We start from the raw sequence: 60,948 nt of genomic DNA, 5'->3' as shown, positions 1-60,948 counted from the left end.
AGGTCAGTGATCACACTATCGTGATTATCTGGGTCATGAAGATCTTTTTTGTACAGTTCTTCTGTGTATTCTTGCCACCTCTTCTTAATATCTTCTGCTTCTGTTAGGTCCATACCATTTCTGTCCTTTATCGAGCCCATCTTTGCATGAAATATTCCTTTGGTATCTCTGATTTTCTTGAAGAGATCCCTAGTATTTCCCATTCTGTTGTTTTCCTCTATTTCTTTGCATTGATCGCTGAAGAAGGCTTTCTTATCTTTTCTTGCTATTCTTTGGAACTCTGCATTCAGATGCTTATATCTTTCCTTTTCTCCTTTGCTTTTCACTTCTCTTCTTTTCACAGCTATTTGTAAGGCCTCCCCAGACAGCCATTCTGCTTTTTGGCATTTCTTTTCCATGGGGATGGTCTTGATCCCTGTCTCTTGTACAATGTCATGAACCTCATTCCATAGTTCATCAGGCACTCTATCAGATCTAGGCCCTTAAATCTATTTCTCACTTCCACTGTATAATCATAAGGGATTTGATTTAGGTCATACCTGAATGGTCTAGTGGTTTTCCCTACTTTCTTCAATTTAAGTCTGAATTTGGCAATAAGGAGTTCATGGTCTGAGCCACAGTCAGCTCCTGGTCTTGTTTTTGCTGACTGTATAGAGCTTCTCCATCTTTGGCTGCAAAGAATATAATCAATCTGATTTCAGTGTTGACCATCTGGTGATGTCCATGTATAGAGTCTTTTCTTGTGTTGTTGGAAGAGGAGTGTTTGTTATGACCAGTGCATTTTCTTGGCAAAACTCTATTAGTCTTTGCCCTGCTTCATTCCGTATTCCAAGGCCAAATTTGCCTGTTACTCCAGGTGTTTCTTGACCTCCTACTTTTGCATTCCAGTCCCCTATAATGAAAAGGACATCTTTTTTGGGTGTTAGTTCTAAAAGGTCTTGTAGGTCTTCAAAGAACCATTCAACTTCAGCTTCTTCAGCATTACTGGTTGGGGCATAGACTTGGATTACTGTGATATTGAATGGTTTGCCTTGGAAATGAACAGAGATCATTCTGTCATTTTTGAGATTGCATCCAATTATAATGACCTGTAAAATTTTAGAACTCTTGTGTTATCTTAGTACCCCCAAATATGTGTGTGTGTGTGGAGTAGAAGATTGAAAGTAGGAGTGTGAGATACAATAAACATATATAAATGAGTTTTAGGTTGATACCAAAATATGCATTGTGTCATTTTGAATGAATATTTTATATTTTTTCTGAAAATATATACCAACATTGAAATTTTGACTAATTACCTCATGCTTTTGTTATTTTGTTTAATTAAATCATTGTGAATATTATTGAGTTCATTAAATGGCCAGTATAATAGAAATATATAAAATTGCTAAATAACAGAAAGAAAATAGTAAGTATCATTTGATAGGGCTCACGTGGGGTCTCATTGATAAGATGGCTCGTTATGTCAACCTTGCAATGTCCCTTTATGCCACAGCTGGGACATGGAACCATGCTTTAGGCATGAGCGGGCCCAATGGCCTTCTTTGCCGCATTTGAAGCAGGGCCCTGGGGGCTTCCTTTCTTTGTTGGCTGATGGAGGCTTGGAGCCATGTAGGGCAGTGGCTAAAAGGTAGCATTTGGCCTGATCTCATTGGGCCTACTCTAGTTTTGCCAGTTCTTCCCAGTTATTGAAAATCTTAAAGGTTAAATTTAAAAGGTCTCTTTGAGGGATTTGAGGGCCTTCTTCTGCCTTTTTAAGTTTCTTTCTGGTATCTGGGGATGACTGGGAGATAAAATGGGTGTTAAGGACAATGGTGCCCTCTACTAAAGTGGGGTCTAATTTTGTATATTTTCTAGCACTTCTGTTAGCCTTTGAGTTTTCCTCTAGCCCTTGAGTTATTTCCCAGAGCTTATCAAAGTTGATCAAAGCTTACCAAAGCTTTATGGGCCTTTTGAAGGCCCACAATGAGGCAAGCAACCATGTGATTACCAGCTGCTTGTCCAGGTCTCCCTGCCTGATAATCCCAGTTGGAATCATCTTGGGGGACAGCCATTGCCCCTATGGGCTTAGTGTCATCTCTCCATGTATCTCATCATCATGCACCTGAGAGGCTTGCCATACTCATTCCTTCTCTTCTGGGAGAAGAGTGGAGGAAAATATGATGTAAATATCATGCCAGGTTAAGTCATAATACTGGGTAAGATACTTGAATACTTTTAAATAATTATCAGGGTCTGAGGAGAAAGAGCCAAGACACGTTTCAACCTGAGATAGATCAGTGAAGGAGAACGGGACATGAACCCGAACAATGCCTTCTGCTCCAGCTACTTCCCATAAAGGGAGGAGTGGGGCAGGGGAAGGAGTGGGGTCCTGCAAGGAAATTTCCTGTTTTAAAGTTGTTGGGGACCAGATACATGGAGGGGACCCTAAGGGTAGAGGGTGGGGCTGAGGTCTCAGGGCTTATCTCAGGCACAGGCTGGGGAGGGGTGTTGGGAGCTACAGTGATGGTGGAGGCCTGCCCTTGAGAAGGAGGAAGGGAGCAGGGGATGTAAGGTGGAGGTTGTGGAAATGGATCTGGAGCAGCTGCAAGGGGATTAGGAGTGCTAGGAGGTGGGCTGTGGTTGGAAGGGTCGAAGGAAGAAGAAAAGCCTGAATAGGGATTGGGAGACATTGTATTAGGCAGATGTGGCCCAGAGTGGGCTAAGAGTATTTGAGAAGTAGAACAGGATTCACAGAGAAAGGGTCAAGAGCAAAGAAAGGCTGAACATAAGGGATTTCTAACCACTTGCCATTGCAGTAGAAGTTATTGAGGTCCATAGAGTATTATAAACAAGAGTTCCGTTTTCTGGCCATTGGGAACTGTTATCGAGTGTATTGCGGCCAGACAGTGTTGGAATAGTAAATATGTCTTTTTGGTCTTATCTCCCCTCGGAAGGCCAAGGCTTTTAGGCTTTGGAGAAGGCATCCTAGAGGAGTAGATTTTGAGGGCTAGGATTGAGAATTTCCTATTGTGGGAGGTTAGACAAGGGCAAGGGAAAGTGAGGAGGAAGGTCAGAGAGAAAAGGTGTCCCTGTTCTCAGGACTTTCTCAGAGAGTAATAATAGTCTGCTTTGAAATGGTCATCCCCTATTTCAAACTCAGATGGGGCACAAGGCCGAGGGCCCAAGGGCCATAGGGATTCTACCACCTAAGCTGGGTCTTGGAAATAAGGCAAGAGAGAGAGAGGATCCCAGGGAATGGGATTTCACTCACCCTGTAACCAATGGATGAAATGTGGGCTGGTGTGTGAATGTCAGTCCAGCAAAGCAAGGGTCCCATCCCGGAGCTCCTCTAAGTTTCTCAGCAATATCCAAGGGAGGGTACCACCGGAAGTGGGCTCGTGAGAGAGGCCCACCCAGTTGCAGCGGTGGATCTTCCCTCCTGGGTTTCGGCACCAGAATGTAAGGTGAGTGCAGAGAAAATGAGAGCATGCCAGGCAGTCAGGCAAGAAAAGGAAATTTATTATAGGCAAAAGAGAGGGTGACTGACTCTCAAGGAGAACCAGTGTTCTACCTTTCTAACGGAGTCCTTCTTATACCCCACCAATGAAAAATTCTCTGAAGGCATGGTCACATAGCTGGAGGTCTGGAATCTGGTGGTCTTGCAACTTTGAGAAGATAAGCACCAGTGAGATAACAGGAAGCCATTTGGGCAATTTGGTCAGTCTCACAGATCACTGTGATTTTATTCTCCATTTTAAAGGTCGACATAATGAGCCATCTTATCAATGAAACCCCATGTGGGCCCTATCATTATTATGCTTAGGATGTAAGCTATATTTCTGTAACCAGGAAGGATAAATTTTGACTCCATACTAGATCTGTTTCTATGACTTTAATCCTTTTTCTCTTTCTGTTATTATAAACGTACATAATGGCCTGCCTCAGGGAACCCTGCGTCCCCTCTGCCTGACCCTTAAAGTGTGTTTGTTTAGCTCACAGGGAGACAACCTGACCCTGCCCACCTGTGAAGGACTGTGAAATTCTTAAGTTCCTCTGTGAGGAATGGTACCACTCATTTACATTTGGGGGAAGGGCAGAATCACAGATAGTTGTGGTATCCTTGTTTATTGATAGGCAGGAGATATTCAATTTCACACGACCTGTGAAATGGCTGTGAGAAAACGAAACTAGCACATCCTCCTGCTTGAGGCTTACTATTCTAAGAAATATTTTCAAGAATTAAATGGTCTTTTTACTTCGTTTCCTCACCTCCTCCCATCTCTGATCCAAAAAGAAACTGGCATCCAGTTCCTGACAAGATGGTTATTTTGAGACAGTAATCTGCCATCTTCTCAGTCAGACATATCTTGGAGTAAAGTCATATTCCTTACCTCAAAACTTCCTCTCTCATGTTTATTGGCCTATTGTGAGGCAAGCAGAGTGAGCTTGGACTCAGTAATGTTTCTAAATCTTTCTTAATGTTCAGTTATAAAATTGCATTTATACAATCAGCAGTGCTGATAAAAGTGGGAGTTTGATGGTTGTGATGATATTGGCAACATTAGGGACTGGAAATTCAAGGGAAAATGGAAATAATATTGATTGTAGATGATATCAGGAGGAAGTTTCCTAAACACAGATTTCAAATTCTAGATTTAGAAATGAACTCTGATCATTCAGTACCAACCTATGCTAAACATTTTTAGTGAATATTGAAGAAACAGAAATATTTAGAAAGAAAAAATAAAACAGCAAAGAAATTTTGTGTATCATATTTGCGGGAGTTGTACTAATTATTTTCATCATTTTTATTGAACATTTCAATATTATTATTTACAAAAAAATTTGAACATTTAAAAATTGCTCTCAGAAATGCCAAAGTATATATCATATAATCCATGACTGTAACAAATATATAGTGCATTTATGACAAAAATTAATTTTATAAGTAATGAAATAATAAATTATTAGTGATATTAGTCATATTGAGTTTACATGGGAAAAAATTAAAGACTTTGCTGTGATTACCATCTTGAGTGCTGGAAATTGGTCAGACAGGAGACAAAGACAGAATTCTGGCTTGCTTGTCATAACTGTTATAAATGTAAATAGTGCACAGTGTGGTTTCCTTAGTATTATCATCAATAATTTGAGAAGTTAACATATATACATTTGCACATTAATAGTTTTGAGAAATCAGTTCAACTTTAGAGCAAGAAAAAGGAAAAATCTGTGTAAGTTGAATTATGTTTTTGAAACAGTTGGTTTGAATTAAACAAGATGCATTTCCATATAAATCACAATTTCAGTATAATAAAATGGAATTCATGAATATAAATAAATATATTTTAACTAATTCAAAGTGCATTACGCTTAGAGATAGATACTATAAAATTTAATTTCCTAATTTGGTCAACACACTTCTAGATACTGTATCTAGATTCTTAGCTGTTTATTTGTTAGGAAAATTAGTAGAATGATAGAATATTTTATCTATCTTTACTCCTGTCTATTCAATATATAAATAATTTGAATATATGCAGTAGAATCCTGAATCTGTAGTGCTATGACTTCATATTACATATACATGGCAATATATTTAAAATATTGGTTCAAATAAGCATTGACTATGCATTTCAAATTAAGTGATATCTATGTAGACATTTGACAGAATTCAAATATTTTCTTAAAATATTATCTTAGACCACAATGGAAGTATGTGTTTGGCCATTTAATCCACATACTCTTCTCTTCACAATAACTTCAAAACCTAAAAATGTATTATAGTGTTTTCAATAATTTCATAAAATCTTATCCTGTAAGCAGAAATGCTGAAGTAATTTTTCAATTGTAGGACTATTTGATTCTATTGTGTTTCTACTTTTATTATTTCATAAAATATATGCTATTGAGATTAAATTAGTTTCCTTGAAAGGAATATAACTGTAATGCAGTTATAAAATTTTTACACTTAATATGATATAATAAGATTTTTTTTTATATAAAACACAAAACAAGCTTAACTATATCCTGGATTTCAACATGATTTATATTCATAAATAACATGTATAAGCACCAGTGCCTAATTTAGGGAAATTTGTACTTTCTCAGTTCACTGGACATCTGAATATTGAAAAAAAGTTACTTCTTGATTCAGTGAATTGAGCTTATATGGATTTTGACAACTTGGAAGAAAGATTCTATCTGAGGTTCCTAAATCATATTTAAAATTTTTGTGATGGAGAAGAATAAAATTATAATTTAAAAAAATGTGTCTTATTGTACTTTCTTCTATAAACTTGGAAGACTAACAATAAACTATCCACTACTGAATAAATGTCCAAAAACGCAGTGCACTGATCTTTTTCCAAAATAAATTCAAAAGTGCCTCAAAAAAATTTGGAGTTCATAATTTTTTAGAAAACACTTTTTTTGTTACCTGGTTATATATCCCCAAATTCCTGATACCTTTTAATAAACCTATAATGTCCTTATTCAAATAATATATTGTATAATAAAGTCATAATAAGGTAGAATGTAAAATAATAATGGCTATTTGACATAGTTTCCTGCAAAATATAAAAATTACTTAGTTGCACAGAATAAGTTATTCCAAAAACATGTACACAATAAGTGCTATTTTTAGAACTGAATGGAAAAAGAAGAGTGTTAAAGAGAAAAATGTAGAAGAAAGCAAAGTATGAGGATAATTAGTAACTTACTCTCCAGTCTTACCCTTTCTGAAAACCTTCTAGAATGCACAAGCCACTTCCTTGTTGTGGAAGCTGTAGATGAGGGGATTCAGTGTGGTGTGGGAGTGATGATGGTATAGAAGACAGACATCATCCTGTCCTGGGTGGGGGACAATTAGAAGTAGGTCACATGTACATAAGCAAAACTGCTTATAGTACATTCCCACTACCATGAGATGGGAGAAACAGGTGGCAAAAACTCTGTGGCGACCTTTCCCAGATCCCATGTGAATGACAGTCAGAAAAACTTGAGCATAGGAGGCAATGATGACTGCTACAGGGAAAAGAATCATTATTATACAGCAGTAAAAGAGAACTTCTTCAAATATTGAAGTGTCATTGCATTCAATAACTAGCAGAAAAGGGAAATCACAGAAGTGCGCTACTACCCGGGACCCACAATAGGAGAAGGAAAATGTAACTACAGCATCAATGACACCATCAGTAGAGCCCAGGACCCAGGAAGAAGCAGTCATAAGCCCACAAATTTTGGGTCTCATGAGACTGGTGTATCTTAGTGGATGGCATGTAGCAACATTGCAGTCATAAGCCATGACTGCCAAGAGGAAGCATTCACAGCCAGTTAGTGATGTATAAAGGAAAATGTGTGTGGCACAATCTGCCATGGTAATGGGCTTGCTACCAGACAGGTGGTTGAAGGCCATCTTGGGGACAGTGGTAGAGATGAGCATGAGGTCCATAAGAGATAACTGGCCAAGGAGGAAATACATAGGAGTGTGGAGCTGGGTGTCCAGGTAGAGGAAGAGAACCACAAGAGTGTTTCCCATGATGGCCATCGCAGAGATGCCCAAGACCAGAGAGAAGAGGAAGATGTGGGTGGAGCTATGATCAAAGATTCCCAGCAATATGAAATCAGAATTAAAGGTCTGAAATTCCCATGCTATGATGAATGCGTTCTTTAACTATTAAAAGAAAATGTATGTTTATTGGTTTGTTAAACATTTACATAGTGCCTTACACAGACTATGATTCTGTAAGATTGTGTAGATTTTTAACCAATATGACATGATGAGATTTAGGAATCTTAAGAATCAAGGAGTATAGTATTAAAGAGAAATAAATCTTCCTGATACCTCCCTCCTTTATAAAACTGTGAAATTGCCCCAAGTTCAACCTCTAAACATTTTTTTAATCTCAATTGAAAAATTAGGGTAATAATATGAAATATTATATTTTTGATAAGTTTTCTATATAAAGGAAACTTTTCAAAAGCAAAAACAAAGCATCCTTAAACATCAGAAGTCACTTTCTGATAAGTTAATAGAGGAAAAAATATAGTTAAATAAGTATGTGAAATAGTTATAAAAGAGAGGGAGAGTAAGATCTAAGCCCTTATTCTTATGGTACTGAGCACTTTTGTTATTAATATCAGTGTTAACAAAAATTATATACTTGCCAATTATATTACAATGGTGTGATCACTGACCTAGAGCCAGACATCCTGGAATGTGAAGTCAAGTGGGCCTTAGAAAACATCACTACGAACAAAGCTAGTGGAGGTGATGGAATTCCAGCTGAGCTCTTTCAACTCCTGAAAGATGATGCTGTGAAGTGCTGCACTCAATATGCCAGCAAATTTGGAAAACACAGCAGTGGCCACAGGACTGGAAAAGGTCAGTTTTCATTCCAATCCCAAAGAAAGGCAATGCCAAAGAATGCTCAAACTACTGCACAATTGCACTGATCTCACATGCTAGTCAAGTAATGCTCAAAATTCTCCAAGCCAGCCTTCAGCAATATGTGAACCATGAACTTCCTAATGTTCAAGCTGGTTTTAGAAAAGGCAGAGGAACCAGAGATCAAATTGCCAACATCTGCTGGATCATGGAAAAAGCAAGAGAGTTCCAGAAAAACATCTACTTCTGCTTTATTGACTATGCCAAAGCTTTTGACTATGTGGATCACAATAAACTGTGGGAAATTCTGAAAGAGATGGGAATACCAGACCACCTGACCTGCCTCTTGAGAAATCTGTATGCAGGTCAGGAAGCAACAGTTAGAACTGGGCATGGAACAACAGACTGGCTCCAAATAGGAAAGGGAGTATGTCAAGGCTGTATATTGTCACTCTGCTTATTTAACTTCTATGCAGAGTACATCATGAAAAACGCTGGACTGGAAAAGAAGCACAAGCTGGAATCGAGATGGCCGGGAGAAATATCAATAACCTCAGATATGCAGATGACACCACCCTTATGGCAGAAAGTGAAGAGGAACTAAAAAGCCTCTTGATGAAAGTGAAAGAGGAGAGTGAAAAAGTAGGCTTAAAGCTCAACGTTCAGAAAACGAAGATCATGGCATCCGGTCCCATCACTTCATGGCAAATAAATGGGGAAACAGTGGAAACAGTGTCAGACTTTATTTTCTTGGTCTCCAAAATCACTGCAGATGCTGACTGCAGCCATGTAATTAAAAGACGCTTACTCCTTGGAAGAAAAGTTATGTTCAACCTAGATAGCATATTCAAAAGCAGAGATATTACTTTGCCAACAAAGGTCTGTCTAGTCAAGGCTATGGTTTTTCCTGTGGTCATGTATGGATGTGAGAGGGACTGTGAAGAAGGCCAAGCACCAAAGAATTGATGCTTTTGAACTGTGGTGTTGGAGAAGACTCTTGAGAGTCCCTTGGACTGCAAGAAGATCCAACCAGTCCATTCTGAAAGAGATCAGCCCTGGGATTTCTCTGGAAGGAATGATGCTAAAGCTGAAACTTCTGTACTTTGGCCACCTCATGTGAAGAGTTGACTCAAAAGACTCTGATGCTGGGAGGGATTGAGGGCAGGAAGAGAAGGGGACGACAGAGGATGAGATGGCTGGATGGCATCACTGACTCGATGGACGTAAGTCTGAGTGAACTCCAGGAGTTGGTGATGGACAGGGAGGCCTGGCACGCTGCGATTCATGGGATCTCAAAGAGTCGGACACGACTGAGCGACTGAACTGAACTGAATTGAATAGAGTGTTTGGTTTGTAATTTATAGCAAGTATTCAGTACAGTGTGTGAATGAGTTGAGAAGTGATTATTTAATTCTGCAAATCTAAACTGTGTGTCCTTTATTCTACAACATGCTGGTGTGGTGTGATTTATTTTCCTCAAAAAGAGATATGTTGAAATCCTAATAGAGAATATAATTAGTTAAGTTAAGGTCATACCTGAATAGTGTAGACCCTTAATTCAATGTAACTGTGTCCTTTTAGGAAAATGACCATGTGAAGACAAAGATATAAGGAGAATGGCACATAATAATGGAAGCAGTGATTGCAGTGATATGTGTGTACACATAGATAGAAGTACTATGCATTATATATAATATATATTCTATATATAGAAAGGAGTAATGTACATTTTTTCCAATGAGTCAACGCTTTGCATGACGTGACCAAAGTACTGGAGTTTCAACTTTAGCATCATTCCTTCCAAAGAATACCCAGGACTGATCTCCTTTAGAATGGACTGGTTGGATCTCCTTGCAGTCCAAGGGACTCTCAAGAGTCAAAGACTCTGATGCTGGGAGGGATTAGGGGCAGGAGGAGAAGGGGATGACAGAGGATGAGATGGCTGGATGGCATCACCAACTCGATGGACGTGAGTCTGAGTGAACTCCGGAAGTTGGTGATGGACAGGGAGGCCTGGCGTGCTGCAATTCATGGGGTTGCAAAGAGTTGGACATGACTGAGTACTGAACTGAACTGAACTGGATGTACATTTTATATATAAAATATGGTGTGGTGGTAAAGAAGCCAACTACCAATGCAGGAGACATAAGAGATGTAAGTTCTATCCCTGGATTGGGAAGATCCCCTGAAGAAATAGATGATAATCCACTACAGTATTTCTTGTCTGGGAAATCCCATGGTCAGAGGAGCCTGATGGGTTACAGTTAACTGGGTTGCAAAGAGTCAGACACAATTTAGCAACTAAAACAAGAAAAAATGGAAGAGGATAAATTTCTGTTGCTTTAATCCAGTCAATGTTAGAGCATTCCTAGGAATATGTCATATGTCACCAATATGACATATAGAAAATCCATACATAAAAAAATAGAAATTCAGAGAAAAGTGAGGTCTACACATTAAAACAACACATTGAGATTGTCTGTGTGTTAGGCACCAAGGATAATGCAGCAATCAGCAAAGAAAGTCCTTAACATTTATATTTTAATCAGATAGTGACAAAAACCACCAATATATTATAGAGAAAAAAGTCAAAGGAAGGTGTTAGAATTGCACTGGCGTGTTCAATTTTGAATAGAATAATCAAGGAGGCATTTGCCCAGACAGTGAAGGTAAGAAATGAACCACATCACAGGAAAGAACAGTCTTTGCATCAGTTTCACAGAGGTGAAATTAATAAATAGAACACACATGCAAATAGCAGAGCTGTTCAAAAGGTTTAGGAAAACCAGAGTTTTCTAAGTTAGAGCTATATTTCTTGTTCACTGTTGCATTTAAATTTTAATGTATGAGATAATTATACATGTATGAGCAACATTAACAGACCTTAGGAGATTATTCTAGACAACAAAAATAATGTCACAATTTAGAAAGACCAGTCTGGTGGATAGAAAAATTAAACAAGAATGCAATTTATTCACTATTTCAGGCATCACCTTTTTGTGAAGAGACTAAAAACAAAACAAAATAAATTACAAAAGCTGAGTAATCTAGGCAAGGGGAGATAAATCTGTAGAGGAAGATGGAAACTTCAATTCAGTTCCTTGAGTTTAAATAGTTTAAGTGGAGAGATAATAAAATGCCAGGACTTTCTAGGTGGCTAAATGGTGAAGAATTCACCTGCCAATGCAGAAGACACCAGTTCAATTCCTTGGTCAGGAATAAGCCCTGGAGAAGGAAATGGCAACTCACTCCAGTACTCTTGCCTGGGAGGTCCCATGGACAGAGGAATCTGGCAGGCTACAGTCTCTGGGGTTGTGAAGGAGTTGGATACAACTTAGTGACTGAACAAGTAAAATGCAGTTTCTTTGAGTTTTAATTATTTATATACATTGTGAACATCATTTGAGATACAAGAGAAATTTCAAAAGTATTTTAAAATTTCAGTGAATGATTGTGACCTGCAAATGCTAATCTACTAACTGCTACCTCTAAAGATGCCTCGTGTATATCTAACGAACTGAGGAATACAATCTTTAAAAAAAAAAAAAAAAGTGAGAAAATATTTTTTTGTCAAACAACATGAAGGATGAAACAGGCCTTAATTTTATGTATATCTCCCTATACCAATAGAAGAATATTATTGGTTACTGATAGCTTAGAAACTGGTCCATTCAAGGGGCATATTAGGGGCTTTGGGGGAATGGGAGTGGGTTCCCCACAACAGAATACCCTCCTGGTGTCCAAACAGGAGTAGCCTTAAGTTCAGTCAGGAAGAAGGCCATTATATCGCACCAATAATTTCAAGTGCTTATATAGCTCCATTTACTTCCAAAAATAACTTCCCTCAAGTATTTTGAGGGCTTCCCTTGTGGCTCAGCTGGTAAAGAATCTGCCCACAATGCAGGAGACCTGGTTTGGGAAGATCCCCTGGAGAAGGGAAAGGCTACCCACTCCAATATTCTGGCCTGGAGAATTCCATGGTCTGTATAGTCCATGGGGTCGCAGAGTTGGACACGACTGAGCAACTTACACTTCACTTCACTTTAAGTATTTTGAATGACATGTCATAGACTGCCCAGTTATTCTGAACTTGTGAACTATTACAATAAATCAGTTTACCCAAACAAGACTTTGTGTTAGCCCAAAGATCCACCATGTTTCTCCTTAATTGTCTGCAATATGATTCCAAGGATGAAACTATCTGGTCAGGTTAGTTCATACCTAGCTAGCACATGTGGGGATAAATCTGTCTCAGTAACTAAACTGATATAAAATTTTGAACACTTCTATTGGATATAGCCTGGACATGTCTGCCATAAAGGTTTTAAGTCCAGTTGAGTGATGTAATTTTTAAGTAGCATTGGCTAACAAATGTAGAACATACATGTTTTCTCTGGAGTTTCTCAGTTCCATCATTAGATCACTCTGAACTTAAAGAAACTCACACTTACTTGTATGCTGCTTCAAAATTCCTTTCATAGCCATGCACCAAAATTGTTTTCACTGATTTTCACTCAGTGAAAATTCCAGATAATGTGGCAAGAAACAGTCATATTAAATATTTAGCACATATTAATATTTATATAGATGGAAGATATTGAATGCTGCATTACCCACTACCAGCTATATAAGAATCATGTGGATATTTACTCTTGAATGGGTATAAAAATAAACAAGTATTAGTTCTCATGAGGAAACTAGATATTAATTCTAATATATATGTGTGTGTGTGTGTGTGTGTGTGTGTGTGTATGTGTGTGTATGACAGAATATATATATTTTTAACCACCAGGAAGATGAGGCCCAAATTTAAATGCTCATTGCAGGCTCCAAGAATATAAACAATACTAAAATACATTCCAGAATAAACAGGGGTTCCTCATGGTGTTTTTATACACTCTTCCCAGGAAATGGATCTTTGGCAAAATATCTCTTGAAATTTTAATTTATCTGGGACTATTTGCTGTGAAATAAAGCACAGCATTTTGACTAGCAGCTGTCTTGGCAGAAAGAAAATAACAAAATAGAATTTCTGGAATAAATAAATTTGAGAATTTTTTTCAGAATACCTATTGATTTCTTTAAAATGTTCCTATAATGAGGTAATTTTTTTTAAATCTTCTTTAAATTTTTTTAAATTTAAATTTATTTACCTGCCTCTTGAGAAATCTGTATGCAGGTCAGGAAACAACAGTTAGAACTGGACATGGAACAACAGACTGGTTCCAAATAGGAAAAGGAGTACGTCAAGGCTGTATATTGTCACCCTGCTTATTTAACTTCTATGCAGAGTACATCATGAGAAATGCTGAGCTGGAAGAAGCACAAGCTGGAATCAAGATTGCCGGGAGAAATATCAATAACCTCAGATATGCAAATGACACCACCCTTATGGCAGAAAGTGAAGAGGAACTCAAAAGCCTCTTGATGAAGGTGAAAGAGGAGAGAGAAAAAGTTGGCTTAAAACTCAACATTCAGAAAACGAAGATCATGGCATCTGGTCCCATCACTTCATGGGAAATAGATAGGGAAACAGTGGAAACAGTGTCAGACTTTATTTTTTTAGGCTCCAAAATCACTGCAGATGGTGACTGCAGCCATGAAATTAAAAGATGCTTACTCCTTGGAAGAAAAGTTATGACCAACCTAGATAGCATATTCAAAAGCAGAGACATTACTTTGCCAACAAAGGTCCATCTAGTCAAGGCTATGGTTTTTCCAGTGGTCATGTATGGATGTGAGAGTTGGACTGTGAAGAAAGCTGAGCACTGAAGAGTTGATGCTTTTGAACTGTGGTGTTGGAGAAGACTCTTGAGAGTCCCTTGGACTGCAAGGAGATCCAACCAGTGCATTCTGAAGGAGATCAGCCCTGGGATTTCTTTGGAAGGAATGATGCTGAAGCTGAGACTCCAGTACTTTGGCCACCTCATGCGAAGAGTTGACTCATTGGAAAAGACCCTGATGCTGGGAGGGATTGGGGGCAGGAGGAGAAGGGGACAACAGAGGATGAGATGACTGGATGGCATCACTGACTTGATGGACTTGAGTCTGAGTGAACTCCGGGAGTTGGTGATGGACAGGGAGGCCTGGCGTGCTGCAATTCATGGGGTCGCAAAGAGTCGGACACGACTGAGCGACTCAACTGAACTGAACTGATTTTAATTAAAGGCTAATTACTTTACAATATTGTATTGGTTTTGCCATACATCAACATGAATCTGCCACAGGTTGCCTGTCAAGCTTTTCTTTTTTCCTTAGTTGTAATTTTATGATTTTATTTGTATTAATTTTATCTAAACTTCATTGTTGTTGCTATTTAGTCGCTAAGTCATGCCAGAGTTTTTGTGATCCTATGGACTGCAGTGTGCCAGACTTCCCTGTCCATTCTCTCCTTAAGTTTGCTCAAACTCAAGTTCGTTGAGTCAGTGATGCCATCCAACTATCTCATCCTCTGTGGCCTGCTGTGAACTGTCTGTGTATTCAGTCATGTTCAACCCTTTGTGATCCCATTGACTGTAGCTTGCCAGGCTTCTCTGTCCATGGGATTCCCAAGGCAAGAATATTGGAGTGGGCTGCCATTTCCTTCTCTAGAGAACATTCCCAACCCAGGGATTGAGCTCACTTCTCTTGTGTCTCCTGCATTGTCAAGCAGACTCTTTAATACTGGTGTCACCTGGGAAGCCCTAAAACCACACTGCTTTTTTAAAATAAACTTTTCAATTTGTAAAGGACACAGTATGCTCATTTATTAATTCTAATGATTTACTATTCCTCATCATTTCTCAAGGAAGAGTCGTGGATTTCATGACGCTGTGATGACATGTATTTGTCCAAGCAATAACAATCCATAAATCATGGAAATTGTGGCTACTTCTTGAGAGGACCGTAACTGAATAAAGTGATATGAGCAAAAGTGACCAAGTGACCCTGCTTCTAATAGCAATATACAACCCAAGTATATACCAATAATAGGATTAATAATCATAGTTACAGGTGGTATTAATGAGCCTCGAGAATAGAATGTTAAAGAAACAAAATACATTACAGGGGAAACTTTATTTAATCCTATTATATAAAATTTAAACACAGATGATATAGTTTTTGAAGAAGCTTATCAGTATTGATAGAACAGTTATCACTGGTGTGAACCACGAGAATTGTATCATCAGGAATAGTGTCAACCTGCTTTTTAAAAACACTGGTAATGTTGTTTTAAAGCAGTTCAAAAAAATTGTGCATAATCAATTTGCCATTAATAAACTTTTGTGTCTAATTGAAGTTACATTAAGCAATTAGAAAAACATGTAAAAGTCTAAAAAGAGCACATGGCAACTTGTAAAGTATCTGTTAATATGAGGTGTGCTCATTAAAAGAGATTGTGATTCAAGCCTACCTTTCAAATCACTCATTTATGTCATTATTCTTTCCTGCCACTTTTTTTTTCCTCCTGACTTCAATCAACCACCAAGCTCTTTATCATCTGAGTAATATAAATATTATGTGAAAAAAGGAAAAAATATCCAAGGTTTCCCATCTACAAGCTAGAGCTAGTAACTTATGTCTCAATTCTCTACCCTTAAAAGAAAACTTTCCTCAGACTAAAAATGTATGGAAAAATTGAATGAATGTCATAAAGTGCTTAGTAGAAAAATCAGTTAAGTAGTAAAACCAATTATCTCCATGTTCAACAAAGTTTGACATTGGCTTAGACACATTCTCACCTTGTTAGTTATATTACCTCTTTGTACGGGTCTGCGCGGTACATAATTTCACTGAGATTATTGGTTACTGGAAACAAAAATTATATATCTTGCATGTTTTCATATTTCCATAATTAACCAACATTTAACACACAATAGGCAACGTTACAGTTACTGATAAAATACTGAAAAGACAAAGTAATCAACTTTAGTTGAGGCATATCTTGAGACAGAATGGTTCCAAATCACTATAATACTATTTATTTCAACATAATTTTCACATGCATTATATTGTTTAACCCTCACAGAGAATCAATATTGCTACAATTTTATATACATGATACATCCATGAATGTGAATATATATCCATGTAAATGAAAATCTACCTCTCTTTTTAGATATTTTAAGCAGTAAATTATTAATCCATTTCCACTTAAATTCTGTATGTACTCCTGGAATCTGGAATTCATACCTGCTGTAAACTACATTTTTATTATAGCTCCCAGGAAGACAGAAACTACAGTTACAATTAAAAGGACTTCCTTCCTAGAGAGTCTCTATTTGCTATACTCACAGTAAGAAATGGGCTTCCCTTGTAGCTCAGACGGTAAAGAGTCTGCCTACAGTGCAGGATACCTGGGTTCAATCCCTGGGTTGGGAAGATCCCCTGGAGAAGGAAATGGCAACCCACTCCAGTATTCATGCCTGGAAAATCCCATGGACCAAGGAGCCCGGTGGGCTACAGTCCATGGGGTTGCAAAGAGTCGGACCCGACTGAGCGACTTCACTTCATGGTAAGAAGATAGAAACTTAAAGGTTATAGCCCTCTGAGGAACCCATTCCCTTGTCTTTAATTATAATAGTTTGTATTGTTTTTCATCTTCTCTCCTAGAACAAAGAAGCAGAATTAGTTTCTTTATTTTGAAAATACTTATTCAGGGCAGATAATTATGTCACTTTTCTTGAGTATTACTGTGAACCCCCTAAAAATTTCTCCTTCTTTTCACATAATAATGAGAGGAAAAATACAGAGTGTTTCCAGTGTAACTGTCACTGTTGAAAACATGTATATAAACTCACAGAACACTTATAAACATTGTTTTGCAGGTACCTTAACACAAATATTATGATCTCCATTTTTCTTCCAAGATGGGCTACTTAAGTACATTGTGCAAGGTTATAGAGCTAGAGAATATAAACAAGGTATTCCAATGAAATCTTCATTTTTTTTTCAGATCTTATTAAGATATAATTGAGAAATAAAAATTGCAAATATTTAAGGTATACAACCTGACGTTTTAATTTACGTATCCCTTATGAAATGATTACTACAATCAAGCAAGTTAAAATATCCATCAGTTCACATTTAAAGTGCTTTTGTGTGTTCAGAACACTTAAGATCTAACCTCTTAACAAATTTTAAATATACAGTAAGTTGTATAATCTTTGTCACTGTAAATCACCATGTGTATGCTTAATCGCTCAGTCATGTCTGACTCTTTGAGACCCCATGAACTGTAGACCGCTACGTTTCTCTGTCCCTGGGGATTCTTCTGGCAAGAATACTGGAGTTGGTTGCCATGCCCTCCTGCAAGGTATCTTCCCAACCCAGGAATTGAACCCAGGTCTCCCGTATTGCAGGCAGATTCTTTACTGTCTGAGCCAGGTAGCTCAGCTGGTACAGAATCCACCTGCAATGTAGGAAACCCCGGTTCAATGTCTGGGTCGGGAAGATTCCCTGCAGAAGGGATAGCTACTCACCCCAGTATTCTCCAGCTTTCTTTGTGGCTCAGAGGATTAAAGAATCCACTTGCAATTCAGGAGACCTGGGTTCCATCCCTGGACTGGAAAGACCCCCGGGAGGAGGACATGGCCACACATTCCAGTATTCTTGCCTGGAAAATCCCCATGGACAGAGGAGCCTGGAAGGCTACAGTCCATAGGGTCTCAAAGAATCAGACATGACTGAATAACACGGCACAGAATAAACTACCGTCATGTATGGATGTGAGAGTTGGACTGTGAAGAAAGCTGAGCCCCGAAGAATTGATGCTTTTGAAATGTGGTGTTGGAGAAGACTCTTGAGAGTCCCTTGGACTGCAAGGAGATCCAACCAGTCCATTATGAAGTAGATCAGCCCTGGGATTTCTTTGGAGGGAATGATGCTGAAGCTGAAACTCCAGTACTTTGACCACCTCATGCGAAGAGTTGACTCATTGGAAAAGACTCTGATGCTGGGAGGGATTGGGGGCAGGAGGAAAAGGGGACGACAGAGGATGAGATGGCTGGATGGCATCACTGACTCGATGGACGTGAGTCTGAGTGAACTCCGGGAGTTGATGATGGACAGGGAAGCCTGGTGTGCTGCGATTCATGGGGTCACAAAGAGTTGGACACGACTGAGCAACTGAACTGAACTGAACTGAACTGAATGACTAGTATTTTGGGTATCTTTTCACTGGCTTATTGGTCATTTATATATCTTCTTTGGAGAAACATCCATTCACATCCTTTGCCCATTTTTTATCAGTTTACTGAGTTGTAGAGTTTTTAAAATACATTCTGGATATTAAGTCCATATCAAATATATGGTTTATAAATATTCTTTTTTATCTCATATGTAGAGTTTTCACAATGATGATTGTGCCCTTTGGAGCACAGGAGTTTTAATTTTGGATGGAGTCCAGTTTACCTATTTTTATTTTGTTGAATCTTTTTTGAGAAATTATAGAATAATGAGTGACCCAGTGAAACACCAGACACTCCAGCCTCTGATCCCAGGTCTCTCTCTCTCTACCAACAATCCCACTGTGTGGCCCTCTGACATGCAATGTAACATCTGAAAGAGCATACCTTTGTATAATTAAAGTCAAGGGACTGAATTCTCTGTGGAGGTAAAGGATTTAAGGTCCATGATAGCATATGATGGCTCAGTCTTTTAAAATGTGGCCCTTTGGACCATCTGAATAGCTGCTGATAAATGTTTCTAGAAGAGACAGAAGGAAAGCCTGAAATAGAATCAGAATCAGAGAATGATTATCACTTTCCAGTTCAGAGATTCTAGGATTTATTAGGTGACTCACTACCTGTAAGTATAAATATAAAATGATCTTTTTTCTGAGACTCTGTTACCTTCCCTGTTGACCTTAAATGCTTTCCATGAAAAAATCAAGTAGCAAATGTGTGTGAAAAAAATCTTGGCACTCAGTAGATTATACAAATACAAACTTTTCTCATCCTTATTATTAAAGTTTGATGTATATTTCTATGTTTAGCATACTGTATACAGTTTTACACAATATCATGGAAGTATTATCATTTCCTTTCACATCCTGTCTCTCTTTCTCATTCATACTAAAAATAAGAGAGAAGAGAAAACAGAGAATTGCTCTCCTTAGTAAATTATCTTTCATTTATTAGACATTTATTGGATAAATATGATATACATATATATCTTCCAACTGTTAGAGACACACCTCAAAAGGCTTCATGAAATAATCATAAACCATGATATTTCAATATACTGCTTTGAAAGAGACTCATGAATGTTTAGTTATAAAAAATTCCCTAGACACCACATAGTACAACTTTTCAGTTTACAAATTATTGGAGAAAGTGATGTGAAACAGAAGGGAACCCCATTTCCTTGTTTATGTTCCAAATATCTCACAAAATATACCAGTTAGTAAAATTCTTGGAATTGGTGCCATCAAAGCAAAGAAGAATTCGATGAAGTTTGAGTTGTGAAACTGTACAGTCTGTGAGGCTTTCTTGGTGTCTCAGATGGTAAAGAATCTGCCTGCAATGTGGGAGACCTGGGTTCTATCCCTGGGTCAAAAAGATTCCCTAAAGAAGGGAATGGCTACACACTCCAGTATTCTTGCCTAGAGATTTCCATAGACAGAAGAGCCTGGTGGGTTACAGCCCATGGGGTCCCAGGGTCGGACATGACTGAGCACGTTCACTTTCACTTTTCTTGTGAACTTTTCTTGAAACTTGTAAGATGTGGGAATACGGAATATTTTGAAGTGCATGAATGGAAATCTTCAGTTTGGCAATATCAGAAAGTCTAGAGAATGCTTGACTCCAGTGTAGTTGTGCATTCTTCCAGAGCCCTATGAGTATCAGGGTCCATGATTTATGCTGTCTTTTCTTTTCCATATCCATTAGTATTTCAGAGTATCTAATCATCCAAGACTTTGAGCCATCAGTCTTGTTTTTCTCTTTTCCTTTATGTTATCAGCTCTTTTTTTTTTTAACCACTCATTTACTCATATGCCACTAAAAGTCTTCCATACATTTAATTTTTCTCTCATTAAGTCACTTCTTTTCTTTAAAGTGTGTGTGTGTGTGTGTGTGTGTGTGTTTCACCTCTCTGGGTCTTATTCTTCAATTCCCATTATAATTAGCATGAAAGAATATAGAAGTATGAAAAGTATGGAAGTATCTTGGATGTCAGAATTTTCCAATTTCATATTTAATAGTAACACTGAATCCAAATTTCAAATTAAGAGAATAAAGAAAGAAGTTAGTAGTTCTTTATGTTGACAACCTTGGGAATAAGACTATATTTATTCATTTATAGAGTTATTAAAATTTTGATATATATTTTGTTGTAGAAAGTTTGGATTCTCTCAACACATAGTCATCATCTAAATAGGTGAAAATACCTAACACACACTTGTTATACAAAGAAAAGAATTTTTGACCTAAGGAATTATTCCCCAATTTCAATATTCAGCATATCTAATTCTGTAAGCCTCTCTACTATGCTCAAATGTTAGAACAGGGAATGATTTTTTTTTTTTTTTGAAAACTGACATAACATTTTAATTCCATTAAAATAAAGCCATGGCATTTTAGTGCGCTGTTAACAGCAAAAATATCTCTGAGGATATTTCTACTGCCCAGCTCCTCTGTCCATGGGATTTCCTAGGCAAGAATACTGGTGTGGGTTGCCATTTCCTTCTCCAGGGGATCTTCCCTACCCAGGAATCAAACTCCAGTCTGCTGCATTGCAGGCAGATTCTTTACCAACTGAGCCACTAGGGAAGCCCTTTAAGTATAATTAATGAAAATTAATTTTGAATATCAATACATAAACAGGATATTTGCTAAGGAAAATTTTTGCAGCAAAAATATTTTGAAGAAATGTTCCCATCCTACATAAAATGTTGTAGAGGCATAAGCCTTATATCATTAAAAAATAGGTCATACAACAATTTTCAGGAACCTGCTATATCCTTGGAAATACACATTATTTGGTTTGATGTACACAGGGCTACAGTCCATGGGGCCTCAAAGAGTCAGACACAAATGAGGAACTGAGCACTTGTGCACAATAGTCACAATTAGGCTGTGGATTTTACATAGAAAAAGCTTGATGTGTCTCCATTTTTCATTCAAGTGTTAGAGAAAAAAAGTAAATAATTGGGTTTCTTTACATTTTAATAAAATTCTACAGAACCTATTTGAAAAATACTGCTTATTTAGAATTTTTTTAATGAAATGAAAGATAAATACTTTACACAAAAGATAAACATTCACCATGGTAAACAATCTAGGGTCAGTGGATCAGTGGATATTCAATATTAAAAAGCATGATATGAGTGAGACAAAACCTAGATTTTGTTTAAAGCTGAATTAAAAATAAGATGATAAGAAATTAAGAAAAAATAGATTACTTTATATCAAGGAGAAATAAAAGCATAATGGGAGTTTTGATGAATTAAGAAGTCTGTGAGGCTTAGTCTGAGATGGAAAAGTTAAAATGTACATTACTAAACCCTTCTCTGAATTAGCTATATAGATTCTCCTTTGAGGGTAATAGCATTGATCTTGACTTCCCAGGAGGCACAGTAATAAAGAATCTGCCTGCCAATGCAGGAGGTGTAAGAGATGCTGGTTCAATCGCTGCCACAGGAAGATTCCCCTAGAGTAGGAAATGGCAACAACAGAAAATGGCAACCACTCCAGTATTCTTGTCTGGAAAATAAAATGGACAGGGGAGCCTGGTGGGCTACAGTTCATGAAGTCGCAAAAAGTCGGGCAGGATTAAGTAACTGACCACAATATTGTTCCAACGCAATGTTTCACTGGGCTGGTACCACACATAAGAAGCAGGTAAAATGGTAGAAGGAATCAAGAGAAGAGGAATTCTGTAGTTAGGTGAGAACACAGTGGAGACATGTTAAGACAAAGAATACAACTGTCAATAGAGAATACTATGTGATCAAGGATATTTCATAAAATTTAGCAACAGACACCTGTAATTATTTTTCTCCTAGATTCTCTATTGACTGTGTACCTTTGAGTTAGTCAATAATATACATTTTTCTTTTCTGGGAAATAAGGAAAATAGTTATTGAAGTTGTTATTTGGGAAGTCTGGATGGGAAAATGACTAGAAAACAATGGACCAAATCACATAACTTATTGTGACCAAAGCGGAGGTAACTGAAGGTTGGTGAGTTCTTATACGTGCATACAATGCAGTGTGCACTTGAATACACTGACCTGGTATGCATTTGAAAACTAATAAACAAGTTTCTACCCATTCTGGATCTTGCAGATAACACAAATTATCCGGGATGATTTGGAGAAACCAGACCTTCAATTTGGACTTCATCCTGTTAGGAATCTTTGATTACAGACCCACACACATCTTCCTTTTCTGTCTGATCTTGGGCATCTTCACAATGGCCTTCATGGGAAACACTCTCATGGTTCTTCTTATCTACCTGGACACCCAGCTCCACACCCCTATGTATTTGCTGCTTAGCCAATTGTCCCTCATGGACCTCATGCTCATCTCTACTACTGTACCCAAGATGGCTTTTAACTACTTGTCTGGCAGGAAATCCATCTCTCTAGCAGGCTGTGGCATCCAGATATTCTTCTATGTTTCCCTACTTGGAGCTGAATGCTTCCTGTTGGCTGTCATGGCCTATGATCGCTATGTGGCTATATGCCACCCTCTTCGATATACCATCCTGATGAATCAGAAACGCTGTGTCTTCATGACTGTTGCTTCCTGGATCTTGGGCTCTCTTGATGGGATCATTGTGCTTGTAGCAGCCCTCTCATTCCCTTATTGCAGCTCCCTGGAAATTCATCACTTTTTCTGTGATGTTGCTGCCCTTTTACCTCTATCTTGTACAGACACCTCTGCATTTGAAAATTTGCTTTTTATTTGTTGTGTGGTGATGCTGGTCTTACCAGTCTCTGTGATTATTGGTTCCTATTCACGAGTTCTTCAAGCTGTCATCGGCATGGATTCCAAGGAAAGTCGCTGCAAGGCCTTCACCATCTGCTCCTCACATCTGTCTGTGGTTGGACTCTACTATGGAGCTGCCATGTTTATGTATATGAGACCAGCTTCTAATCACACACCGGACCAGGACAAGGTGGTATCAGCCTTTTATACCATCCTCACCCCGATGCTGAACCCTCTCATCTACAGTCTTCGAAACAAAGAGGTATCTAAAGGATTTCAGAAACTGTTGAGGAAAGGAAAATTAACTTTATACAGCATCTTTGAGTGTCCACTGTGATCAATGCTCCTTCCCGGAAACTTGAGTCCCTTGCATCATCTTATTCTTCCTGGTATATTATTCTCCCACTTTTATTTCCAATTTAAAATACCTTCATTTATAGTTTATATAAACATAACAGGTCAAGAAGACAGTTTAGATAACAGCATAGGCAGCTTCACCGCTGTCAATTTCTTTTATACCACTAGTTGTTAGACATAAGTACCTGATTTTAGGATGCCTGTCTTTTAACTCAGGTATAAGTCTGATGATTTTGCTTTATCCAAGACAAAAGGTTGGAGTTGAACCACTTAAATCTCTATTTAATAATTACTTACCTTAAATGAACTTGTCTTCATTTTAGCCCTATTTGAACCCATGTTTTGACTTTTATTCCTGACTCTTCCATACTTAATTCCAAAGAATTTAGAAATTGATAGTTAACATTGACAATTCTGTCAAATAAGTCATATGTCTAGATAAGCTAACAGGGACTTATACATTTTTTTTTTGCCTTTAAATAAAAAGTGAATATTTTAATGAGTCCACATAAAATATTTATTTGTTTAAGCTGCACAACCTTCATCTTTATTGTAATTGACTTTGTCACTCAACCTTATATTGATAACTAAAATCTATTTGAAGATACTAGAAAACTAACAAACAGTTTCGAGAATTGCTAATCATGATTTTGTACACAGCTGTAAAAAAATATTTCCTATAAATTATGCCACAAAACTGAAATTTTTTTCTCAGAGGAAACTTATGGTCTCTGAATGCCCATAACAGCTGTTTTAATGTTCTGTTGAGTACCCACACATTGATGCAACCAAAGAGTCATTAATTTTTTACAATTTACAAAGGTAAATAATCTACATCTTTAAAAACAATCCTTATATGCTCATGAGATTAACTTGATTTATGTATATATAACTGCAATCCAATTTTTATTATGCAATTTATTATTGCTCTATAAATGTTTTTTTTTAACTATTAGACTTTATACTTAAATGAGATGTTCCATGGGTTGTGATATGTTGCATCTCTTTTTAGAAAAATGACAATTTTTTAGATATGCAGAATATTCTATATATATATATATCTCAGGATTTTTTAAAATAAAATTCACATACAATGAAATTCAACACTTTAAAGTGCAGAGTTCAGTTATTTTTCAGTAGATTCACAGATAAATGCAATCATTATCATTATCATTATCTAATTCCAAAAGAACCCCCCAAAGTATGCTCATACCTATTATACCCATTAGCATTCATTCATCATTCCCTTCTCCCCCAACTGAAGGCAAGCATTATTTTTTGTCTATGTGGTTTTGCCTATTTAGGATGTAGCATATGTGGTCCACTGGAGAAGGGAATGGCAAACCACTTCAGTATTCTTGCCTTGAGAACCCCATGAACAGTATGAAAAGGCAAAATAATAGGATACTGAAAGAGGAACTCCTCAGGTCAGTAGGTGCCCAATATGCTACTGGAGATCAGTGGAGAAATAACTCCAGAAAGAATGAAGGGATGGAGCCAAAGCAAAAACAATATCCAGTTGTGGATGTGTCTGGTGATACAGGCAAGGTCCGATGCTGTAAAGAGCAATATTGCATAGGAACCTGGAATGCTAGGTCCATGAATCAAGGCAAATTGGAAGTGGTCAAACAGGAGATGGCAAGAGTGAACATCGACATTCTAGGAATCAGTGAACTAAAATGGACTGGAATGGGTGAATTTAACTCAGATGATCATTATATCTACTACTATGGGCAGGAATTCCTTAGAAGAAATGGAGTAGCCATCATGGTCAACAAAAGATCGGAAATTCATTACTTGGATGCAATCTCAAAAACGACAGAATGATCTCTGTTCGTTTCCAAGGTAAACCATTCAATATCACAGTAATCCAAGTATATGCCCCAACCAGTAACATTGAAGAAACTGAAGTTGAATGGTTCTCTGAAGACCCACAAGACCTTTTAGAACTAACACCAAAAAAATATGTCCTTTTCATTATAGGAGACTGGAAGGTAAAAGTAATAAGTCAAGAAACACCTGGAGTAACAGGCAAATTTGGCCTTGGAGTACAGAATGAAGCAGGGCAAAGGCTAATAGAGCATTGGTCATAGCAAACACCCTCTTCCAACAACACAAGAGAAGACTCTACACACGGACATCACCAGATGGTCAACACTGAAATCAAATTGATTATATTCTTTGCAGCCAAAGATGGAGAAGCTCTATACAGTCATAAAAACAAGACCAGAAGCTGACTGTGGCTCAGATCATGAGCTCCTTATTGCCAAATTCAGACTTAAATTGAAGAAAGTAGGGAAAACAAAGAGACCATTTAGGTATGACCTAAATCAAATCCCTTATGATTATACAGTGGAAGTGAGAAATAGATTTAAGGACCTAGATCTGATAGATAGAGTGCCTGATGAACTATGGACTGAGGTTCGTGACGTTGTACAGGAGACAGGGATCAAGACCGCCCCCATGGAAAAGAAATGCAAAAAAGCAAAATGGCTATCTGGGGAGGCCTTACAAATAGCTGTGAAAAGAAGAGAAGCAAAAAGCAAAGGAGAAAAGGAAAGATATAAGCATCTGAATGGGAGAAGGCAATGGCAACCCACTCCAGTACTCTTGCCTGGAAAATCCCATGGACAGAGGAGCCTGGTAGGCTGCAGTCCATGGGGTTTCGAAGAGTTGGACACGACTGAGCGACTTCACTTTCACTTTTCACTTTCCTGCATTGGAGAAGGAAATGGCACACCACTCCAGTGTTCTTGCCTGGAGAATCCCAGGGACGGGGGAGCCTGGTTGGCTGCCGTCTATGGGGTCTCACAGAGTCGGACACGACTGAAGCGACTTAGCAGCAGCAGCGGCGGCAAGCATCTGAATGCAGAGTTCCAAAGAATAGCAAGGAGAGATAAGAAAACCTTCCTCAGCAATCAATGCAAAGAAATAGAGGAAAATAACAGAATGGGAAAGACTAGAGATCTCTTCAAGAAAATTAGAAATATCAAGGGAATATTTCATGCAAAGATGGGCTCGATAAAGGACAGAAATTGGATGGACCTAACAGAAGCAGAAGATATTAAGAAGAGGTGGCAAGAATACACAGAAGAACTGTACAAAAAAGATCTTCACAACCAAGATAATCACGATGGTGTGATCACTGACCTAGAGACAGACATGCAGGAATGTGAAGTCAAGTGGGGCTTAGAAAGCATCACTATGAACAAAGCTAGTGAAGGTGATGGAATTCCAGTTGAGCTATTTCAAATCCTGGAAGATGATGCCTTGAAAGTGCTGCACTCAATATGCCAGCAAATTTGGAAAACTCAGCAGTGGCCACAGGACTGGAAAAGGTCAGTTTTCATTCCAATCCCAAAGAAAGGCAATGCCAAAGAATGCTCAAACTACCACACAATTGCACTCATCTCACATGCTAGTAAAGTAATGCTCAAAATTCTTCCAGTCAGGCTTCAGCAGTACGTAAACAGTGAACTTCCAGATGTTCAAGCTGGTTTTAGAAAAGGCAGTGGAACCAGAGATCAAATTTCCAACATCCACTGGATCATTGAAAAAGCAAGAGATTACCAGAAAAACATCTATTTCTGCTTTATTGACTATGCCAAAGCCTTTGACTGTGTGGATCACAATAAATTGTGGAAAATTCTGAAAGAGATGGGAATACAAGACCCCCTACCTGACTCTTGAAAAACCTATATGCAGGTCAGGAAGCAACAGTTAGAACTGGACATGGAACAACAGACTGGTTCCAAATAGGAAAAGGAGTACGTCAAGGCTGTATATTGTCACCCTGCTTATTTAACTTATATGCAGAGTACTTCATGAGAAACGCCGGGCTGGAAGAATCACAAGCTGGAATCAAGATTTGGGAGAAATATCAATAACCTCAGATATGCAGATGACACCACCCTTATGGCAGAAAGTGAAGAGGAACTCAAAAGCCTCTTGATGAAAGTGAAAGAGGACAGTGAAAAAGTTGGCTTAAACTTAGCATTCAGAAGACAAAGATCATGGCATCTTGTCCCATCACTTCATGGGAAATAGATGGTGAAACAGTGGAAAGTATCAGACTTTATTTTGGGGGGCTCCAAAATCACTGCAGATGGTGACTACAGCCATGAAATTAAAAGATGCTTACTCCTTAGAAGAAAAGTTATGACCAGCCTAGATAGCATATTGAATAGCAGAGACATTACTTTGCCAACAAAGGTTCGTCTAGTCAAGGCTATGGTTTTTCCAGTGGTCATGTATGGATGTGAGAGTTGGACTGTGAAGAAGGCTGAGTGCCAAAGAATTGATGCTTTTGAACTGTGATGTTGGAGAAGACTCTTGAGAGTCCCTTGGACTACACAAGGAGATCCAACCAGTCCATTCTGAAGGAGATCAGCCCTGGGATTTCTTTGGAAGGAATGATGCTAAAGCTGAAACTCCAGTACTTTGGCCACCTCATGCGAAGAGTTGACTCATTGGAAAAGACTCTGATGCTGGGAGGGATTGGGGCAGGAGGAAAAGGGGACGACAGAGGATGAGATAGCTGGATGGCATCACCGACACAATGGACATGAGTTTGAGTGAACTCCAGGAGTTGGTGATGGACAGGGAGGCCTGGCGTGCTGTGATTTATGGGGTCACAAAGAGTTAGACGTGACTGAGCAACAGAACTGAACTGACCTGATATAAATGAAATCTGCAAATGTGGTATTATTTCGTGACTATTTTCTCTCACTTACTATTATGTTTTCAAGATTCATGTTGAAGCACATATCAGTTCTTCATTACTTTATGTGAATGAATAATATTCTACTTAAGGTTATACCACACTTTGCTTATCCAATCAACAATTGATAGACATTTCAGAACTTTTGGAGAAGGAAATGGCAAAGAGCACTGGAGGAAGGAGCACTCCAGTACTCTTGCCTAGAAAATCCCATGGCTGGAGGAGCCTGGTGGGCTATAGTCCATGGGGTTGCAAAGAGTTGGACACGACTGAGCGACTTCACTTAAGGCTTAGAAAAGAAGATAAAGACCTCAAAGAAGATAAAGACCTCACCCTCAGGCCTCGAAAAAGAAGATAATGCACTCAAGGGCCCTTGCTGAACCACTTGACTTCAGGGATAACAATCGTGAAGTTTAAGCCTCACCCCAATACTCCGGACAGATTGCATCACTTTCCATCCCCTACCTGGACCTTTCCACCGCCTGTAATTGTCATCTCAGCTAAAGAATACCCAAAATGCCTGCCTGACTAAAAACCTCCGTTATCACTTCTGCAAACCTTCCCTTAAATATGAAGCCTCCCTGATCCCTCGCATGCTCAGCCCGGTCATTAGGCCAACTGTCACCCCTCTTTGCCTGAATAAAAGGTAACCTGTCTCCCTTGAGGTCATCTTCCTTTCTTCTTTGCCTCATCTCAAACCATTCCTTACAAAATTGGTTATAAATGTATTTTTGTTGTTGAGTTTTTAGGCTTCTTTTATATTCTGGATAATAGACTCTTATCAGATATATTTTGCAAATATTTTCTCTTTCAATGTGTTGTGTTTTCACTCTGTTAATAGCATCCTTAGAATTAGAATTTACAAATTTGTTTTATTTTGATGTAGTCCAAATTATTCAACATTTTCATGCTTAAGATTTTTGCATAATTTCTGGAAAATCATCATTTAATACAAAGTCAAAAGATCAACGTTTCCCTCTTGAGTTTTTTAGTTTTAGTTCTTATATCTATGTCATTGGTACCTTTGAAGGAATTTTTTGTGTATGGTGTGAGACAGGGCCAACTTTGTTATTTTGCTTTGCTATATCCAGCTGTCCCAGCACCATTTATTGAAGAGACACTGCTTTCTCCATTATTTTTATTTTTGGTATGTCTGTAGAAAATCAGTTGACCATAGATAGATATAATTACTCTTGAACTGTTAATTCTATTTCATGCATCTACATATTTATTCTTTCATTATTGCTGTACTGCCTTGATTACCATAGTTTCAATGTAAATGAAAACTCAGAAACTGTTGTTAGGTAATTAGAATAGGAAAAAGGAGTCCAGAATGATGGTGGCATTCCCTTCCTTCTTTTGACAAGGAAGGGAAAAGCCCATGAAAATAGAAAAAAGGAAGGTCCGAGGACCAGAGTAAGGACCTCGGGTAGAACAAACAGCACTCCTGGCCAGTCCAGTTTACATATGCCAGGCCCAGGGGGAGGAAAAACATATAAAAAGAGGAGCCAAAGGGCCAGGGGTCTCTCTCTCTACTCTTCGTGACTTTTGGGTTGGCATGCCCTCATGCCTTGAGGATATATTTTCCTTTATTTTCTAAATAAAACTGAACTGTAACACAAAGCTGTAATACTGTCCGAGAGCTGTGACACACCAAGGGCCTTAACGTCCATTGTTTCAAATTTTTGTTGTGATAAGACAAAACCGAGGAAATTACATATTCCCCTGATAGTGTGAATTCTCTTTGTTCTTGGTAACACTTGCTTAAGATATTCTAGGTATCTTGAAATACCATAAAATTTAGGATTAGCTTGACAATTCTGAAATAGAGCAGCTGGAACTTGTTTATAGAGATGGTATTGTATCTATAAATCAATTTGGGGGATGTTTCCAACTTAACAATAATATTCCTCTAATTGATTGACACAGAATGTCTTTGAATTTCTTTCTCAGTGTTTCTTTTTCTCAAAATTTTGCAAGCATAAAAATCTGTTATTTTGTTTAATTTATTAGTAAATATATTATTCTTTTTGATGGTATGACATATGAACTGTTTACTTAATTTTATTTTCTTATTGTTCATTGCTGGTATCACTCTATTACTTTTTTGACATTGAGGCAACTGTGCATCTTTTAAAATATTTTTCCTCTATGTGATTATTTCTTATTTTCTTTTAATGGCCTTTCTATATTTTAGTATTCATCTTTACAGAGATGATCTCATTTTGTTTATACAATTCGATATTGACTTTTCATTGTTTACTTCCAGATGTATGTTTTTACTGTTTGTGTCTATGGAATCACCAGACAAGCTCTTCTAGGGACTCTGTACTTGGGACAGCCTGAATTATCATGCTCTTTTTTTGCAGACATATTTATGGTTCTTCTGAAAGATATACTTTGAAGCATAATCCTCCAAGAAATCCAGTTCTATTAATTCATTCCCATCTCAAACTTTGCCTAATTTAATTTCATTGCCTATGGCTTCCCAGATGGTGCTAGTGATAGGCAACCTGCTTACCAATGCTGACTGAAGTGACTTAGGATACACACATGAAAACAAATATTACACTTGGGTATTTCTCTCTCTCCCTGGATATTATATAGTCAGGCAAAAACTCTGCAGTCAGAGACTTGTCTTCACAACTCAGCCTTCTCACTAGATATGTAACCATGGGCAAATTAGCATATTCTCTCTGCTTCAGTTTTTATGTCTGTTAAATGGGGTGAAAATTATAATAATGGGAAAATGGTGTGAATTATACGAGTGTATATTTTTGAGACACTCAGAACAGTCCCATGCACATTAGTACTTTGCAAGAATAAGAGTTTTAAAATCATTATGAGGCCTAAAATGTACTGATGTTTATGATTTTTAAGTGTGTACATTCATACACACAAACAGATATTCACCTATATACTACGTAAGCTGTGCTTTGTGCTGTGCTGTGTCATGTCCAACTCTTTGCGACCCTATGGACTGTAGCCTGCCATGACTACATGAGAATTGGAAATATATATGAAAAATATGAAATTATGTTTCTATCATTTTGCTTTCACAAGGGATAAAGTAATGATTTTAAAGCAATTTACTAAAGAAGAAATCTGAATCACTAATAAACATATAAAACAGCTACTCAAATCAGTAATGAAAATTCATATAATTATAAGAATGAGAAACCATTTCTTACAAATAGGTTTACAAAGTGTTTTTTTTTTTTCATTAAGCAATAGAAAATGATTTTGTGTGTGTGTGTTCATTTTTTTTTTAACTTTACGATATTGTATTGGTAGAAAATGATTTTTGAGGTTGTGATGAAAGAAAATGCTATTTCTGTTTATGTAGCTAATGAGAATGTAAAATAACTCAAGTATTCTTGCATGTGAATGGGCAGTATTTTTGAAAATTCATATATTTCCCTTCTAAAGACCTTATTCCTCTCCTACATTACTCCTGAGCAGAAACATCATTAACAAGATGGAGAATGACTTAAAAATTGAAGTTAATATTAAAAGAGTGAGACTATTCTATACATCAGTGTCTCTTTTGCTGTCTCATATACAGGGTTATTGTTACCATCTTTCTAAATTCCACATATATGCGTTAGTACACTGTATTGGTGTTTTTCTTTCTGGCTTACTTCACTCTGTATAATAGGCTCCAGTTTCATCCACCTCATTAGAACTGATTCAAATGTATTCTTTTTAATGGCTGAGGAATACTCCATTGTGTATATGTACCATAGCTTTCTTATCCATTCATCTGCTGATGGACATCTAGGTTGCTTCCATGTCCTGGCTATTATAAACAGTGCTGCGATGAACATTGGGGTACACGTGCCTCTTTCCCTTCTGGTTTCCTCAGTGTGTGTGCCCAGCAGTGGGATTGCTTATTCATAAGGCAGTTCTATTTCCAGTTTTTTAAGGAATCTCCACACTGTTCTCCATAGTGGCTGTACTAGTTTGCATTCCCACCAACAGTGTAAGACACTGATGTACAGAACAGTCTTATGGACTCTGTGGGAGAGGGAGAGGGTGGGAAGATTTGGGAGAATGGCATTGAAACATGTATAATATCATGTATGAAACAAGTCACCAGTCCAGGTTCAATGCATGATACTGGATGCTTGGGGCTGGTGCACTGGGACGACCCAGAGGGATGGTATGGGGAGGGAGGAGGGAGGAGGGTTCAGGATGGGGAACACATGTATACCTGTGCTGGATTCATTTTGATATATGGCAAAACCAATACAATATTGTAAAGTTTAAAAATAAAATAAAATTTAAATAAATAAATAATAAAAAAGTAAAATAAAAATAAATAAAAGAGTGATAGATTCATGGAGAGATAATAGTTCAGAATTGGACATGAAAATAAGATGAAAGAAGAATATCATAAAATTTATAATTAGCAAGCATTTGTTAGGATCTGGTATTCAGAAAAAAATATTGAGTGAAGATATATAGATGCAGTAATCATAATATTAATGAAAGAGTAAGAGAGCAAATAAAAATCTTAGGGAGTCATTATTTCATGGAAGAAAAATTAACTAATTATATAGTATCTAGAGACAGTAACAAGACAACCAGTACTAGAATCAAGAGAAGCTGACCACAAATGTCAAGTTTTCAAAAAAGGAATAAATTAAAATAATATTGATATCTCTAGTATAGGAATCTCAAGTCAAATGACTCCAAATCTCAAGTCAATTCACTCCACTTGTGAATCATCAAATTAAAAATAAATAGTGAATTTTAATAGTTTTACTTAGAGATAATAAAGCTTACAGCTCAATGAGTATTTACTCATTTTAAAATGAGGGACCCAAATGTTGTTTTGGAACTTATATAGTTAATAATGAAATAATTAGAAATTATGAAAGATTTTTTTAAAAGAGTGTGGATATAGAGTGATTAATATATGAATCAGTCAGAAAAAACAGGTAAAAAGAATTAAGGAATTTATATTATTAATCTAGAAAGTTTACTAATATAAATTCCTTAATTCTTTTTATCTGTTTTTTCTGACTGATTCATATATTAATCACTCTATATCCACACTGTGGCGGATTCATTTTGATATTTGGCAAAACTAATACAATTTTGTAAAGTTTAAAAATAAAATAAAATTTAAAAAAAAATCTAGAAAGTGACAAACTTTTATATTAATATTAAATATTAATAAGATTCACACTTTAAAGACAGAAAACTATTTTTATATGAGGCCATAGGAGAAAAAATGAGTGATCACATATATAACTGTAATTAAAGACAAGGGACTGGATAACCTGGAGGGATTTCAAATAGAAATCTCAGATGACAGCAAAATTTTATTAAATAGGTTTTCTCTAGAAATTTAAGCATTTTTATCGAGCAAGTAGTACCATGTCTTCTTAGGAACATTTGGAAGTGATAGCTTATGATGAATGGTGTTGGATTCGTGATCTCCAAAGACAAAGATTTAACTTCAGGACCAAGGACCAGGCTTGATCACTCAAGAGCTTTTGTATAGCAGGGTTTTATTAAGGTATAAAAAGGGGACAGAGAAAGCTTCTGATATAGACATTAGAAGGGGGATGGAGAGTGCCCCCTGCCAGTCTTTAGCAAGCTGTTTTATGTCTGTTAGAAAGCTATTAATCAGATAAGAGAGACCCCTCAAGGCTGACAGCGTTTCACCAGGCCCATCTCCTACAATATGCATTTTTGAGAGAGGATGGCACAAGGTGTGTCATCCCCCAGCCATAAAACAATTGATATGAATACTGGTTTGTTGAGCTATTAGCCCAAGGTTTAAGAAAAGAAAAAGTTAGTCTTAGGTGGAACCAGAGAAACCTCCTTTTAATTTTGCATGGAGAAGGAAAAAAAAATCTGGGACTAGTAATTTGTTTCCTCCTGCTACTTAAGGGAGAGATAAAAATTGTCTGATTCTTGCAGCCTATTTCCTCAGTTTGGAGACCCCTGGCCTTCCTGCCTGTTACCTCTCAGAAGGTAAGTCTGAGGGAGATGATAATTATTTCCAAAATATCTCAGTATTTCTGGAGTACAGCAGGATGGAGCTATATTTTATTCAAAAGCTATATATTAAAATAAGCTAAGATGATTACTTTCTATAGAGATTAGCGTTGCAGGAAGGGGGACCCCCTTCAGGGCCCAAAACTGGGCTCTTGTCTAACACTCAGAAATGAATTGTCCGAGGAGACACATGAGCTATCAAAGCAAGAGATTGTATTGGGAAAGAGTGCCCAAGCAGAGAGCAGTAGGGTAAGGGAACCCAAGGCAAACTGCTCTGCCACATGGCTCACAGTCTCGGGTTTTATGGTGATGGGATTAGTTTCCAGGTTGTCTTTAGCCAATCATTCTGACTCAGAGTCCTTCCTGGTGGTACACACCTTGTTTAGCCAAGTTGAATGCCAGCGAGAAGGATGCTGGGAGGTGGTCTGACATGTGGTGTCTCCTTTTGGCTCTTTTGGTTGGTAGTGGCTTATTAGTTCGGAGAAGGCAATGGCACCCCACTCCAGTACTCTTGCCTGGAAAATCCCATGGACAGAGGAGCCTGGTAGGCTGCAGTCCATGGGGTCGCGAAGAGTCGGACACAACTGAGCGACTTCACTTTCACTTTTCACTTTCATGCATTGGAGGAGGTAATTCTATGTTCCTTACCAGGACCTCCTGTCATAAAACAACTCATACAGGTGATTTCTATGGTGCCTGGCCCGGGTGGGTAGTTTCAGTCAATGTGCTTCTCCTAACATTAGTACAAAAGTCATAAAATAATGGATAATTATGCTGTGCTTTAAATCAGATTTTCTGTCCAATAAAATGCACAATTTTAGTTAATTTGGCAGAACCACACAAAATTTTTTTTTCCCCAAAGCCAAAAACCAAAATACCAGTTACTGCTCTGCATTACACCCAGAGGAGAGAAAACGCATGCAAAGACATAGAAAGAAAGCCAATGCTTTCAATAATGAAGTAAGAGATAAGAAAAGAGAAAAAAAAAATAGATGTATAAACAGACATTAAAAAATACTCTGCTGTGAAGCCAAAGAATCCCCTGAATGAATCTGGCTAAGGGAATTGAAAAGATAGAATAGTCTAAAGTATGGGTAAACTCTCTTCCCTCCTATAGTATTTATTTGTTTAAAAATACTTATATAGTTATGGGTATTAAATATATATATATATATATTTAAAACTATATCCCAGGTAATATCCATACTTTGTAAACATGATTTCATTTAGTCTTAATAAACCCTACAATATAGATATAAAAAAATGTCAAATTTTACAGAGTAGAAAATAAAGCTTAGAAAAATTAACTAAGATCACACAGATAAAATGATTTGTTCCAGGTGTTTGAACTGTGCTATTGCACTCTAGTCTGCTTCTCCAGAAAAATGACCTGTACCAGGATATTTCATGGATATACCTTATCTTAATGGATAGAGTTAGTAATGGTCATATTAGTGAGAAATTTTGTCTACTACAATTGACTATTATAAGCAACATGTACTATTAGATATACTTCTGATTAACAGTTTCTCAATCCCTTCTCTTCACCTGGTATTTGATTAATCCTATCTCATATCTAAACATACATGCTTTCTTCCACACTTTGGTAGAAAGAATTTTTATTTATATCCTAGAGTGGTATGCTAAATTCCATAGAAAAACATAACAGAAAATCTCATTGATTTCCCAGAAATTCATGAGTCTTCAGATGGCTCATAATGACTCTTGACTTCTGAAGGGATAATCCACACTACATATCTGAGTTGGCTGTTTGCTGAAATTATATGCTTTTTGAGAAATCACTTGTATTTTAATTATGGAACAAATATGCCTGTTAACTATGTGATTTCTTTATCCAAATCACTCAAGCTAAAAATAAGTCTAATATCTCTTATCTAAAATTTTTAAAAAATGATTCTCTGAGAAATAAATTTTCCTATATGTGCTGTGCTAAGTTGCTTCAGTCATGTCCAGCTCTTTGTGACTTCATGGACTATAGCCTGCCAAGCTCCTCTATCCATGGGATTCCCTTGTCTACACATTTTTTAAAAATGATACTCAGAGAAATAAAATTTGCTATATATATAGACATTATAGTAATGGTGATCTAGGCTAAAAATCCTTGATATTTCCATAACAAAATATGGGAGATTTCTCACATGTTGTATTCTCCACAGTGAATATATTCATCATGGCATGGGAGAATCATACTTTAAACTCTAACTTCATCTTGCTGGGAATCTTTGATCACAGTCCCACCCACATCTTCCTCTTCTCTCTGGTCTTGGGCATCTTCACAGTGGCCTTCATGGGAAACACTATCATGGTTCTCCTCATCTACCTGGATACTCAGCTCCACACTCCCATGTACTTGCTCCTCAGCCAACTATCCCTCATGGACCTCATGCTTATTTGTACCACTGTACCCAAGATGACTTTCAACTACTTGTCTGGAAAGAAGTCCATCTCTCTGGCTGGGTGTGGAACCCAGATATTCTTATATGTGTCCCTGCTTGGAGCTGAATGCTTCCTGTTGGCTGCAATGGCCTACGATCGGTATGTTGCCATTTGCCACCCATTACGATACTCAATTCTCATGAGTCAGAAAATCTGTTGTCTCATGGCTGTTTCTTCTTGGGTTGTTGGTTCTTTTGATGGCATAATTGTTATTGCAGTTGCATTGTCCTTCCCATATTGTGGTTCCAGGGAAATACCCCACTTTTTCTGTGATGTCCCTGCCCTTCTCACTCTCTCATGCACTAAGACATTGTTGTTTGAAAGGTTAATGTTTATTTGCTGTGTAATTATGCTTCTTTTCCCTGTAGCAGTCATTATTGCTTCCTATGTCCGTGTTATTATGTCTGTCATTCGCATGGGATCTGGAGAGGGTCGCCGAAAAGCTTTTGCTACCTGTTCTTCCCACCTCATGGTGGTGGGAATGTATTATGGAGCTGCCATGTTCATATATATGCGGCCTGTGTCTGACCGATCCCCTACCCAGGACAAGATGGTATCAGCCTTCTACACCATCCTCACTCCCATGCTGAATCCCCTCATCTACAGCCTCCGAAACAAGGAAGTGGCCAGAGCATTCATGAAGGTGTTAGGGAAGGACAAGTCTGGAGAATAAATTGCCTAATTAACTTTTTTTTTGCAGTTTTGTTTTATGTTTAAATTTATTTATTTAACCAATGTAATTTAGCACTCAATATTTACTCATCTTTTTACCAAAAAAATTATGAACAAACACACAAGTTTTAGAAAGTTAAAAAAAAAAAAACTGCATGCTTGTTTGTTCCAATATTATATTTCTTTCATTATAGAAAATTCAAAGTATGACCATGAGTAAATATGTACTGCAAGCTAATATGCACAACTATATACTTATTTTATAAGATACCACTTAAGAAATTAGAGGTATTTACCCAACATGAAATTAACACATAATTCTATAATTAATTAGAACACTGATAAATTTTTTGTGTTGTTTTTTATCTTTTTTTAACATATAATGGCTTTGTCTTTATCAAACCAAAGAATTTTCCTGAATCCAAATTGGTACCTTGGATTAATTGACTTGTTAAATTGAATGACTGAGTTAATTATGTACAAGTTTAAATATGTATTTATAAGATTATTATAAAATTAGCACACTTTTATGAGAAAGACATAAAAAGGAATAGATTTATGATTAGGTTTATTAAACCTATCTTATAATGGACTCTTCCCTTCTTCAGGATTTTGGAGAATTGGGGACCTTCCATTTATTTTCTTTTTTTTACTGGCATTAGCCTAATATATGGGAAATTGAAATGTGAATATGAATCCCTGATGCCTGGATTTTTTACACCTAGATATCTTAATCCTTATATGTGTTGGGCACAGTAATTTCATGAAAAATGTTCAATTTTATAAATAGAAAACTGTAAGTTGCCCAAATTCTGATATTTTTCTATAAATCACATGTGTGACATCACTGTAGGTATTCTTGTAACTATATTTAAATGAAAATTCAAACCTGGAGATTCATGTGTGTTTATGAGGAACAACCAATATGTCTTAATATGAATTTTTACTGTTCTTTTAAAACTTTGCTCTAACATCCACCTTGCATTAGGTTTCCTTTGTTACATAACAAATTTGCACAACTTAGGATTTCTAAATAATAATTATTTATTGAAAGTGAAGTGAAAGTGAAAGTCACTCAGTAGTGTCCAAATCTTTGTGATCCCATGGCCTATACAGTACATGGAATTTTCAAGGCCAGAATACTGGAGTGGGCAGCCTTTCCCTTCTCCAGGGAATCTTCCTGACCCAGGAATTGAAATGGGGTCTCCTGCATTGCAGGCGGATTCTTTACCAACTGAGCTATCAGAGGAGCCCAATTATTTATTATGTCATAGGATGTGTGGGTAGAGATTCTGGCATAGCTAAGCTAGGTGTCGTACTTCAGGTATCACAAGGGAGCAGTCCAGACTCTGGCTGGGGCTGCAGTTTCATGTGAAGCCCAGCATCATCTTCTAAACTCATGTAGTTGTTGAAATAATTCATTTCTTTGCACATAACTATTTCATGTCAGCCTATTTCTTCAAGGCCAGCATAAGAGTCTCTCTGACCTCAGTGAAAGTCTGTCTTCTTTTAAAGGTCTACCAAGTGATTAAGTAAAGCCAACTCAGGATAATCTCCCTTAGATTACTTACAATTAACTGATGTTGGATTTTAATTATGTCTGCACAGTTGCTTTACTCTTACCTTGTAGGTTAACTTAATTACAGAAGCAACTTCAAGGGATACAGATCATGGGGAAAGTTTAGGAGTCTACTTACTACATACCCAGAGATAATTTACAGATTCTTTTCTCTAAAAGATATAAAAATATTTCAATAACTTTTTCTGACAGTGATATGAGAAACATTTATAATGTACTAATATATGACTGGAATGCAGCTTTTAAAAATTGTTTTATAAGTCTCTGAGTTCATAGATATGTGGTAAGGGCAAATGTCCAGGAGTAGGAAAGTTATCATGTATTGAGCCTGATAAATAATTCATAATAACCATTTTAAGGAAAACCATTGTGCTGCAAGAGAACACAGACAACAAAACAAAATCAGAAACAATGGATGAAAAAAATGAGAAGTTCAACAAAGACAGAAAGCAACAGTGAAAAAAATACATAGAAACTCTGGAGCTAAAGAAGGTAATAACTGAACTAAAAACTTAATAGAGTGTTTCTATTGCAGATATAATAAAACAGAAAAAGACTCAGTGAACTCAAGGACAGACATTTTAAAATTATACAGTCATAGGAACAATGACAAGAGCGAAAAAGAATGAAAAACCCTGTTTCATTTAAGACATATCATTGACTGAAATAAAGCATTTTGGAAATGTCAGAAAGAGTAAAGAAAGAGAAAAGAACACGATGCTTACTTAAAGAAGTAATGCTGTATGTCTCAGGGAACTCAAACAGGGGTTCTTTATCAACCTAGAGGGGTGGGATGATTAAGGAGATAGGAGGGAGACTCAACAGGGAGGGGACATATGTATACCTATGGCTGATTCATGTTCAGCTTTGACAGAAAACAACAAAATTCTGTAAAGTGATTATCCTTCAATTAAAAAATAAGCAAATTAAAAAAAAGAAGTAGAACTAGAAAATTTCACATTTCTGAGAAGGGAAATGAACATCTAGATTCATGAAGTCCAATGAACTGCAAATAAGCAGATTATCAAGGGATGTTCACGAAGACAGATTAGAGTCAAACCATCCAAAATTAAAGGCAAAGATACTATTTTGAAAATTGCCAGGCTTCCCTGGTGACTCAGTGGTAAAAAACACACCTGTCAATGCAGGAGACATGGGTTCGATCCTTGGTCCATGAAAACCCCACATGCCATGGAGCAATTAAGCCTGTGCCCCACAACTATTAAGCCTGTGCTTTAGAGCCCAGGACCTGAAACTACTGAGTCCAATTACCACAACTATTGAAGCCCACATTCTCTAGAGCCTGTGCTCAGCAACAAGAGAAGCCAGCACAACAAGAAGCTTGCACACTGCAATTAGAGACTAGCCCCATCTCACTGTAACTAGAGAAAAGCCTGCATAGCAGTGAAGACCCAGCATAGCCAAAAATAAAATAAATAAATAATAAAAGAAAATCATAAGAGAAAAGCAACTTGTCATGTACCACCATCAGGCTATCAATGGCAGTCTAGAAAAACATTGCAGGCTAAGACAACATGGGATGACATATTTAAAGTACTCAAAGAACAACCACAACATGGTACCCACTGACAAAGAATACTAACTGAAGCTGTATTTCAGAAATGAAGGAGAAAAAACTTCCCAAACAGAAACTGAGAGTATCCAACACCACTACAAAGCTGCCCAACATGAAATGCTAGAGGCAGTTATTAAAGTTCACTAAATAGTAGCATGAAAACATGACATTATAGAACTTACTGTCAGGGAGAGAATAGACTAATTTTTTTTTTTCACAGTTCATATGAAATTTATTTTTTTTCAACATCCTTTTAATTAATTTTATTATTTTTTGGTCAGCCTTAGACTAAAATTTTAAGCCTGCTTTTTCACTTCCCTTTTTCACCCCTATCAAGAGGCTCTTTAGTTCCTCTTCACTTTCTGCCATTAGAGTGGCATCATCTGCATATCTGAGATGGCTGATGTTTCTCCTGGCAATCTTGAAGAATTAAATCAGTCATCAAAAAAAAACTCATACAGAAAAAAGCCCGAGCCTGGATAAATCCCTGGTAAATTCTATGAAGCATTTAATGAAAATTTAACATGAATCTTTCTGAAAATCTTCCCCCAAAATTGAAGAACAAAAATACACCCAAACTTACTTTATGATGCCAATATAACTGTGATACCAACGCTAGGCAAGAACTCTAAAAGAAAAGAAAGTTACAGGCCAATATTGGGCTTCCCTGATGGCTCAGTAGTAAAGAATCTACCTGCCAATGCAGGAGATGCGAGTTCAGTCCCTGGGTTAGGAAGATCCTCAGGAGAAGGAAATGGCAAGCCTGGGAAATCCCCTGGACAGAGGAGCCTGGCGGGCTATAGCCCATGGGGTTGCGAAAGAGTTAGACATGACTGAGCAACTAAACAACAACAACAGCAACAGCATTCCTTTGATAGTAAATGCAAAATTCCTCAAAAATACAATCAAAATAAACTCAACAACTCATTACATAATCATACACCATTAAATAACTATATATCAAACAATCATACATAATCATAATCTTAAATAAAGTGGGATTTACCCCTGAGATTCAAGGATAGTTAAACATGTACAGATCAATTTATGCAATATGCCACACTAGCAGAATTAAGGATAAAAAACATATATGATTACTTCAATAGATGCAGGGAAAACATATAACAAAAGTCAGCATCCTTTTATGATAGGAATCTAAACAAAGTAGGTACAGAAGGAATGTATGTCAACATTTACATATTTTATTTACTCATAAACTCAATAACTTAAAATACATTTGCTGAAAATGTAATATGGGGCACACTTGGACAAGTCCAAGAAATGAAGCTTTCAATACTTTTTGACATCATGATAGAACACAAAGTATGCTAGCTTTATAAAATGGCATATAATATAGGAGTTTTAGAAATTCTCAAGGAAAAGCAAACTGTTTTTAATTTATGTAACTAGTGTTCTATATAATCCATAAAATACTTATGTTTTACTCTAGCTTGTGTAGGAGGGAAAACAAATCATTTGCAAAATTTATCATAGTAAGATGTTGCTATTTATATGCTCAGAGAATTCTTTACAGAATGACCACATAGAATTCTCTACGGAGGTGATTCAGTTAGACCAGTGTCTCTTTAACTAGCGCAAGTGAAGACAGCCATTACTTTCCTGTTTGGTTCAGTGTTATCAATCTTGGCTTTAGAGATAAGAAAATCAGAGATATAAATGCTTTCATAATGTTTCCCAAGATTTATAAACTTGAAATTGGATGCACATATCATGGGCTATTTTTTTCACCATAACAATTTTCAATAAGTAAAATAACCCACTCAAATACTTAGAAAGCAACTCAGAGTATACTAGTACACTATGAAATTATCATTCTCTATATATTTTTTCCATGTTTTTCTTTATAACATTTTATTAATAATCAATTTATAAAATACAAATCCATTTGGGAAAGCTTGTGTTGTATTTAATATTCAGTATATCTAAGTGCACATAGTTCTATTAGGCAAATAAAATTTTATATGATAATAATTACTGAGATTTATACAAGACATCACATTCTGTTTTTGATTCATGAGACCATGTCAAACCAACTTTTCAGACATGTACATAATTGAAAATAAGTTTTCTTTTTTAATTTTTAGAACAGTCTTTTGGACTCTGTGGGAGAGGGAGAGGGTGGGATGATTTGGGAGAATGGCATTGAAACATGTATAATATCATATATGAAACGAGTCGCCAGTCCAGGTTCGATGCATGATACTGAATGCTTGGGGGTGGTGCACTGGGATGACCCAGAGGGATGGTATGGGGAGGGAGGAGGGAGGAGTGAGGAGGGTTCAGGATGGGGAACACATGTATACCTGTGGTGGATTCATTTTGATATATGGCAAAACCAATACAATATTGTAAAGTTAAAAAATAAAATAAAATTAAAACAAAAAAAAAAGGAAAAAAATGTATTAGTTTCAGGTGTACAGAAAAGTAATTCAGTTCTAAAATAACATTTATCTATTCTTTTAACATTTAGGTTATTACAGAATATAGAGAATAAATCTATTTACATTCAATACATAAATTGCCCATTTTCCTCAGGGAAAACTAATGTGAAACTGAGAACTTCAGAAATAAATAAAACAATAATATTTTATTTCCTAAAGAGTAAGAGTCTGATGCATTAATTAGATAAGAGTAAGCAAAAACATCAAAATCTTCAAATAATTGTTATCACACTTGATGGAGAATAGATGATAGATAATAGATAGATGGTAGATAGATATAGATAGATGGATAGGTAGATATAACAGATATAGGGATATACACATCTATATATAGAGAAAATAGACAATTTCATATACAATGAGGAATATATATATATGTGTGTGTGTCTGTATGGGTGTATAACATATACAAGGTCTTTTTCTGAATTATGTTCTTAAAAGATATTGTATATTTTATGTTGTTGAGTGCCTAATTTTCTCTCAATAGCTCTCCTTCTCTATGTATATATATGTATACATATATATACATATTAATCAAAATTACTAATAATTATTGCCATGATCTTATATATAATTGGCTTATTCTGACTTTCTTGATCTAATGGATTTATAGAGCACTATATGAAAAAAATCAAATTAATATCAGTAGTCTATCCAATTCTCTCTCCAATTCTGACAGTTTTAGTTTAGCTACAAGTGTATAGATCCTATAAATATTTATTTAAAAGGAGGAGGTAAACAATAATATGTTGTAGTATAGTAAGTGTTATATTAGGCCTTTTGTGAGATCACTGATCTTTGGTTCTTAAGTCTCACAAAAAGCAGAAACAATAATATCAACATTTTGAAAAAAAAAATCAACATTTTGAAATGTTATGGGTATTAATACATAGACATTACTTTAACTCATTTATTTCTTTTTTTTAATATACTTCTTAATAGTAACCAAATTAATTATCAAAAAGTAAAGGCTTTGTTTAAAAAGGAACAACAGCAAAACAAACAAAAACTTGCTTCAGTGCATTCACCCATTAAGTGGAAGATCTGGGAATTAAACTCTGGCAAAACGGCCCCAAGGAATTTTACCGTTTATCATTTATCTTTGTTATACTGCCCTTTAGTAAACCATGAGTGTTTCATCCTCACATTCCTTATGAACATATATATATATATAGTATGTATATATGTGTGTGTGTGTGTATGTGTGTGTGTGTGTGTGTGTGTGTGTATGTATGTATAGGTATAATTTTCAAATGGATAACTGCCAGCAATTTTGAAGAGTCTGGCTTTTGGTCAAATGCGGTCTTTCAGGCTGGCCATTGACCATTTCACTACTTTAATTAAGAGACCTCCCTCACAGAAAATAGATTCATCCACACACCACACCTGATACACCATCATTGCAGCATCTGAAGAAAGCTTATTGTAAATAGCTCAGATGGAGTCGAGTTTTCCTTGCTATTATACATATTTAAATTTTGGTCCAAATGCACTCATTTTTAGAGCTGTGTAACTTGAGTCTTCAGGTACATAGTTCCTCAGGGACTTCTGCCAAGCGGGAAGAGGAGACATCTTCAAGACTTGAAACATTCCAAACTTTCTAATCATACTCCTCCCTTCTATTTCTTCCCCAAGGCTACAAAATTACAAGAACCTTTTGTTTGGGTTTCCTGATAAGTGATATCACCTCCACATCTGTGCTGATTCTTCTGACCCTTGACCAGTACTCATGAAAATAGAACAGTTGGTGCTTTCACCAGTTCATCTCTTACTTGTACCATCACAGCAAGTAACAAAAGACTTACCTGTACTTTCATTTCTGACTTGTTGCAACTCAACATCTGACACCTCAGCTTTCTCTCTAGCTCAATGGAAATTTTGACACAGTCATCTCAATTTCAGGTGAACATGACAGATATAAATACGTAGATTTTACAAAGCCAGTAATTGAAGTCATATCATTTGCCTCAAGCAGGGCAGATGAAATTTATATGGGGTCCTTAAAATACATGATAATATCTGAGATCACAGAGATGTACCCAGTGAAAATTTATGGTAAGGATGCATGGTAAAGATCCCCTGGAAAAGCGAATGGCTACCCACTTCAGGATTCTCTCCTGGAGAATTCCACAGACAGAGAAACCTGGTGGGTTACAATCCATGGAGTTTGCAAAGAATCAGACATGACTGAGTGATTAACACACACATAAAGATGCATGTATTTTCTCTATTTTATTTTATTAACTTATTAATTATGTGTACATACTTATTGGTAATACTCTTCCTAGCTCATCAGCTCTTATCTTCATTCTTTAATTGGATCTCATTTTAATTAAGTCTCACTCACCTGTGCTCTAGAGATTGTTATCTGCTTGAAATTACCCTTAGGCAACTGACCAAAACTCAATAACAAAGACTGTTTTCCCAGAAGCATTGAAGGTGATGTTATATATATACACACATTTTTAGACAAAGTAGGATATGACTGGCTTATTTCAACAACCTAAATATGATATTTTTTTTCATATGAAGATGTTCTCAAAGCTTCTAAGTAAATTTGGTTAAACTATGTTAAAGACATTGAATTGACAAAATTAACAAGAAAAATATTTGTTCCTTCAAAATTAGGGACATACAGTACTCAAGAGTGAGTACATTGTTATTACTATTGTTGATAATGTCTTGCTAACTTCCTTACTTCCTGGTCAGTCTGGTTTGCATGAAATTTTTGTTCCATTTTGTGATTTTACTTTTGTTTTAGAAATGGACATGGGTTCAAAATTGACAGTGTGGCTAGAGTATCAATGCAATGGTCTAGCTTATTTTATTCTATGAAACAGTTATTAATAACAATTTAATTAAAAGAATATGCTGTCCCATTAAAAGAATAGGAGCAGGCACTGAAAGTTCTTATCAAATGTTTTATAGTAGTTGCTATAGTTTCTAATGTCACAAATGTTATAGCAAGAATGTGATGGACTCATGTAAAACAAAAAATAAACCACAGCTGACATTTTTTGTTGTTGTTTATGCTGTTACTATTGATTTAAAATTCTTAGTCTCAAAATTTTACATACATATAACTGGAAAATCTTCAGAACCATATATATAGAAGTTCTAGAGGACCCTACAGAGAAATCAATATGAAGGTAAAGACATATAAATAATATAAGAGTTGGACTATATCTATGTCCAACTATATATGATATACATATTCATTATAGATTGATCACCAAAACCAAAATAATTAATACATCCATCACCTCACATTAACTTCTTTTCTATGATGACTCTCAGCAACTCTCAGGTATACAATAACATTAACTATACTCACTATATTGTATACTAGATATTTAGAATTCATTCTTCTTATAATTAAAGGTCTGTACTCTGATATAGTTCCTCCTCCCCAACTCAGCACTGACAACCACCCTTCTGTTCTTGTTTCTGTGAAATCTGCTTTTTAACTAGATTTCACATATAAGTGATATGATATATGGTATTTCTCTTTCTTTGTCTGGCTTATATCACATAGGGTAATGCTATTCAGCTGCCATATTATTGTAAATTTCAGGATATACTTTAATGGCTGAATGCTTTCAAATATATAGGTACATATTTTTCTTTCCATTTGTTCCTGGAAGGGAATTTAAAATGTTTCCATATTTTGGTGACTGTGAATAAAGCTTCAATAACATTGGCATAAGATAGACTCTTCAAGATGATAGATTCGAGTGGGGAATTATGAAAATGTAGTTGAACGGTTCTATGAAGACCTACATGACCTCTTAGAACTAACACCCAAAAAAGATGTCCTTTTCATTATAGGGGACTGGAATGCAAAAGTAGGAAGTTAAGAAACACCTGGAGTAACAGGCAAATTTGGCCTTGGAATACGGAATGACGCAGGGCAAACACTGATAGAGTTTTGCCAAGAGAAGGCACTGGTCATAGCAAACACCCTCTTCCAACAACACAAGAAAAGTACACATGGACATCACCAGATGGTCAACACCGAAATCAGATTGATTATATTCTTTGCAGCCAAAGATGGAGAAGCTCTATGCAGTCAGCAAAAATAAGACCAGGAGCTGACTGTGGCTCAGATCATGAACTCCTTATAGCCAAATTCAGACTGAAATTGAAGAAAGTGGGGGAAACCACTAGACCATAGAGGTATGACCTAAATCAAATGATTATGATTATACAGTGGAATTGAGAAATAGATTCAAGGGACTAGATCTCATAAAAAGAGTGCCTGAAGAACTATGGACAGAGGTTCATGACATTGTACAGGAGACAGGGATCAAGACCATCCCCAAGAAAAATAAATGCAAAAAAGCAAAATGGCTGTATGATGGGGCCTTACAAATAGCTGTGAAAAGAAGAGAAGCAAAAAGCAAAGGAGAAAAGGAAAGATATAAACATCGGAATGCAGAGTTCCAAAGAATAGCAAGAAGATATAAGAAAGCCTTCTTCAGCAGTCAATGCAAAGAAATAGAGGAAAACAACAGAATGGGAAAGACTAGAGATCTCTTCAAGAAAATTAGAGATACCAAGGGAACATTTCATGCAAAGATGGGCTCGATAAAGGACAGAAATGGTATGGATCTAACAGAAGCAGAAGATATTAAGAAGAGGTGGCAAGAATACACAGAAGAACTGTACAAAAAAGATCTTCACGACCCAGATAATCACGATGGTGTGATCACTCACCTAGAGCCAGACATCCTGGAATGTGAAGTCAAGTGGGCCTTAGAAAACATCACTACGAACAAAGCTAGTGGAGGTGATGGAATTCCAGTTGAGCTATTCCAAATCCTGAAAGATGATGCTGTGAAAGTGCTGCACTCAATATGCCAGCAAATTTGGAAAACTCAGCAGTGGCCACAGGACTGGAAAAGGTCAGTTTTCATTCCAATCCCAAAGAAAGGCAATGCCAAGGAATGCTCAAACTACCACACAATTGCACTCATCTCACATGCTAGTAAAGTAATGCTCAAAATTCTCCAAGCCAGGCTTCAGCAATATGTGAACAATGAACTTCCTGATGTTCAAGCTGGTTTTAGAAAAGGCAGAGGAACCAGAGATCAAATTGCCAACATACGCTGGATCATCAAAAAAGCAAGAGAATTCCAGAAAAACATTTATTTCTGCTTTATTGACTATGCCAAAGCCTTTGACTGGGTGGATCACAATAAACTGTGGAAAATTCTGAAAGAGATGGGAATACAAGACCACCTGATCTACCTCTTGAGAAACCTATATACAGGTCAGGAAGCAACAGTTAGAACTGGACATGGAACAACAGACTGGTTCCAAATAGGAAAAGGAGTACGTCAAGGCTGTATATTGTCACCTTGCTTATTTAACTTCTATGCAGAATACATCATGAGAAACGCTGGGCTGGAAGAATTACAAGCTGGAATCAAGATTTCCGGGAGAAATATCAATAACGTCAGATAAGTTGATGACACCACCCTTATGGCAGAAAGTGAAGAGGAACTAAAAAGCCTCTTGATGAAAGTGAAAGAGGACAGTGAAAAAGTTGGCTTAAAGCTCAACATTCAGAAAACGAAGATCATGGCATCTAGTCCCATCACTTCGTGGGAAATAGGGAAACAATGCAAAGAGTGTCCGACTTTATTTTTCTGGGCTCCAAAATCACTGCAGATGGTGACAGTAGCCATGAAATTAAAAGACACTTACTCCTTGGAAGAAAAGTTATGACCAACCTAGATAGCATATTCAAAAGCAGAGACATTACTTTGCCAACAAAGGTCCGTCTAGTCAAGGCTATGGTTTTTCCAGTAGTCATGTATGGATGTGAGAGTTGGACTGTGAAGAAAGCTGAGCACCGAAGAATTGATGCTTTTGAACTGTGGTGTTGGAGAAGACTCATGAGAGTCCCTTGGACTGCAAGGAGATCCAACCAGTCCATTCTAAAGGAGATCAGCCCTGGGTGTTCTTTGGAAGGACTGATGCTAAAGGTGAAACTCCAGTACTCTGGCCACCTCATGTGAAGAGTTGACTCATTGGAAAAGACTCTGATACTGGGAGGGATTGGGGGCAGGAGGAAAAGGGGACGACAGAGGATGAGATGGCAGGATGGCATCACCAACTCAATGGACGTGAGTTTGAGTGAACTCCGGGAGATGGTGATGGACAGGGAGGCCTGGCATGCTGCGATTCATGGGGTCTCAAAGAGTTGGACACGACTGAGCAACTGAACTGAACTGACTGAACTGAACAACCTAGAATGGTTGGGGTGGGGAGGGAGGTGGGAGGGATATTCAAGTGGGAGGGGACATTGATAAACCTATGGCTGTTTCATGTTGATGTTTGACAGAAACCAATGCAATACTGTAAAACAATTATCCTTAAATTAAAAATAAATCTTTAAAACATATAAAAAGATTGAAAACATGTATCATATTATTTCTAGCCACAAGGTTATAAAACTAGAAATCACTAACAAAAGAAAAATTTGCCAACACATGAAATTTAAAAACTACAAACTCCTGAAATAGCAAAAGGAAATCAAAAAGGACCTTTTTAAAAATGATAAGTTAAAATGGAAACATGGCATGCAAAACCTTATAGAACATAACTAAAACAATTCCAAGAAGGAAATTCATAGAGATAAATGTCTTCAGTTAGAAAAAGAAAAATCTTTAATAAACTATCTAATTTTACAATTTAAGGAACTTGAAGAAGAAGGAAAAATAAGCCCATAAATTAGTAGAAAGAAAGAAAAGTAAATTTTCGACTAATATAAATAAAATAGAAATTGAAAAGTATAAGAATGATGAATGATTTTGGAAAGATAAAATACGTATGACAAAAATAATATAATTAGATTAAAAAAGAGATACAGCAACTGGTGAAGCTTAAATGATCATAAAACACCTATGAACAATTATTTTCTAATAAATTTGATAACATATCAATAAATATCTAGGAATATACAACATTTCAAGTCTGAATCATGAAGAAACAAAAGATCTGAACTAATGGCAAATGAAGAATTTAATCAATAATCAAAAAAGTCCTACAGAGACAAGCCAAGGCCTGGATAGAATCATTGGCAAATTCTATGAAGCATTTAATGAAAATATAACAAGAATTCTTCTGAAAAATCTTCCCCAAAAATTGAAGAACAAAAATATAACCAAACTTATTTTATAATGCCAGTATCACTGTGATCCCAAAGCCAGGCAAGAACTCTAAAGGAAAAAATTACAGACCAATACTGGGCTACTCTGATGGCCCGGAGGTAATCAGAATCCACCTGCCAATGCAGAAGATGTGAGTTTGATCCTCTGGAGAAGGAAATGAAAACCTACTCCAGTATTCTCACCTAGAATATCCCATGGACAGAGGAGCCTGGTGGGCTACAGTCCATGGGGTTGCAAAAGAGTTAGACACGACTTAGCGACTAAACAATATAGCAGCAGCATTCCTTATGATGATAAATTCAAAATTTCTCAAAAATACTAGCAGAATAAAATTCAACAACTCATTAAATAATCATACCCCATTAAATAATTTACATCAAATAATCATATATACTCATAATCACAAATCAAGTGGGATTTGCCCCCAAGATTCAAGGATAGTTAAACATACACACAACTTACCAATTATACCACCACCAAATATACAAAAATCAATTAATGTAATATATAACATTAGCATAATGAAGGATAAATACATATATAATTATTTATATCTGTACAATAGATGTAGTAGAAACATGTGACAAAATTCAGCATCCTTCTATGATAGAAATCTCAACAAAGTAGGTATGGACACAATGTACCTCAATATTTTGGCCATGTAAAACAAACACAGGACTAACATCTTTGTCAACAACTCAATGCATTAGAACTATCTGTTATCAGACAAAAGCTGATCCAGACATTAAGTTTCTAAAGATTTTATTCAATATAGATTTTATTTGGGGTTTCCCAGGTGGCACTATTAGTAAAGATCCAGCCTGCTAATGGAGACTTAAGAGATTTGGGTTCAATCCCTGGGTCAGGGAGATACTCTGGAGGACGCCATGGCAACCCATTCCAGTATTCTTGCCTGGTGAATTCCATGGACAGAGGAACCTGGTAGGTGATAGTCCATAGGGTCACACAGAATCAGACATGACTGAAGCAACTTAGCACAGCACAGTGCACACAAATAATTTACAAATTAGTCACTATTTATATATGCCAACCAATTTACTTCCGAAATATTTGATAATACTTTACGTTCAACCTAGACAAAAATTAACATATGTATGTGAGAAGTCATAATCCTGTATTTCTTTTATGAAGATTTGTGGGTTCTTGGTTTTTATAAAATGGGGTCCACCTTCCTTAATATGGCTCAGTCGTGCCCAACTCTTTGCAACTCCATGGCTCCTCAACAGGCCCACCAGGCTCCTCTGTCCATAGGATTTTCCAGGCAAGAATGCTTGAGTGGGTTGCCGTTTCCTTCTCCAGCGGATCTTCCCAACCCAGGGACCTAACCCAGGTCTCCTGCACAGCAGGCAGATTCTTTACTGACTGATCTACAAGGGAAGCCCCTCCTTAATATCACATAAAGATAAATTTATATGACCAGCTTTGAATGAAAAGAATAATTATCTTAACAGTGTTGGGTAGAGTAGAGAGGGGTTAACAGTGATCCTACTTATATTTATTTCACAGTAACAAAATGACTATAATTTGTATATTATGGTGATTATCAAAATAGATGATATAGAATTTGAAGAATCAGTTTTGGGGAAAATATGTGATTTGTATCATCCATAAGCTACTTATCAGTATTCTATTCTTGATCAATTCATTTGATGTTTCTGAATCAACTTTTAGCTGAAATGAGCTCTCCATGAGTGGAATGTTTTCTAAGTTATTATAAATGAAATGAATACTTCAAAATGTGAGTATTTTTAAGCAGAAAGTATTGGAATTCACAGAATATATCTGACACAAGTGGGATAACCTGAGCTGCTTATTTCTCACATCAAATTAGTAAAATTACATTCCAATTTATCTGAAAAAATAAAAATTAGAAATAAAAAAGTTTATACATTTATACTCTTCCATTTAAGAATTGAACTGTAGTTGATTTACAGTGTTGTGTTAATTTCTGATATATAGCAAAGTGAGTCATATATATATATATATATATATATATATATATTCTTTTTCATATTCTTTCCCATCATGGTTTATCACAGGGTATTGAATGTAGTTCCCTCTGCTATCCAGTAAGACCTAGTTGCTTATCCATCCTATATATTATAGTTTGCATCCACTAATTACAAACTTCCAATATTTCCCTAGGGCTTCCCTGGTGGCCCTTGCCTGGAGAATCCCATGGACAGAGGAGCCTGGTGGGCTAAAGTCCACAGGGTTGCAAAGAGTCTGACATGACTGAGTGATTTAACTTTAATATTTCCCTCCCCCACCTCTCCTCATTGGTATTCACAAATCTGCTCTCTATGTCTGTCTGTGACTTTGTCTATTTCATAGATATGTTCATCTGTGTCATATCTTATATTCCACATATAAGTGATATCATATGTTATTTGTTAAAGTGTCTAAAATGTTTTTAAAATTATTTAATTTAATTAATTTTTCCTAGACCACACCACATGGTTTGCAGGTTCTTAGTTCCCTGACCAGAGATCAAATCCAGGTCCCTGGTAATGGAACAGATTCCTAATCACTGGACTGCCAGGGAATTTTCAAAATTGTCTGCACTCTTAATCTAAATTTCTGTGCTTATCTTTTAAGGCTGATTTCAAGAAATTATGGACTCTTGGTGATCCATGGTCAATATTTCATAGAACATTAAGGTAGATTTCAACAGGGTGTCAGTATCCAACTGAATGTGGTATACAACTCCTAATAAAACTTAAAAATCTTTAATTGAGAATTGACTCTGTTTGAAATAACTATCTCTATTTATCTATCTATGAACTGATGAATCTTCATTAGAATAATAAACTTCAGTGAGTTGGATATTATTGAGTAAAGTAATAACACTTTCTGTATAACCAGAAAATGGGATTGAAGAGCCCCAGCCTTAGCACTTTGCCATTTTAAATACTCAGTAGTGATAATAAGCTAAACCTATGAAAAGACTCCTGGAGGAGGGCATAGCAACACACTCCAGTATTCTTGCCTGGAAAATCCCCATGGACAGAGAAGCCTGATGGCCTACAGTCCACAGGGTTGCAGAGTCGGACATGACTGAAGCAACATAGCACAGATTCATGAAAATACTAATTATGGACATTTCCCACACACAAATACCATCTGTATGAAATAGAAGAACACACTTTCTAGGAAAATGTTTAAGGTGATTTCATTCATTCTTTTTTTGAATCCTGTTTCTCACAGTTTATCCCTTTTATTTTCCAGATCGATCACCCTTTTTAAAATATGGTCAATTCTACCACTGTGATCTTTGCCGATAGTTGGAAGCTAAGGCACCTACACTCCATGTTGCTCTTTCTGATGTACAGGGTTACCTTGTTAGGGAATCTTCTCATCGTTACTGTCACCATATTTGACCAGAAACTTCACATGCCTTTGTGCTTCTTCCTCAGAAATCCGTCTATTTTAGATATGTGCTATATTACTGTCATTGTCCTTAATGCCTGTGTCAACTCTCTCACTGGTAACAGGACCATTTCAGGAGCTGCGTGTACAATCCAGGTATTCTTGGTCCTTTACTTCGCCTATGTAGAGGTGATGTTCCTCCACATTATGGCCTGAGACTGCCAGGTAGCCATCTGCCAGCCCCTCTACTACCCAGTTATGATGAACTCCCAATTCTGTGTTCAAATGACACACCTTCCTGGTCAGTGGTCTTGTGTATGCAGGTATGCAAACAGGTAAATCATTCCAGCTGACCTTCTGTCAGTCCATCGATTCTTCTCTGATGTACCCTCTCTGCTGAGGACCTCCTGCCCTGACACCTCCAGCAATTTTCTTTTACTTCTTGTATCTGTCATTGTAGTTGGTTGGGGCTGCTTTATCTTTATTACTATGTCATATGTTCACATATTTTTCACTGTGCTAAGGTTTTCAATGAGAGCAAGGAAAAGCCATTTCTACCTGTGTCCCTCACATCCTTGTGGTATCTGCCTTTCTCAGTTCTATCATCTGTGTATACTTAAGGCCCTCAGTAAGCTCTAAAACAATTAAAGATATTATTTTTTCTGCCTTTTATACCATAGTCCCTGCATTCTTAAATCTTATTATCTATAATCTTAGAAACATACAGGTAAAGGAAGCTGTAAGGAAAATAATATTAAGATAGTTGTATTCTGCTGCTGCTGCTGCTGCTATGTCGCTTCAGTCGTGTCTGACTCCGTGAGACTCCATAGATGGCAGCCCACCAGGCTCCCCCGTCCCTGGGATTCTCCAGGCAAAAACACTGGAGTGGGTTGCCATTGCCTTCTCCAATACATGAAAGTGAAAAGTGAAAGTGAAGTCGCTCAGTCATGTCCGACTCTTCGCGACCCCATGGACTGCAGCCCACCAGGCTCTTCAGTCCATGGGATTTTCCAGGCAAGAGTACTGGAGTGGGATGCCATTGCCTTCTCCAAGTTTTATTCTGGACAATAATAAAAATCCATTTCAATTTTATCCCAATGTCACTGAAAGAGATCCAGACTTCTATAAAATAGCTTCTTGCCTGGGTTGTATATGTTAGTCTGCTCACTCCAAATTCACTCCATTGAGATCTGTTTAATTAATCGTATACAATAATGATTGTACCTTATATTACCCTTTCCATTTATTCTCTATAAAAATTAACTATTTTAATAAATGAATATGATCCAAGATATTTGATCAGAACCATTTTAGATTATATGTTTGCAGTTCATCAAATATTAACAATATTAATATTTCCTTGAAAGAATTCTTAGCAAATCAATATGGAGGTAATTTGTAGGCTTCATTATCTGTATTTAGTCAGAAAAATTTGAAATAAGTATATAAAAAATATGGTACTTAATTATATTCATTTGTGTAAAAAGTACAAATAAATAGTCTATGACATTCATCGAATGAAACTAACATACAATACATCTGAAAAGTGCAGAAAAATTCCACAAAATAAAATCTAAGTAAACTGTGATTTTTTTTTTCTTCCTCACTTATTGGTTGTGGAATTTCTATTTGTTGTTTGTGACCATGCTTTAATTCTCTAAGCTTGTTTCTTTTTATTTTTCTTTTTTTGGCAATTATTTTAACAACTTCATTCTGAATGACCCATTTTCAAGGGACAAAATTTGATGCTGGGCTGAAGGTAAATGTTTCTTTTTCTTTTTTCCCCTCCAATATGTTACTTGATCTTTTTTCTCTGTGTATAGTGTCATGTCTGGCAATTCTGAAAAAATGACTTCTAATTTTTGGCCTAATTGATAACCTATGTTAGTTCTTAAATTTATTTGAGCTTATTTGGCAACCATAACATAAAAGTCTTATCTCCACTTGTAGTCCCAATTTTTTCATAAATACTTCTTTATATTCAATAGACAAATTAATTTTTTCTAAACTTTTTGTTTCCAAACTACCAAATTATTTTGCCTCATTAGTTTGCAACCACTTTGGTGTACATTCAGAATTAATTTATCTTAAGGAATTTTATATAACAGACAAAATGGGAAATAAACCAATTTGTATAAAAATCATTAAGTGGTAAAAGAAAGGTAAATATCAGAAAATGAATTGCACTTTGATACATTGTTGAAAAATGAGGAAAGCAAAATGAATATATAACTTAATACAGCTTTTTATTTTTTTAATTTTATTTTATTTTTAAACTTTACAATATTGTGTTAGTTTTGCCAAATATCGAAATGAATCCACCACAGGTATACATGTGTTTCCCATCCTGAACCCTCCTCCCTCCTCCCTCCCCATACCATCCCTCTGGGTCATCCCAGTGCACCAGCCCCAAGCATCCAGTATCGTGCATCGAACCTGGACTGGTGACTCGTTTCATACATGATATTATACATGCTTCAGTGCCATTCTCCCAAATCTTCCCACCCTCTCCCTCTCCCACAGAGTCCATAAGACTGTTCTATACATCAGTGTCTCTTTTGCTGTCTCATACACAGGGTTAATGTTACCATCTTTCTAAATTCCATATATATGCATTAGTATGAATACAGCTTTTTAAATAGCCAAAATATACTTGTGCACCATTCTACTTTTTAGCTCTACAGATTTGATTATTCTGAGTACTTCATATAAGTGGAATTGTGGAGTATCTGCCTTTTTATGAGTGACATTTCATTTAGCATATTGAACTCCAGGTTCATCCATACTGGAGCATGTATTAGACTTTTCCTCCTATTTAAAGCTGAAAAATATTTCACTATATGTATGTCACATAATTTTTATCCATTCATCTTTTGATGGATGCTTGTGCTGCTTCTACCTGATGGCTGTTTTCTTGTTTTAATTAAAAGTGGTGCAAGAATGTGAACTGTATAGTTCATACTTGGTGGGATTCACTAAGAATTTCCAGGTATTTGAGCAATTTATATTCTGAGGGAAATTCAAAATTTTTCATTAAGCTTACCACAGAATTTTTTAAATTTGTATTGCTATCTCTCCATAATAATTCAACTTTACACATCACAAAGGAGGAAACAGAGGGAATTTTCTCATTATATTTCACAGGAATGAATAGAAGCATCTTAGTTTTTAAAGGGAAAGATTCTGGCACTATTATTACAGAGAGGCTTAGAAACAGGGCAATAACTTGCAATGAATGTGGAATGATTGGCATAACTTTCCTAAGAGTCTACTTTTACTCTTTTGCATTGAGCAAGAAGTTAGACCATATTGAACCAGTGCATTTAAGTCTATTTCTATATGTATAGATCCTCTCACCGTTTGACTTTGTTCTCTAGTGGTTGTTAAAGACAGACGGAGAATTGTTTGGCTAAATACAATTTCTAACGAACCTACTGAGGATAGAATTGTTGTAACCAGGACATTATTGCTCTTTATATTTTTTTAAATTGAGACAAAATATAAACAACATAAAAGCTACCATGTTAACCATTATAAAAGGCACAATTGTGTGGCATTATGACTGAGGTAGTTACATAATTATAAAAACACTGTTGATCTTTAATTCAATTTTAGAAATATAACTAGATTTATTTTATATTTTACCTTTGTCCTCAAAATCATTTGATTAATAAAATGAGCCTAGATTATGTCACTATTGCAGCTAATATTATCAGTTATTAGGGCAGTCAAATACAGAATGAAATTTCATTAAATGAAATTGTTAAAATTGCATCAGGTTAATATTGTTAGAAAGGTATCATGATAGATAAATAAGACTTTCTTTAGTTCAGAGAAATGAGTCAAGCTCTACTTTTACATATATTTTACATATATACATACAATATTACATGTTTTACGTATAATTCATACATTTATTGAATTATAGATGAATATCCATGTGAAGGAATTTTTATGAATTAAAGTGATCAGAAAAATTAAATGTTAATTTAATGTGCAAAAAAAATCCCAAATTGAATGTTAACAATTTAGAACTATTAGTAGATATCAGTCTTGATTACAACTTTGTGTTTTATTCTACTCTAAGATATTTTACAATAAAGCAGCTCATAGCATCAGGAGGTGGGAACTATCACAATCCTATAGTAAATATTTTACCACTATATCTCCCATTTGAATGCAAAATCCTTGGTGGTAACTCCTCTGCAAACAAAGAGAGCATCAAAATAAAATTTAATGTTAAAAGCTTTCCTTTATGTAATGTCATTTATCCTTGATAACTATTCTCAAGTGAATCTTTTAGATGAAATAGAGATATGTTCAGGGGTTATTAATTTTTTTATAGTACCTCACATGTAAATTGTTGCTCAGTTGCCCAGTAGTGTACATCACATAAGCTATACTAATTTTGATTTTTACATGAAGACTTAGCTTTTCTTTTATATCAAACATTTTGTTGCTCAGTCTCTCAATCGTATCTGATTCTTTGAAACCCCATGGACTGCAGCATGCCAGACTTCCCTGTCCTTCACCGTCTCCCAAAGCTTGCTCAGACTCATGTCCATTGAGTCAGTGATGCCATCCAAACGTCTCATACTCTGTCACCCCCTTCTCCTCCTGCCTTCAATCTTTCCCAGCATCAGGGTCTTTTCCAATGGGTCAACTCTTCGTATCAGGTGGCCTAAGTATTGGAGCTTCAGCTTTAGCATCAGTCCCTCCAATGAATATTCAGGATTTATTTCTCTTAGGATGGATTAGTTTGATCTTCTTGCAATCCAAGGGATTCTCAAGAGTCTTCTCCAATACCACAGTTTAAAAATATCAATTATTTTAATATTTCATTAAATATTTCAATATTTTATAAATCAAACTCATTGAAAGAGATGTTTGATGGATGAGTAAAGTACCCTGGATGTTTACAAGGATTATTAGCAAAAATGTACATCTGTGCAATTAACAAGTATTAACAAACAATCACTATTGTGCTTCAAATCTAATCATTTGAAACTAATAATTTGTGTTTTACCAAAACACCCCTAAGATACTACCTTATGGTACAGATCTGGTGTGTGTCTCCTCATATGACTTCTTTGTATCAGATGGCAAGATTTATACGGAATGCTCTTCAAGAAAAAAATTTTAATGGCCTAATTAAGGAGACGTCCTTGTAAAATATTACAAAGTTAAGCAACTTCTTGTTGAAGATCTCTATTTGTAAATATCTGTTTACATGGGTATTTCCTATAGCTTGCTGACAGTTATATTATTATATATAGAAAAATCTTATCCTAGGAGTCACATGATAAACCTTTTAGATTTTGATTTATCTTATTGGTTGTAATTTTGTCCACTTAAAATTTTACTTAAAGTAAGGAAAACGACAAAATAGTATCTGCAGAAGTGATTAAGACGAGGTGGCAAGAATAAATAGAACTTTACAAGAAAGGTCTTAATGACCTGGATAACCATGATGGTGTAGTCACTCACCTAGGGAGCTAGACATCCTGGAGTATGAAGTCAAGAGGGTGTTAGGAATAATTTCTATGAACAAAGCTATGTGATGAAATTCCAGCAAAGCTATTTAAAGTCCTAAATTGTTCATTTAATACATTCCTTTATCGAAAGACATTTAGGTTGCTTCCATGTCTTGGCTATTATAATACTGCTGCAGTGAATGTGGAAGTGCATGTGTAATTTGTCTTATGGGATTCTCCGGATACATGTCCAGGAGTAGAATTGCTGAATCACATGATAGTGTTGTTTTTAGTTTTAAGTGAAAATCCATACCATTCTCCACAATAGATGTACCAGTTTACATTGCCACCAACAGTGCAAAAAGATTCCATTTTCTCCATATGTCTCCAGCATTTATTATCTATAGACTTTTTTGTTCTGATTTTATTAATTTATTTTAATTGAAGATAATTGCCTTACACAATTCTGTTGTTTTCTGCCAAATATCAACATGAATCCGCCATAGATATACAAAAGTCCCCTCCCTCTTGAACGTCCCTCCCATCTCCTTCCCCATCTCACCTAGTTGTTGCATAGTCCCTGTTTGAATTCCCTGAGTCATACAGCAAATTCCCATTGGCTATCTATTTTAAATATGATAATGTAAGTTTCCATGTTATTCCCTCCATACATCTCACCCTCTCCTTCTTCCCCACACCGCCATGTCCATAAGTCTGTTCTTTATGTCTGTTTTTCCATTGTGTGCTGTGCTGTGCTTAGTCACTCAGTTGTGTCTGACTCTGCAACTCCATGGACTGCAACACTTCATGCTCCTCTGTCCATGGAGATTCTCAGGCAAGAATATTGGAGTGGGTTGCTATGGCCCTCCTCCAGGGGATCTTTCCAACCCAGGGATCAAACCCAGGTCTCCCACATTGTAAGTGGATTCTTTACTGACTGAGCCACCAGGGAAGTCCCCTGTTTCTCCAATGCTGAACTGCCAAATAAATTCATCAGTACCATCTTTCTAGATTCCATATATACATTAATATACTATATTAATATAGTACTATAGTATACATATTATATTAATATATTATATACTATAATATATTAACTGAGTTGCTTCATTCTATATAATAGGCTATAAACTCATCCAATTCATTAAAATTGACTCAAATGTGTTCCTTTTTTATGGCTGAATAATACTCCACTGTATATATGTACCATAACTTCTTTATCCATTCATCTGTCAATAGACATATAGGTTGCTTCTATGTTTTAGCTATTGTAAATAGTGCTGCAATGAACATTGGGGTACAAGTATCTTTTTCAATTTTGGTTTCCTCAAGATTTATGCCTACTAGTGGGATTGCTAAGTCATATGGTGATTTTACCTTGGACATGAGGTAGCTCCTCTCAGCTGCCGCCCACAACCTCGGGCATGGGGTAGTTCCACTCAGCTGCCAACCCCAGCCTCAGGCCTACCCCACGTCTGAGGTAAGGAGAGGCAGCTGCTGTTTGCTGGAACAACCATGAAGAGATACCCCACATCCAAGGTAAGACAAACCCAAGTAAATCCGTAGGCACTGAGAGAGGGCATCAGAGGGCAGACAGACTGAAACCACAATCACAGACAACAGGCCAATCTGATCACATGGACAACAGCCTTGTCTAACTCAATGAAACTAAGACATGCTGTGTGGGGCCACCCAAGATAGATGGGTCATAGTGGAGAGGTCTGACAAAATGTGGTCTACTGGAGAAGGGAATGGCAAACCACTTCAATATTCTTGCCTTGAGAA

At 36.5% G+C, this 60,948-nt stretch overlaps 2 protein-coding genes and 2 pseudogenes across 3 annotated transcripts; 3 read left to right on the top strand and 1 right to left on the bottom strand.

The window, feature by feature from the left end:
• Positions 1-6,700: 6,700 nt before the first annotated feature.
• LOC102397585 lies at positions 6,701-9,964 on the bottom strand (annotated as a pseudogene).
• Positions 9,965-22,512: 12,548 nt separating this feature from the next.
• On the top strand, positions 22,513-23,610 carry LOC102397906 (olfactory receptor 2M4-like). The gene is given in 2 exon segments (XM_006068977.3): positions 22,513-23,576; positions 23,579-23,610. Coding segments are annotated over 2 exon segments (948 nt in total). The 5' UTR covers positions 22,513-22,660.
• A 12,956-nt stretch (positions 23,611-36,566) lies between these two features.
• On the top strand, positions 36,567-41,084 carry LOC102395352 (olfactory receptor 2M3-like). Of its 2 annotated transcripts, XM_025294195.2 has the most exons (2): positions 36,567-37,485; positions 41,062-41,084. In XM_025294195.2, exons 1-2 carry the CDS (start codon positions 36,567-36,569, stop codon positions 41,082-41,084), a joined length of 942 nt encoding a protein of 313 aa, XP_025149980.2. The 2 variants fall into 2 exon arrangements, with proteins under 2 accessions (XP_025149980.2, XP_025149981.2); XM_025294196.2 differs by lacking the exon at positions 41,062-41,084 and having other exon boundaries at positions 36,567-37,505.
• Positions 41,085-53,569: 12,485 nt separating this feature from the next.
• On the top strand, positions 53,570-54,452 carry LOC112587061 (annotated as a pseudogene).
• Positions 54,453-60,948: the final 6,496 nt, after the last annotated feature.

This window comes from Bubalus bubalis, chromosome 9 (assembly GCF_019923935.1).
Source record: "Bubalus bubalis isolate 160015118507 breed Murrah chromosome 9, NDDB_SH_1, whole genome shotgun sequence".
Taxonomy (NCBI): Eukaryota; Metazoa; Chordata; class Mammalia; order Artiodactyla; family Bovidae; genus Bubalus; species Bubalus bubalis.
Note: the sequence above shows the minus strand (reverse complement) of the source record. Positions and strands in the feature narration are given on the sequence as shown.

Bases quoted from the DNA above. Each gene is read 5' to 3' on its own strand.
- LOC102395352 (XM_025294195.2), top strand. From the start codon at position 36,567: ATGGCATGGGAGAATCATACTTTAAACTCTAACTTCATCTTGCTGGGA. The intron at 37,486-41,061 runs AGGACAAGTCTG...TCTGAGATGGCT, and splicing joins ATTCATGAAGGTGTTAGGGA to GATGTTTCTCCTGGCAATCT.